Below are 60,948 nucleotides of genomic sequence, written 5' to 3' on the forward strand. Positions count from 1 at the left end.
ACGGCTCCATCGGCCTGGCCCCTCGCTGCCTTTCGGACCTCGTCCCCGTCCGCTCTGTGAGATGAAAGCATTATTATTGTGAGTTGTGAAGCCTGGGTGGGGCGTCTGTCGCCCGGTCCTCACCGAGGGCGCGCGCTGACGTCACCGTCCTCCCACCGTCCCTCGCCGGCCGGGAAAACTCCTGGAAAACGCCGAGGGCGTCAGATCCATCTGCCGCACGTAGGACACATTGGGCATCGGTGGTCCAGAGACATTCTATTCAACGCGGGAAGTGTCTGATTAAAAAGTCCTCTCAATAGAATATTCCTTCTGTGCAGACACTTTCCGCCTCATTAATCTTGTGCATCACAGACCGCTTTCCAAATAAATACATCTTAATTCAGCGGCTCATGTTTTACTCCCAAAATGCCTTACAAAGCAAAACAATGCGAAATTACCATAACTTATTAATTACTGCCAGAGCTGTTTTGCCGGCTCTGAATAAACATGCAGACGCATCATGGTTCACCATCGGGGGGGCGATGTTGATCAGTGTTGACTTGGGACGGCGGTCGCCCCCCCCCCGCCTCAACCAATAAGATAATTGGGGGGCGGGCCTAAGACTGCCACAGCAGGGGACACAAACCCAAAGAGGAGACGGTGTTGATCTATTTCCGATTGTAAATCTCTTCAGGACGGTGGAGCTGATTGAACCAAAGTCATTTGTAACCACAAGACGTGAGAACAAAGGCCAACGCCATTCTCTGCTGTTAACAAAAACTGTTAACATGCTTCAGTTGACCTGTGAAAATAATTCATAGGAATGCAAACTAATGGCCAAGTAGGTTATGCAAAATGTAGGCATCCTCGGAAGATGCCTGCTTTGCTACAACAAACTAGATAAAACGTTAATGCTCTGGTTTAAATTTGATTAAATACATTTTAAAGTTGAGTTTTACAAGAAATATTTGAACTATGAATACTGCTGCTGCAAAGCACCTCATTTAAAGGGTTTGCATAAACGTGTGCAATACACCATTTTTCAATCATCTATTTAATTACGCAATTAATAGATTTCTGGTGCTGTGTTCAGGACGCTCAATGAGACAAATGTACCATCCACATGCTGTGTCTGCACACTGTTGTGACAGAGCACATTGCTATTTCCAGAAGATCTGTGCAAAAACCCAGCACATTGTGTAGTGTTTTCTGAAGGACGGCGTGCGTCCTCCCCTCCTCCCGCAGCCCACTTTAAACTCCTTCAAAACCTGCGTTCAGCTGCTGATGAAGAAAAAAAAAGGGTTCCAAGCAGAAGGCTCAGAGAATTCTGCATTGTTTATAGAGCGCTCCGGAATGTTGTGGCTCCTTTTATTGATGCTGTAAATATTTTATCATGTCCCAGACACAGAAATACAAATTCTCAATTATTTCCCCCTAATCGGCCTGAGAATCAGGACGTCCCGGGCGCCGCCTCGTCCCCTCGCCCCAGATACCGGGATGTGCGTGTGTCCGACGTCCACCTCAAAAGGAATTTCCACGTCAGAGGTTGGAACTTCGAGGCGGAACTCGACACGTATTGATCCTAAATCGCGGAGAACAGATCAGCAGCACGCCCCCCCGACGGCGTTGACACGGAGCCGAGGGGCCGCGCCCGGTGATGATGCTTGTTAGAATATTCATCAGCATCATTGGTGCAGAAAAGCAGCCCCGTGCACGTTGCCGCCGTGACTTGTTTCCACTATGAGGGAATTGTTCGACTTCAACGAGTGTTTGTTTCCTCCACTTTGTGAACGCGTTAAACATGGACGTGTTAGGCCGGCGGTTTGGCTGCCTTTCCCAGTACCAATGTCGAGACCTTGTGGGTCTGTGTGTGTGTGTGCGTGTGTGTTGCCTGTGTTTCTGCCTTTGTGCATCCCGACAGCTCTGAACAAAGACTCTCTGGGTTGAACCAGGCGTGAATCTTGTTACTCTGACATTGTATAATATGTGCGCGTCTCGTGTGTGTGTGTGTGTTCTTTCATTGTGTTGGTTCGGCAGACGAACAGGCTTGTTGTGTGCGCTTGTCCGTGCCCGTGGTGGCGTCACGCCCTCTCTCGCCCGGCCGGCCACCTTCTTCTCCACATCCATATTCAGCACTTTGCTCTCTCTCTCTTTCGCTCCCCTCCACCCTTCTTTCCATTTTAGGGTGTTATTAGAGAGGACAACTCTCGCCTCGGGCAACTCTCCTCTCAGCGCTCTACATCCAAAGGCGTGTGGATTTTGGAAACCCGTGTGTGTGTGTCTGCAGTTTGTGTTAGGATGTGCAGTCGTTGTGTGTCAGCGCGCACGTCACCGCGGCGCCGTAGTTAACGGCGTGTGCAGAAAGTGTTTTCTAAGATCCGCACATTTAAGGTCGCTATTTCATTTATTTTCCTTCTCTCCCAACCGCCGTATTCCCCATCATGCATCATGCCTCTGATCACAACGACAGGAGGGCCACTTTCACTTTGACCCCGTCCCTGTGCCCTCTCTCGCTCTCACACACACACACACTGAATACACACACACACACACACACACTTGGTGTGAGAGAGGAGCCCGGGAGCTCCGTCTATTAAAGGTCCATCCATCATCACATCTAATTTTAATACGGGCAGGAATAAAAAAGATGCTTACGCGGCCTATTGAGAGATTTCTGAAACCTGCGCGCCAGATTCTTAAGCTCGCCCGGGAAAGCACACACAGACACACACACAGACACACACAGACACACACACACACACTGAGAACAAGGTCAACGCTCAGCCAATTACGGCTCGTGCTGCTTTCTGTCGCGGGTGTGTGCGTGAATAGATGTCGTCTTGCAGTGTGAGACATGATTACATGGCCGTGCCGGGTTTTATGAAGCCCCCTCGGGCCACGTTCCACAATGCAAAGCATTCAGCGTGTTTTCATCTTACGTTTATCTCTTCCGCTTCTTTTCTCTCTCTGCCGCTCTCGGTCCTTTTTTTCCCTTTTGTGCTGCGAGCTGCTTGGTTGCGCGTATCAAGGTGAAGTGCGTCTCGCTCCTCAGGTCGAGGCAGGAGGGCAAAGGGTCACCGCACAATTGTTCGGTTCAACCGTTAAATCAATCGGGGTCGAGATCAATAAAACGGTCAATGCTCCGAACATACTTGACGTGCTCTTTTATAATTCCGTTAACTCTTTTGTTAACAAAAGTCGTAAGTAGAACTAATTGGCTTTTAACTCAAATTAAGGCACGCGGTGTGCTGCGAAGTCAAAGAGCTTCACACACACTAACACACATACACACTGACGCACATCTTCATGCTGCGATATTTTCACATAATCCATTAATGAGTGTGGCAATATGAAAAAAAAACAACTTTCTTTTTAGCTCTAACTCCATCAAGCCTCTCTTTACTTGTCAAAACCTTTCTTTTGTGGTTTTGTGTAACCATGGAAACACAAATCCTATCCCGGAGTTTGCCTGGGGATTGGTTAGCAATAACCTTTCGGGTGTATTCTCGTTTATTTTCATTCAATTTTCACTGGCACGACGCAATTAGCGATGCAGCAGCAGAGGCTGTACTTTACCTGGCCGTAACTTCCCCTCTGTGAGGAGCCCGGTTTCCCCTCAGGCCACGGAGGCAGCGCTGGCCCCAAAGCGGCGCCGCAGCTGGAAGCCCGGCAGTGGGGAGGACGCTCGCAACCCCCCCGGCCGCATTATTATCATGAAATGGCAAAATCATTCAACTCCCGGAAAACAGCCTTGTAGAAATTTACAAGCTTTGTTTTCTCCGGATAAACAGCACTCGAGCCGCGTGTGGAGCTATTTGAGCCGAGGGGATGCGGACTCGAGACGAGCGCAGACTGCCGGGTGTAACCCACCCAAACGGATCCATTACGGGCCGTATTGATCCGCTCAGGTCGGAGACGGGCACCTCGGAGCAGGCCGCAGTCTGAAAATGGACTCTCCCTCGAGAAGTTCGATGCAGCAAAAAAAAAAAGGGTTTTCACAAGCTGCGATGGAACCAATGGCCAGGCCTCCCTTTCCTAACCGAGACTTCACGTAGACGCGCTCGCTTCGTTGAGTCTCCTTTTCCACTCATTCCATTTGATGAAACAAATCAACCACGGTCATGTCGTTTATCGCGGTGTGGGAGCCGTCGAGGGGAAGGAGGTAGTAGTTCGGCCTGTAAGCAGGCGAAAAGCAAACACATTGTTGCACTCGAGCAGGTACGATTCGGAGTTCTCGAGGTTCCACCCGTCAGCGCGTGCGGAGAGGGGGAAGAGCAGCAGGCATTTGCTTCATCCCAAGACGCATTTGAAAGCAGATATTGGATGTTCAAACAGCTCAACGGCCTTGGTATCTCAACAAGGTCGACGGAAAGCTTCTAATCAAACCACCAATCAAAAGTAAGAAAGAGTCAAAATGTTCTGCGTCCTTCACATGATAAACTTACATTGAGAGATTGACTTCCGTGGATCCATTTCATTAGTTTCTAATAGTTAGAAATGGCTGGATTCAAAGACAGTTTCCCTCCTCAGTTAAAGTCAATCATTCAAAACAAAGAAGGAAGGACCCTATTTCTTCATTGGCCCCTAAATCCTCAAAGGGGGGCCTGACAGAAAAGGTTTGGGGAACCACTGCTTTAAGGGCCTGGACTGCTGCGATAACCTCACCGTCAGACGTACGCTACTGTACGAGATTCGCTCCAAACCCGGGTGTTACACGTTCAGCGTTTCATTGCTGGTCCCTGGTCCAACTCGAGTAGTCGGGCTCCTCTTGCCCGGGGGGGGGTCCCCCCCTCGGGTCCCCCCCCTCCCCCCTCCTCATAGCGAACACAGAGCGGCTCAAGCTGCTCCGTCTTTTCTCCAAGTCTCCCCCCCCCTCCCCCCTAAGGCTGCCAGCTGTTGTTCCCTAATCCGGGCTGCCTGTTTCACAGCGTTCAGGCACATGTAAAGCGTGTTGGACGCCGCCTCTGGACGGCCCATTACACGCGCTACCTGGCGCCGCGTGTGCGCGTGAGGCATTTAGCCGCACGAGTCCTTTCGATACGGTGGTTGTTCGCTCTGCCGGGACCATCTGTACACCACGACTCCCGCGAAGCCCGCGGTGCGCGTATACGTGGCCTCGTCCCGGCTTTGTCTTCGTCCCCTTCAGGTCTCCCACTGCTTCGTTGCGTCCTCTTGGTCTCCGTTGCACGAAGATATCAGGCAAAGCGCTAAAAAGGTTGTTCAAGCTTTGCATTGGGACTTCACAGGGGGGTGCAGATGGTCTTGGGAACGGCTTGTTCAGCGCCTGTAAACCGTCCCCTTCCTGTTTGATGGCGGCTGACATGTCCTCCGCTGTCTCACGCATCTGTGTGGAATCCATTGTCGTCTGCTTCTTTCTGCTGTAAGGGAATTATTTACGCTCACGCGTTTTATTCTTCGCTTTCATGAGCCTCCAGATTCCTCCGCCGCGCTTCAGCTCGTGGCAGGCGGGGCACGCTCCGCGTACTGAGGCCGCTCCTCATTGATTTCTCATTTGTTTGCCAAAGTGCATGTTAAATAGAAGGAGGGAGAAAAAAGGATTTATTTATCTCATTGCAGCGCCCGAAACCACCAGTGCAGAGGGAGAGTTTTCTTGGAATAAAAAAGGTGAAAGGCGGAGTGGAAAGAAGTCACATGATGGCGTTCCTCTCTCTCTCTCTCTCTCTCTCCCGCTCTGCCTCTCTCCATGCCGCCATGTCGTAGAGTTGCTGAGTGGGGATTCTTTAATGAGGGAATGGTGACGTCGGGAGGGAGAAAAAGACAAAAGTAAGCAGAGTGGGTTGATGGAGGAAGGGGGGGAGGAGGGGGAGGAGGGGGAGGAGGAGGGGGAGGAGCGGCGTCAGGAGATCACAATGTAGAGATTCTCGGTCAAGGTCTTTCCTAATGAACAAATTATCATGCGAAGGTCTCACCCCCCTCCCCTCTCCCTCCCTCCCTCCCTCACTCTCTTCTCCCTGTCACTCGTTCCCTCTGTCCCTCCTTCCTGTCACCTCTCTCTCTCTCTCTTTTCCGCTTCACTGGCTTGACCTTGGTTCCCCACCTCACTCAAATGCCTCCCCCCCACCCCCCCCCCCCCCCCCGCTATTTCTATAACCTTGTTTATTTTCTGCTGCAATTCCGATTTTCTTTATCTACGTTGCTTCTCCTGCTTTGCGCTGTCTCCCCCTCTCCCGCCCCCGCAGATTTTTCTCCGAGTTCCTCCAGGCCTCCGGCCTCCTGCTCTTAAAACGCCTCTATCAGCACATCCCTGCAGTAGTGGAGTCTGACAGGAAAACTCTCTCTGCAGAACGGCCCGATTCACCACACGCGCACACACACACACACACGCGTGTTAGCGCCGACATGCAACCAGAAGAGTCAGCGAGTGTGCACTCGATTATCTTCTGCATCGCTAATAAGAATACCAGATTGTCATGCATGAGCGCGTGGTTTTAAATGAGAACGTATGCGCCAACACAACTCTGTGTGTGTGTGTGTGTGTGTGTGTGCGCTTACCCCCCCCCCCCCCAAATCTCTTTTCCTTCATCTCTGCATCGGCCCACCAGCAGGGTAAAGGTCACCGTTTGACTCGGCAGTCTGTTAAATAACAGCATTTACTCTAACTGTTCTCGACCCCGGCCCTGACGCCCGCGTCCTGGCCCCTGAGGGGGGAGGGAGGGGGGGGGGGGGGCATTGTCTCCATAGCGATGTGTCAACGCGCACTGGGCAGGAACAATGTCTGCCACGTGTTTCCGACTCGTGGGGAGGAAACGAGGGGGGGGGAAGCATCTGAGGAGAGGAACAGAGAAGGAAACAAGAAAACGAGAGTAGTTGCCGACGTGAACATCTTCACCTTCAACCTTCGACACGTCTTTCACTCCCCTCTCCGCCCCCTTTTCCACCGGCGGTTTGGTTTTAGATTCATATCCACCATCTGAAAAGAAGACAAAGCCCTGAGAAGATCGCCCACGAAGAAACAAGCATCGGGTTTGAGTCGGTGTTCCCGCCTCGTACCCGCCACGGCGCTGCGATATATTCAATTTGAGAACGTAAGTTGGCCACTTTCGAGCCTATTAGCCCACCGACGTGGCCCCCCTGAACCTCACAGCTGGCAGATTAGCGCATAATCGCCACCCAAGCTAACGTGACCCACCTGCGTAGCGTTGTTTGCGGTGGCGATTGAGCCGCGTCCGGCCGGTTTCCAGCCCCTGTTGGATCGTTACGATGAGGTGATGGATGTGCGACGTCTGGCTCATTGGACCTTGACGTGCACAGGAAGGAGGTTTTCGTATCTCTTATAAAGGAGCCCCTCAGAACGCAGCGCACAGGAACACGCCACGTCTCATCCGTCAGCCGCGTGATCTGTAGCCAGAGAACGAAAGCCCAGAAAGGTGCGATACCGTCACGCATGTGGCTTTCTCTGCAAACCTTTGACGCTTCGCAGGTTCGGATGAAGTTCGTGGAACGCCGAGTTCTGATGCGTCCTCGTCATTGTGACGCCGACGGGCGCCGATTGTCGCGGCGGCTGCACACGTTCCGAGTCCCCGAGGTGTCGGCGGCGGCGGCGGCGGCCCTCTTTCGGGGGCGTCGACGTCCCCATTAGACGCCTCCTACCGGAACTGAAAAGTGTTTGATGAGATTGCGTGCGTGATGAAACAGGTAATAAATGGATCTGAGCTCTGCTGCCCAGCGCCGATACCCCCCCTCCCCCCCCTCACCGCCCCCCCCCAGTCCAGACATGGATCTCATGCCTTAGAAAGGGCTGCAGATATCAGACATTGAATCTACTGGGCCGTCCCGACGTCTCGCCTGCTGCTTCAGACACCGAGCGTGCTTGAAAGGACGCGGTGAAGCCCCCCCCCCCCTCCCAGACTCGTTACGTAAACAAAGCGCTTGAAACCGCCACACTCCACCCCCCCCCCCCCCCCCCGACGCCGGCCCCGGCATGTGCCAGTCAACCAGAGGTGTTTTATCTTTGTTTGAGCAGAGCTTCCTCCCCTCCCTCGCGTCTCGCCGGCAGCTTCAGTTCAACGTGTGTCTGGGTTATCTTAAGTGCCCCCCCTCCCTCCCCCCCCCCCCCCCCCTCCCCCGGGGGGCGGCGGAAGGAAGACAGGCTGAGACACAACCTTTTCCGCTCTTTCGCCACAGTGTGTGTGTGTGTGTGTGATCATACGTGTCATCACGCAGTCTGCGTGTGTGTTTGCACGTGTCAGCTTATCTGCAGAGTGTGTGTGTGTGTGTGTGTGTGTGTGTGTCTGTAGGTGTGTGTTTACCTGGTATGAGTGTATCAATCTGCCCCGCGCCCAGATGACTCTGGGTAACTGCTCCTTATATCCGCTGGCCTGTCAGCTCACATCTCTGTGAGCGGGGGGGGGGGGGGGGGGTAATTGAGGCCTCTTACTCCTTTTAATGGTAATTATGAATGATTTATGCTAGAATGAGAGAATAACACGCTCTCCTCGTCCTTTGTTGGGTCTGCCTCGTGTGTGTGTGTGTGTGTGTGTGTGTGTGTGTGTGTGTGTGTGTTGGGGAGGGGGTGGGGGGGCTTTGTTTAGATTTTGTGGAGTTATTATTGTGTTTAAATGAATGGAGAAGTTTGCATCGACACAGAGAGATGATCAAAAAAGAAGAAAACATCTTTTTTTAAGCTTTCATGTTCTTGGGATCAGTATGTGACGCGTGCCCCTCGCATTGTTTCCCTTTGGTTTGGGAGCCCCCTCCCCCCGCCACTACTCCCCAAACCCCCCCGACCGCGGCTCGCCGGCCGTTGTAATTGGTGAGATGGGAGCGAGCCCCGCTGGGCCACGACTGAGCGAAACGGGCTTCGGATGGCCGGCTTTAAAAAAAAAAAAAAAAGAAATTCAACAGAGCCTCACGACAATAACCCCCCCCACACCCCCCACACCCCCCATAACCCCTCCAAACCCTCCACACCCCCCAAAACCCCCCACCCCCCTCCCCCCGTCTAGCCCTCGGGCTCAGCCCCACACCACCACTTAGCTGAACGCCGCCGCCTGTGACAGAGAGCAAAGGAGACGAAAGAGACGGCCGCGTCCCACACACACACACACACACACACACACACACACACACACACACACACAGACGCACACACACGCACACACACAGAAGAAACACCTCTGCGGGTGTTGAGGTCGGTGTGAAAGCGCTGCTGACATCCGTCTGAGGAAGCATCTCGTTGTCGTTCTAACCGACCTGCTCGTAAAAATGTGTACGAAAATATGGAACATAGAAATTGGTAACGATACATAGGAACTGGCGGTGGTTAGCCACGCCCCTTGGGTGACGTTTCCTGAGTGAACGTCTCTCCGCCATGTTGGGGTTTCTTTGAGGGGGTTTGGGTTAGTATCGTATTCTTACAAGTTAACGTTGATTTCCCGTTAAAAACGCATTCATAACACGTTTAAGTGTGTTAACGGGGCGCAGGTCCCCGTTCACTTTGAACAGGGTGACGTCATCAGTTGCGGTCCGTATTTATTTCGAATGTGTATTTTCGTTTTCCTTTTGACGAGGTTTTGGAGATCGGGCTGCTCTGCCTGCCTCCTCCTCGACCCTCACGTTCTGCACTCTGGGATATTTTGCTCCTCGTCCTGCAACAGATCCGCGGCGGAGTGAGAAAAAACAACAGAAGAAAAAAGAGCGATGCCTCCTCCACGCAGAGGAGGCAGAAACAGAGAAGGTTACCTCTCACGTCCGATCGCGGAGGGAACCTTTCAGCAATTTTTCTGTCCCCGAGATGATTAAACTGGAGCGCTGCCGTCGAGGCCACGCAGGCAACGTAAACGGGTGTCCGCTGTCACGTGTTTCTCTCGGGCTCGGAAGGTTAAAAAGAGGCGTGGAAGGGGGGAGGGCCTTTGGTCGGGCTGCGGCTGAGTCGGGTGACTCCTCATTGCTCTGCCACCTTTCCTTCACGTCGTAACAACACCCTCCGATATGCTGTACAAACCCCGCGCACGCCCCTTCATGTTGCGTCTCGCATAAGTCCGCAGCATTTACTTTTTCACATTCATGTGTGTGTGTGTGTGTGTGTGTGTGTGTGTGCGTGCGGCCTTATTAATGCTTTCGCTTTTAGCTTTAAGCGGCGCCGCGTCCCCCGGAGACCAATTATCCGACAGGGTTAAGGAAGCTCTCTGGTGTCGCAGAAGGGAGATTGTGGCGGTGCGTCTCCTCAGGCATGCTGGGTGTTTGCGTCTGTGTTTGTGTGTGTGTGTGTGTGTGTGCGTGTGAGTGCACCCCGTACGCCACGTGCACCTGCGTGATTATCCGCCGGCGGAGTCAAACGTCAGTGGCAAACACGGCTTTCCAGGGCGTCGCTCTGATCATATTTGCGCCGCCAAAAATGTGGGAACTGGGAGTCCTGCAGAGTGTGTGTGTGTGTGTGTGTGTGTGCGTGTGTGTGCGTGCGTGTGTGTGTCGGCGGTCGCGGTGTGGAGGTATTCCGGATGTGCCCCACCACTTGGTAACTGTAGCAGGGACTGACAGAGGTGCCGGGGGGACAAAGTGGCGTTGGCGTTTTTGAATGAGTTATCCTGAATTCAGGCTGCGTCCGTCTCCAGAGGCGCGGATGAATGGCCCGATTCTCTCACCCGCCTCCCTTTTTTCTCTCTGACTTTATAGCCCCCCTCTCCCCTTCCCGTCCTCTCCTTTCCCCTCCTTCTCTTTCAAACTTTCACACTTCCCTCTCTGCAAATCCGTACATTGCGTATTTATCTCCCCTTCCCCTGAGCCTCTCGATTTGGCCGTCCCTCTCCCCCGTCTTCTCTCCCCTTCCTTTATGCTCCTTCCTCTCTCTCTCTGCCCCTCATGCTCAATTCTTTCTTTTCCCCCTCTCATGTTTTTCGCCCAACAATGAGCTGCACTGATTGAGCTCCAACCTTGTTTCCATAGTGAGAGGAGGTCCACTTGTGCTCTGCGATGTCCCAACTTTCACCCGTGGCAGAGTTTTCTCCTCCGGCTCTCTCCATCTGCCTCCTTCCTCTCCTCCCTGCAGGGAAGCAAGTATTTGCTTCTTTGTTATTTGCACACATTTGACTGCCGGAGTGTTTGCGCTCTGTACAGCCAGCCGTACAGATGCTAGCCGCGGCCCGATCTCCATGAGCCGATCCTGCGCGAGAGATCCTGTCGGCGGCTGGACAACGTTTCATGTAATATGTGCATTACCAGTCCAAGGTTTGGGGACATTGTCTCCTTCAAGTCAATGAAAAGGTGTGTCCAAACTTTTGACTGTGACCATAAGAGGCGGTTGCAGTTGTCCGGGCGTCGCTTATTGGTTTGTGGACTGCCATTTTTAAGCCTTGTGCCGTTTTGGTAGGTGCCACATTTGGTGAGGACTATTCGTCTTGTCATGAGTTGACCTCATTTGTGCTGTGGATGTCTGCCGCTGACTCTCAATCGCAGGGAAGTCCCGCCTGAAAAGCGGACCCTGCTGTGTGGTCTATTTCCCCCTAAAAGGACATTCATTTTCCAAAATAGCAACAGACTTGAAGACATAAAGTCGTATTTATAATGTTCACTGAGGGGATAAACCGATGCAGAATGAGAGCCCGTCTGCTATTGGCTGACGGTGATTCAGCGTTTTGTGGCTTTAAGTTTGTGAACCGGCGTCTTGTGAAACCATCCCATCGTCTCTCAAAGAGAAGCTGTTGAAGACCTTCAGGTTTGCCTTAAATCAAAAGCACTTTCGGGATGATTGTAATAGGCTTGCTGTACCAGATCATTACACAATATGTTCACATTCTCCCTGGAGGACGATTTTGATAAAGTGAAGGACCCGCATTTTACATTTTTAAAGGTTGCTTTAATACAGACAGTTTAGACGAGATCAGAATCTGGAGTTTTGTGGATCATTTTGTGCCAAACTGTGTCATCTGCATTATTTATTTCACTTGCATATCACTAAAAGTGTTGAATACATTTCATACATTGGGGCTTGTCTTTTTTTTTTTTAATTAACCCAGATTTTACCAGTGAAAAGAAAGTGAAAGTAAATTCCTGAACTGAAAGAACTGGAGTCCGGATGTCAGAAAAACGACCTCCTGACGTCAATTTCTAACCAGCATTCCTTCACCTCCGTGGAAAAAGTCATGGGGTCCAGGAAAAAGGGTTAGGAGAAATCGCTCACCAACGTAACGTAGTCATGATGCGCCGGTAGGCGCGCGTTGGTGCCGTCAGTCTGTCCCCGGATGCTTGTCCGTGGTCGGACTGGCTGAGAGTGACTGCGGCTCGCTGTCCTCATACTGCGCCTATGAAACCGGATATTTTTTTCTCTGAGCATTTTTAAGTAAGTAATAAGCCCCAGAATAAACACCGCCGAGGAAGAATTGTGCCTGAAATAGAATCACTTAAGCCGTTGCTAACATGCTAACATGCTAACAAACCCCTGTAGGAGATCTGGACGAGCACACAACCGCCTGAACACCTCCGCTGCTGCTCAGCCCCTGCAGCTCCTTCTTCCCACCCCCTCCTCCCCCTCGGCCTTCACCCTAATAGCCCCATCTTCCTCGTCTCCTTCCCCCCCCATCCTCCCATCTCTTATCCCCTTCCCCCTCGTCCTCTTTTCTTTCTCCCAACAGTCCCGTGGATAAAGTCTGTATTTTTGGCCAGAGAGGGGGATTAGCAATAAATAAAGAGTCTGGCCCAAAGTGGCTCTCCGCCGCAGGGAGACACACACACACACACACACACACACACACAGTTAGAAGTCAACGCATCACACGTGCGAGCCGCATTCTCACAGGAGGCCGACACGTCTCCTCCCTGTCTGTTTAAACTCCTCCCCGGGGAACTTAAAGAGGTGCAGCGGGAAAGTCGGGTGGTCTATAATTAGAACGATGGTCAACGTAAAGCTCTGCCGAGTCAGCAGCTCACACGCAGACGCACACTGCAGGGGCACCGGCCCTGAATGAGGGAGCGTTGTGAAGTTGCCCCGATGCGACGGTGGCGGTAGGGATGAAGAGGTCATGTTATGGGAGCTGTCACGTGACCTCTCTGGCGTCTCCGCCCCCTTAACTTAGGAGAAGCGGAGCTGCTGCATCCACCGCCGCGGTGTCTTCGTGTACTGTGGTGGACGAGAGTACCCGATGAAACGAGTGTGTCCGTTGTGTGTCGTCGATGGATGCAGAGCACTCGCACCTTTTCTCCGCGGCGAAGTGAATCTACCGGAGGAGGTTGAAGGGTCCTCACCGCCTGCTGGAAGAATCACTCCATGACTAAGACTTTTCCCCGAGTGGAACGAGAGCGAGGATTCCCTTAAAGAACAAACACAATACCCTCAAGGGGGGGTCCATTTGAATAAGGATGGTGGGTTTTAATTAAAAAACACCCGACTAAGCGGTATAATGATTCGCGGTGGACAAAGGGTTTTATAGAAAAATTGATTCAGCAGCAGCTGAATTTATTCGTTTCCCTCTATTAGAAAGGATCATTTTAGCCAATAATTAAGCAAACATTTTTTTCTCTAATTGAGCCAAAGTGAAATAGCATAGCTTTAGTGAGTCGCCCTCCTGCACCCTGCAGGGATGCAAGTATCAAAGCTGAGTCACCCTCATGCAGGGATTTGTTCCTCATGCTGATCTGGTGAGGATGAGCGAATCCTGCGCTTGCTCTTGGTGGAGACCACACAGCTTTCTCCCAAAGAGCATTAAAGTAAAGTGGCACAGTGTTGGGAAACATAAAGTTAAAGTGTGTGCAGGCCCAAGACAATCCTCCAACATCAAATAGCACCAAAACCCTCAACGCTGCTCCAAAGGCAAGAACTATGAAATGTATATATATATATATATATATATATATATATATATATAATATCTACCAGTCAAACTCAGCAATGTTCTGACAATATTCCCAACTTCGTTTGAGAAGCAACTTTTACGTCCGCTACGTCACTGTTTCCGGGCAATTTGTCAATCTATACGTCATCTGCGACAGTTCTTCTGCTCTCATGTGACCTTGGCGGGACGCCGAAAGGCCGCCACGGCATATTTGGCCCCGAAACTCCTCGCCTGCCTCTGGCACGAGGCTCCGAGTGGGAGCACGATCTATAATTTATCTCTGCTTATGAGCAGATGTTATGGCAGGGTGTGTATATAAATATTTATTTTCTTTTTACATAAGTGTGTCTTCAAGATTGGATTCACTTTTAATCCTGTTTCTGCCTCGATTTAGACCTAAAGTAAATCCTCGTCACATGTCCTTGGAGTGAAAACTTTAGCATCATATATATATATAAATAAATATATATATATATATATATATTATATTACTTTGCCAATGTGTACTCTGTTGCCAGAGGTTTTGGGTGGTCATGGCAACGTTGTTACCATGGCTTTTGTAGATATCGTGGAGACGGAGGGGAGAGAGACCTAAAGTGCTATTGCATTTCTCAGAACAGGATAATAAGCAGTGCTTCAAACACACGATTTACAGTAACAATGTCAGGTTCGACATTTCAGCTCATGACCCTTTAATTTCCTCAAGAAAAGAAATGTAGACGAGGGAAGTTATTTTTCAAGAAGCATGCATATTAATATCCAACAATATGCAGATTTGTGTATCCATTTGGGTTTGCACCGAGTCGACGTACATTACCAGAGAGACCACAACTGCTTTGATGTAGAACTAGTGGGACAAAGACTGTATCGATTACCAATACTGTGCTAACATGACCAGCGGGCCTCCGACAGCACAGAGATTCCCCCATGCGCCGAGATAAACAACATTACGCACTTCTGAGGTCCTTAGTGCGACTATAAAATAATATATACAAGCACATTTGAATTATTAATTTCATCATTTATTCATAACATCAATGCACGGATGATTAAAAGTAATGAGATGAATGCAGAGAACAGGCTTTATTCTTTTGGCTCAAATTCACTTCTTTCACTTTGTTCTTACACTTGTTCTTGTTTACCACACTGTTCCGTCACCGCCCCGGCAACAGCCTTTGTCTCTCACACACACACACACACACACACTGGAACAGGGGCTCAGACCCATGATGCGTTCAGACTCCTCCCCCATGCACACAGACATACACAAATCCTCAGCACGCTCACCAACAACTATCAAACCCGAACTCTCCCAAACGCACACACACACGCGTGCACGCAGCCCTACTGCACATACACACAGCGCTACGGGGCCATTCATCTGTCTGAAGCAGTGGCTTATGAAAGGTCAGCCTTTGAGTTATGACAGAATCTTCTGGCCACAACAGCCCAAGCGTGGGTGGCAGAGCAGTGACTCTGTGTGTGTGCGTGTTTGTGTGCGTGTGTGCGAGGGGGAAAGAGAGTCAGGGCGGGCCTGTAATGAGTGCGCGGCGCTGTCACGGGGCAGGAAAGGTGGTGACGGAGGAGAATGAGCACGGCGCCGGAGAAGTGGGTCGCCGGATGCGGTTCACCTCGGAGCGGTGATGGGAAGGGACAGCTTAGAGGAAAGACAAATAGAGCGGAGGGCCGGAGGATTGAATACGAGGCGGCTTAAGGGGATGTGTGTGTGTGTGTTTGTGTGTGTTTGTGCATGTGTGTGTGTGTGTGTGTGTGTGGGGCAGAGCTTTGGCAGAGATGGAAGAGCACGGACGGACGCAGAGGGGTCAGAAAAGTGAGAGAATGCCGGACGAGTGCCATGAGAGAGGATGGATTGGCGCGAGGGACAGCGGGGCTGGGGCTAAACGGGAGAATTACCATCAAGTGTGTGTCAATACACGTATGTCAATCTGTGTGTTTATTCGAATCCATTCATCTTACTCTGTGTGTGTGTGTGTGTGTGTCTGCCTTGGCAGCAGCCGAGGGGCAGATGCTGCCCGCGCTCCAGGCCTACTGCTTTACGGCCTTCTGCGGAAATGTCGCCGTGCCAACCTCAACTCTCATCCGCAGCCAATCACATGCCGGCGGTGAAGCAGAGTTAATGCACACACACACACACACACGAGTGTATACATGCGCTGGCAGGAACAGACACGGACGCACACGCCGGCTGCAGCGCATGCGCACAAAGCCCGTAATGAGGGGCGAGGGCAACACACGGAAAGTGTGTGTGTGTGTGTGTGTGTGTCAGTGGCGATGCTGTTCATTAAGGTGCCTGGAACAGTGTGTGTCGGCAATCAGCAGGAGGCCTTTGGAGCACACAGACTGTCTCACACACACACACACACACAAACACACACTGGCAATTGCAGACAGCAGCAAGGAGGGCTGCCTAAGGAGACATTTAAAGATGCTTTACGACTGGCAACATAAAGCCGCTCCAACCGCTGAACTTTGGTAGTTGTGGCGGCGTATTACGAGGAGAACTATGCATATGAAATAGAGCAACTCCATATATCTCTGAGCCCCGATCCCACATAGCACTCGAAGCTGTCGCATCAGCGCTGTCTCCCTGTCCGTCGAGAATTAGACAGGGAGTATACTGTCCCGCAACGGGAGACAACCTCATATCGGATGTGTCCCGTGTCCCTGCCGTTCATCCGCCTCATGCAGCTTATCCAACTTTACGCTCAGAAGGGAAGGATGGCCAGTGAAGCAGCGACTGTGGCTCAGCAGGGTCGTCCTTCAACCAGAGGATCGGCCGTTCCACTCACGGCTCAGGTTGTCCATGTCAACCGTCCCCCCAAATGACTCCTGCACCCTGTAACTGTGGTGCGTGAGTGGGTGTTAAGCCCTCCCTTCGCCAGCTGCAACATTGCAGGTGTATACATATTATTGCATCAATAAAGTCAAATACGACACTGGACCATTTGTTAGAATATGCTCTTTTACTTTTAGTGCTTCAAGTGTATTTTAATTGGTTTGCACTTTCATTTTGGGCTCATTTTGAACAGAGGACTTTTGCTTGAGGCAGAGTAACTATGTGAGCACTGCATTCAATTGGTTTTGAAGAAATGACACTGCAGGGGCCGTCTTTTTATAGAACTACACAGCGTCGCAGTTTGAGTTTTGAATGACATAATCCTCGTTTAGGAACAGACACAGGTGTGGGACATGTGGAGGCTCAGAATAAATTGTTCTTTAAGCACTCGTAGGAAAAAGAGATTAAGTTGTTTTCCCTTCTGATTTTTCATGTTTAACTGAGGCTTAGTGTGACTTTTATGCTTTGATGCATGCATCAAATTATAGTTTCTATATTTAAAAAAAGAAAACCTAATGCACTGCAGATTTGCTTGCACTGCTCTCATTCACTCATTCACTCATTGCAACCCAAACCAAACGTGGGCCTTGCATTAACTAGCGATTAACTAGTGATGCATGTGAAATTAATCAAGCTCGTCCCCATTAACCTCCATCAAGCTTAAGCACATCTCTGAAAGTCGTCACATGATCCTCTGCGTGACGTTTCGGCCAGTTTTGTTTTCACATATCATCATGTTTCTCAATTCAAGCCAAGACAGAATGGCAAAGAGGTGAAAGCGTCCAGAGAACGCCCCAGAGGGAGGCGTGAAGAGGGGCCGGGGCAGCAGGATGCTGTGGTGGAAGGAAAAGAGCCAGGAGGCAGGGGAGAGGAAACGATGAGGGGGGGGGGGGGCGGGCTCAGTGTGGACGTGAGGACGGAGAGACTTGCGGAGGAAGAAATGAAAGAAGGAGGGTGAAACGGGAGAGGTTGAAGGGTGAGAGGCAGACAGACGGATCACAACCAGGCCGAGAGCCGGCCGACAGCTGTGAGAGCAGAATCTGATACTGCAGCATGGGCGCACACACACACACACACACACACACACGCACACACGCACACACATGCTCAAGCTCTCCAAAAGAGCCACATTACACATGAAATATTAATGGTGAAAAGCAATCAGCAAAAATGGAGACGGGGGTGACGGAACGGGGTTGGGTGGGGGTTGAGCAGTAGATCTTTATTAGAAGTCCTGGACTGACATGTGGCGCATCCGCAAAAACGATACGCGACCTGAGTCATCGCTTTTAACCGGTAGCATGACCCCCCCGTCCCCCCCCTCCCCCCTTCCTCCCCCCAGTCCCGATGAAACAACTCATTTTTCTTCCCCCGGTGTGTTTGTTCCAACGAGCAAAACAAAGCAAGGTCACACCGAGTGCTAAGACGCCGTTATGCAGATCCACGGAGATGGAAAGAAAGACGATGTATATGTGCGTACGCGAGCGTGTTTATCGCTGCTTAATGCCGGGTCGGAAATGCAAAGCTTAATATGGCTTCCTAAGCATGGCCGCCTCTCAATAAATCATTAATGAATAATTTTCACAGGTGACAGCGTGTGCCCGGGAAAAGCAAAAAATTGTGTGAGAACGCACGTCTTCCATTGGCTAAATGCTAATGTTTTCAGAGAATATTGCACATACGTGTGTACGTGTGTTGTGTGTGTGTGTGCGCGCGTCCCGGCTGGCGCGTGTGTTAATTCCTGATGATAAAGCACAAACAGACAGGTGTGTTTGTTCTCTTGAGCACCTTTCTGCCCCTTAGAAGCTTCAGGTAATAACACCATCCATCACCGGCCTGTGTGGACACGTGTGTGCGCCTCCGACACAAAGGTCAAAAGTGGGAGGAGTTTGCAGGCACGCAAGTTTAATCCGAAGTCCCAGTGCGTGCATTTATATATATATATATATATAAATGCATGCACTGAGACTCTGAGCCACACACACACACACATACACACAAGATGCCCGGGACATGAACATCAGCCGAGTACATGCATTAGCGCGCAGCGGCAGCTCCCTCTGCTAATGAAGAGGGGAAACATTGTGGAGCGTCAAGTCTGGGCAGGTGTGAGGAGGAATAAACAAATAATGAGAGCAACACTGCTGCAAGATTACGGCACTCATTACAGGACTTAATCGGCTGCTTTCAGGGAACTGGCTCCTTATTTTCCACTTTGTCTCTGCATCTCCCATCTTCGTCTTCCGTATTTAACACTCGCCCTTCAAACCTGAAAGCACGACTGGCTGCAGAAAAAGGGAGAAGTTCAAGCTGGCTAATAAAGTCTCGACCCTCAACTGGCTGCACTTCATCTTTGGGTGACTTTGGGTCTGCGAGCATCACAAACGACATGAAAAGAATCTTGAAAAATGAGGACAGCATCGATTCCCGCCGTGATCTGCATCCTCAGTCAGTTTGACACACGCTGAGCTTCTGCTCCACGCATGGTTCAATCTGTGACACGTGGTCAGGACGGCACGATGTCGGGATGTCCAGAGTTGGAACTGCAACGCCGTTTTAACGTGGGGGGGGTGTACTAATTTGTTCTAGGCCTCTGATTTGCCAGCGGGCCGCGTAACTTTTTGACAGCAAGCGCTGCAGCGGTGAATTTCCGGTGGGATAAGCCCGCGCTGTCGGTGCCAGCACGCTTGTTATTCTGATGATGCAAGGAGAGGAGGGAGGAAAAGCTTCCTGATCTTCATTAAGAATGACTCAGCTGCATTTTCTTTTTGGAGCCGTCAGCATTTCCGAAGCCGATGACGTTCCAGGGGTTTTGCCAGGAGAGCCATTCAACACCGCTATCGAGAGTAAGACTGAGGCCGCCCCAGCTTGGATTAAAATATATCATTGGCAAGGGCAAGAGTGTGTGTGGGGGGAGGGGGTGGGGGGCAACAGTGATAGCAAACTCGTCAAGAGCGCTTTATATTAAAATTCTTAAAGCGATTAAAAAAAGTTAAGAAACCTAGTTCAGCCCTTGCTCCTTATATATTTTAAGTTTGGACAATCACATCTTGTAAGATTAACAAAGCGAATCGTGTACTTTCATTATTTAACGGAGATTTTCTTTGTATAAACATCACGTGTGTTTCTTACCTGTTTTTATCTTTATTACTGACGCGCAGGCGGCACGGCGGTGTGGCGGTTAGCGATCTCCTCTCACAGGAGCGAGGTCCTGGGATCTAAAGAACCAGCAGCCTCTCTGCGTGGTCTGCATGTCCCCCCCCCCCCGGTCTCCTCCTGTCCCTGTGTCCACCCCCGATGCTGGCTGCAGGACAAGCAGGGTAGAAGATGACTGACTTACCAGAAGTGTTTTCCAAGCGGCACGAGCAGCTTGTCTTTCATCACCGACGATCTGGAACAGGTCGGACGTCGAGGTCACAATATCTGCGTTACAAATGAGTTGTAAATGTGTGCATCTCTTGAATGAGCCCCATATGTTCCTGTATAATCTGTATAATTGTAATTCTTTTGATAATTATTTGGAGTGCTTCCTGAAAGAGGAATGCTAATTCCTCTCCTGTTTCTTTGACTGAGCAGTGTACATAAAATGCTGGCGCGAACTGGATTTTCTACAATAATGCTCAGCGTTTTGCTCAGTGTTACGGCCTTTTCCTGTTTCTTCTCTTTTCCGCTGCAGCAAAGCCGGCTGAATTTTAATGCAGCAACAAAGCCAATGGCCACCATGGCGGCTCAAGGGGGATTTCTTTTGTTTATTTATTTTTTTCACAAAGGAGACATAAGAGCTATAATGCGCTGTGTGGTCGAGCTGGAGTGTAAAGAGAGACGGCGGCTCGACGGACGGCGGCAGAGGGAGAAGCCTCGGAAAAAGGGCTTCAGAGAGATGAAGGCTCACTAGGAATAAAGCAAGCGGCTGGCTGTGGTGTGTGTGTGCGTGCGTGTGCACGTTTGCACGTGCGTTGTGCAGACTCGATGCTCTGTCAAGACCTATCAGCTCACATACCTTTCTTTAAAAAACTGACAGTCGGGAAGTAAAAAGGAGCAATAGAAGAGAGAATGTGTGTCTGCGAGCTACATGTCTGACTTGCATAAGTAAAATAGTAAAGTAATAGTAAACACGTGTGTGGAGGTGATAAAGGGAGGGAGAGAAAGAGAGTTAATAGGTTCCTTTCTCAAATTTACAAAACCTGCGTGCCACAATAATTTAGCTCGATGGGATTTCTGGCTTCTAAAAACACATGAGTGAAATATGCTGCAGATAAAAGAGTCAATTTGAAAACTTGTGAAGGAGGATTTTTTTTTGCACTTCTGGGTGCACCGTTAATCCGCCCCAATAATGACGTGGCCTTGTATACAGAGCCAAAAGATTGTTTTACTTTTAAGAATTAAGAAATTAAAAAATCCTACACTGGGTACACGGAGTCACGAGGAAGCCATCGGCCCCTTTGGAAACCAACACGGTGGCCGTGTGGAAGGGAGGCGGTGGGGGTTTGAACTTCAGAGTAATGCGTATCCATGCATGCGTGTATTATTTGTGAATGGGTGATGTTTGGCTGCACAGCAAACAAAGTTTGGTCAGAGACAGTAACCTGCCAATGAAAATATTTCAAACACTGTGATGGAACTAATTGAGAAGCTGACGACGTTGTTGTCAGAATTTACTTAATTTTTTTGTTTTATTTGAGCAACTAAAATATCTAGTTTCCAGAAAAAATTGTGGTTTAGGTTGAATAAAGTGTTTGCAATGTGAAAAATAACTAGGTTTGTTACGTAACCTGTGTGAGTCTGAAGTATTAGAGGGGTAAGTAGGGACATCGAATGATGCATTGCAAGTTTAAGTTCAAATGAAATGAATGGGAACAGCACATAGGATAAGAAAGGAACAAATACACTTAGAAGCAAAATACTACGACCGCTTGCAGGTTGCAGTACGATTAGCAGCATTTGTAAGCCTGTGTTAATGTGTCATACCCCTGCAGGTTTGTTTCAGCTTGTTCCTCTTTGTCACGACAGTTTGTCTGAGTGGGCACATGGTGTTGGAGACTCCTCCCTTGGATATATTGAATATTTTAACAACTTTTTGACTGATACTTCTGCAGTGAGAGCGCAAATGATTTGGCCTCCTTAGAGCTCTGTTACGTACCTAGTTGTATCGTGTTGCTTCATGAAAAAACAACCAGCTGCTGATTACAGGGCTTTATCTCGCTGACAAATGCTACTAATTGGCCTTCCACCTAATGTGGTTCACCTCTAGAGGTGTTTACAGTTGGGATTTAGCTATTCCATTATGTTAGAGGTGTTGACATTGAAAAGGCATCCATGAAACTATTATAGACCAATTATATGTTAATTATAAAAGAGGCTGTTTTTTTATTTCTATCATGACTAAATGGAATTGATTGACTCTTACTGAAGAAACTAGCTCCAAACAATATGGGCTGAAACAACCTTCAGCTATGAAAAGCAAAGCCAATAAGAACTGTGTACAACTTGCATTGTCTCTATGTCCATTAGAGGGGGACTCCTCTGGTTGCAAACAAGAAGTCTCATTGAGAGGAGCACGTGGGTCCATGGTCTTAGTCACTAGTCTTGAGTCTTTTCAATACAACACGATGTTCATCTAGAGTCAAGTAGACCATAAAGTAGGGTGTGCTTGAGCGCGGGGCTACCTTGAGATTGAGAGCTCGATACCGTATGTCTCTACCTCCCTTATCCCCGTCCCAAATATGCTCACTTCCAATTGGTAATCGAAAAAATGCAAGATGTCGATGACCGTAAGTCAAGATAATGACGACCATGACGCAGAACTCAAAGCATCCAACGGCCTTAATAACAAAAGTGATGACTATTTCTTCCGTTAGCTCCAGAGGTTAGCTTTCCATCCACCACTTTGCTCATTAGAATTCTTTCTACTTTGGCAAACAGCGTAGTTATCAGGAGTCCATGTTCTCACGAAGAAAACCGCGTGCATAAACGGAGAGGTGCCTCTCCAGTCGGCCCTCTACTCTGTTGGAAAAGCCAAAGCACTGGCTGCTTTGACCACGTTCCACACCCCTACCTACCCGAGAGCTGCTTATCCCATGACAGGTGGAGGCGGGCGTGGAGCTTGGCGTGAGGCGGTTCACGGATCAAAGAGGTGAGCGCTGAGCTAAAGTCCTCCACCAGGCGGGATCTAGTCTGCTTACGGGCAAACTGCAGGGGATCCGGGGCGGGTGGTTTGCGGAGGGATCACGGTGAGTCTACGCGAGGAGTTCCGAGTGACCGCGGAGGTCACTGCAGTCATTAACAACCAAATGTGCCGCAAGAACAATAGAATTGGCGTTGCGTCAGACATTCGTGTGCCTTTGGCAAAACAAGAAAAGCTTCAGTTTCAGCGAAGCCCGAGGCCATTTTAGAGGATCATTGATTCAAATCTAAATGGAATGAATCATGAAAAAGTAGTGTTTCACTCTGACGGAACCCAGGACGTTGACAGTGCTGAATTTAGTTTTAAAGAACTCCAACATTAAAAAAATATTCGTAAAGGGAATGGAAAGAACTGCAGGGCGCTGTGACCTGCGAGGTTTACCGCTGCTGGAGTATCAGAGCACTCCTAATTCAAATCACACAATGTAATTGCGTCCATCTCTTGATGCTGAGTGTCCAGCGTTTCACTGCTTTAACGTCCTTCAGCGCCTCTCCTCCTTCTACATAAAAGTCGATGCATCAGTTCCCACTTGTGGTCCCACACATATACTCATTCCAACACATCCCGGCACTTTGCGAGACCCCTGGTTTTTACTTTTCTAACATTAAGGCAACACCAGTTGGGGTAGAAATAAGAACTAAAACAAAGAAAGACTTAAACAACACGGCATCAATTGTGAATTAAGTAACTTCGCAACACAAAGGTAACAAACTTTGGTTGAATATGTGTGTTTGAGCGCGTTAACGCCTCAAAAGAAAAGGGCCGTCAACACCAACATGCCTTAACATTATTATTGAGTTTATTTTGGTTGCCCTGCCGGCTTGAAACCTGTTTTGAATTTTATCGTATTGTCAACAAATTCCACCAAAAGACTAAAATCAACCATGAATGCATCCTGCTATCAAGTATCCGCCCTGCATCACACCCCAACATATCCATGCCTCTTTCAGTTCACCTCTAAGACTACCAGCCACGCTGTCACACTGGGTGACTGCTTCCTTTATCATGAGGAACATGCCATTTATTTCGATTAAATCCCTCATATTATCTGCAGAGGAACATAATTATGAACAAATGCAAGATTAAGTTATCTATATCTGTAATACCTTATTGCTAAGTATTTGTGACCTGATTTACACCTTCAGGAACACTTTGTTCTGGGAAAGTGGTGTATATTTGGTGATCAAATCAGTGACAATGAGATAAACATAGAACACAATATTTGCAATATTGCTAACTGGGTTTCGGTGGGGACACTTCCAGGAGAAGTATTGACGTTTTCCTCCAGTGTTTACTTCAAAAAATATGACTTTGTAACCAAATCTTTAAAAAAACAACATGTTGTTTTGAAATTTTGGATGCATACAGACTGATAAATAGGAGAATAACTCTACAACAACTATAAGCCTCAAGAATCGGCCCTTTAAGTTAGAACCGTGCTTGTGATTGAACCAACCGTTTGGAAACCGGCAGTGGCAAAACACGTCTAATTGCTAAACGTCCGGTCTGGTTTTCTGTTGAACATTGACGTGTGAAAAGTGATTTATTTTTGCCAGCAGTTTGAAATCAGAGGAACTGGAACTTAAGGGTCTTATCTGAGCTGCTGTGGTTTGTGTGTTGTGCTATCTAACAGAAACAAGAGAACATAGAAGCGCACATTGCCGACACACCTTGAAAGATGCTTTCTAAAACATCCGGCCAACTTGATCCCTTGAATGAAACAGTTGCAGAGTGTAATGTGTGTCAAGCTGTGGTCCTCTTTTGTGATGGAGCAAACAGGATGAAAATGGATGCATGTGTTTCTCCAAAGAAGAATGTGCATGCCTTTTAAAACACACAAACACACAGCAGTTCACTTTTCATTCAATATGCAAATTTCAAACCGCAGTTAATTTGCTGGTTCATGTTCAATTATGTCTCATATAACGGCGCTTATGGTCAGCAGATTTTTTCTTGAGTCAACTGCACTAAACGTAAACTAAGGTGAACCTATGCAACAGCCACACGTCTGCACGCGCGCCACGGGCCAAAATCCTGCCATTGATTTCGAGGGGAATAAAAAAAAAGGAAAAAAAAGTGTAAAAGTGCGTTTAGGTGGAACGACAGAGGGCGCGGGCGCGCGCTGATGCCTTTGGAATGTTAAGCACATCGACCCGCAAACACACGGACACGCACACGGACACACACTCAAGTGTTTCCTGCTGCAGCTGAAAGAGCAGAGATGGAAAAGGAGGAGAGTGAGGAAGAAACAGAACGAAGAGGGAGAGAGGGGGGGGATGGAGGGAGGGGGGGGGGGGGGCTCTCTGCAATGTAATCGTACACTCTCAGTCTTTGTTTACTCTCTGTCACCCACAAACAGTTCACTATAATAGCAACACACGCCTCACTTGGTCAACACAGCATTAGGATGGGGGGATTGGTGTGTGTGTGGGGGGGGGGGGGTCCACTTTTCCCCATTTGTCTGGCCAGGCACAGCCGGCCCACAGACGGGCTGACTGGGGGAAATCAGACATGCAGAGGCGGTTCTAACGGAGAGCCGGTGCGGAAGCCTCGGTGCGGTGTTCAATACAGCAGCAGATCCGATGCTGCAATGCGCTCCTCGGCGTGCAGGTCGGTCCGCGCAGCTCTGCGGGCGTGCGTGCGTGCGCGCGCATGAGTGTGTGTGCGTGCGTGCGTGTGCGAGGTGGAGGATACCGTCACCAAAGAATCACAAAGACACGACCCGGTATATAGACACACACACACACACACGCATGTGTATATTTTGTATATTTGATGTGTTTTTTATGTATTTCCCCCATTGGTGCCATTAGGCAGTGCAGTGTGTGTGTGTGTGTGTGTGTGTGTGTGTGTGTGTGTGTGTGTGTGTGTGTATACTATTGTATAAATCACTGCAGGCCGTGAACATCGCAGCAATTTCCCCATTAAGTAGACTATAAGTGACCATCTCCGTCTCCTTCACAAAAGAATGAATGAAGCCCTCCACATTTGCCCCGGCAAAAGAGCTGCACCAGCAGAAATATGACTGAGCTGACTTGTACTAAAGACCCCCCCCCCCCCCCCCCCCCCCCCCCCCCCCCAAGTCTCCCTTTGTCCTTTATATGACTGCATGAATAAAGACATTTTCCCACCAGGAGCTGTCAGCAGTCGGGACATCGAGCCATTTATTATTTCTATATGACACACACACACACACACACACACACACACACACACACACACGCACGCACGCACGCACGCACACACGCACACATGCGCGCGCACAAACGGCAACCCAACACCGCCTCTGCCGCCTCTCCCGTTACAGCTCAGCGATCGAGTAACGCGGCCGAGGTAAAAATGTTGCAGTAGCAGAGAGAGAGAGAGAGAGAGAGAGGGAGAGAGAGAGAGGGGGAGAGAGAGACTGCAGCGGCGGCGGAGATCAGCAGCAGTCCCAAGCAGTGCAGGTGAGAGGAGGGGGGAGAGCGGGAGGAGGAGAGACAGAGAGAGAGAGAGGGAGGGAGAGAGAGAATGCGGGACTCTTGGAAAAAGACGCATCTACTACATTCGGTCCGTCGCCGAGGCATCCATCCCGAACACAGAGCGCCGGCTGCTCGGGTTTACGCTGGATTGACGACGTTGATGCTGATGATGTTGTTGGAATCTCCTGTCTAGCTCCAAACCTAGAGAGGCTCTCATTTGGGTGTTTTTTTTGGAGGGGGGGTTTGATGGGGAAAACATGTGAAATATCAGGAGAAACTCGCCCTGGGAAGCTCTCTTGACTCCCTCCCAACTTACGTGAAGGAATCCTCCGGCTTGGCACGTTGCTCCACTGCGGAGAAGAAGAAAGAAAGGAGGAGGAGGAGGAGGAGGAGGAGAACGCAGCTCGCTGAAGGTGAGAGGAGATCCGACAGCAGCATCCCAAACACTTTTTCTCCCCCCCAACAGATTCCCGTCCCTGTTGTCGGGTCCGTGCGCTCGGCGGCGCGCTGCTCTTCTTTTGTGCGCTGCTGCATTGCAGTTTCTAACTGTCCCACGTGTGACTGGAATACACTTTTTGTTCAAGGAACTTGGCGTTATGACCCGGTAACCGTCCTCGCGAGGGACCGGGACGTCTCTCCGGTTTACCGGGGAAGGAGAAGGCAAGTGGATTTAATCGAACGCTGGTAAATTAGTTGGCTCTTCCCCCCCCCTCGCAGCGGGATGGGCTTTTTGTGCCACGAACCGCCCCGCAAAACCTTATTATTATAAAAGTTGCGGGGGTGCACTGCAGTGTAAAGGGGCAGAATAAAGAAGGAGAAGCAGCCCGCACCGCCGGGGAGAAGCGCTGCGCCCGGACCCTTAAGCGGCCGCAGAGAGGAAGGTTCGAGTCGGGATAGACCCAACACCCGCGCTGCGAGCCGCGCCGGACCGCACGGCGCCAATAAGGAGGAGAGGAGCCGCGGCTCGGAGGAAGGAGAGGGAGGGAGAGCGCACGGGGGAGCCATGCAGGGGCTTGGCGCAGTGCACTCTTCCGCCGCCGCGCGGGCTCTCAGCCTCGTGGTCCTAGCGCTGCAGATGCTGACTCAGCTGCCGGGCGCGGACTCAGCCCTCCGCTACCGGGTGGCGGAGGAGGGCCCGCCCGACGTCAAGATCGGCAACGTGGCCGTCGACCTTGGCCTCACCGCTGGCACGGGCAGCGGGGATGTCACCTTCGCCCTGGAGAGTGGCTCCGAGTTCTTTAAGATTGACAACGTGACGGGAGAGCTGACGACAGGCCCGCGGCGCATCGACCGGGAGAAACTCCAGCAGTGCCAGATGATATTTGACGAGAACGAGTGCTTCTTGGACTTCGAGGTGTCAGTGATTGGCCCGCTGCAGAGCTGGGTGGACCTGTTCGAGGGCCGCGTGGTCATCACTGACATCAACGACAACACACCTTCCTTCCCCTCACCTGTGCTCCAGCTCTCGGTGGAGGAGAATCGCCCCATCGGAACCCTTTACCTGCTGCCCACAGCAACGGACAGGGATTTTGGACGGAACGGCATCGACCGCTACGAGCTGATTCAAGACGGTGCGACCGGGTCAGGTTCCACGAGACGAGTGGCCCCAGGGAACCCCGTCGCTAGAGTGGAGGGCCTCGTGGACCGCAGGGGTAGAAGCGGCGACAGCGGAGGAGGACCCAGAAGCACCGTGTTCGAACTGCAAGTTGCAGATATACCAGATGGCGAGAAACAACCGCAGCTCATTGTGAAAGGCACATTGGATCGCGAGCAAAAGGACTCCTACGAGCTGGTTCTCAGGGTGCGAGATGGAGGGAACCCGCCGCGTTCCTCGCAGGCCCTGCTTCGCGTTTCCATCACAGATGTGAACGACAATAGCCCGCAGTTTGAGAGGTCCACATACGAGGCAGAAATGGCAGAAAATGCCCCTCCAGGTACGCCCGTCCTCCAGGTCAGAGCTTCAGACCGCGACATTGGAGTCAACGGGCAGGTGGAGTACGTCTTCGGAGCTGCCACTGAATCCGTACGCCGACTCCTGCGCCTGGACGAGGCCACCGGGTGGCTGAGCGTCCTCCACAGGATTGACAGGGAAGACGTGGCGCAACTGAGGTTCACAGTGTCGGCCCGAGACCGCGGTCAGCCGCCCCGCACCGACCGCGCCACCGTGATTTTGGCCGTCCGGGACGAGAACGACAACGTTCCCGTCGTGGAGATCCGAAAGATCGGACGGATCCCAGTTCGAGATGGAGCCGCGTTGGTGCCGGAGAACGTCCTGGTGGACACCCCCGTGGCTTTGGTTCAGGTGTCAGACCGAGACCAGGGAGAGAATGGGGCCGTGACGTGCACAGTTGTAGGGGACGTCCCATTCACCCTGAAGCCAGCTGGGGAAACGGCGCTCCCGCCCCTACCTGCAGACGAAGCCTTTGACAGGTAAGCTAAACCAAAGGTATCCCCTCATGGCACGTTACTGAAATCCATGAAAGAGGAAAGAACTAACCACTTATTGATGAGTAGCCCCTGAATGTACTCTGAATTCAAGAATTATATGAGAGATAAAACGATACTAAGACAACACATTCTGATACTGAAGTAATGAACCAGTATTTAAATTAATGATGAGGTGATCATTAAGAAACTATAACTCAGTAAAATGAACCACGAGGTGGCACAGAAACAAACTTTGTACATATTGAGCTAATGATATTTGGATATGTGCCATGAACCACCCTGAATTGCAGATACCAAGAAAAATGGTTCTCATTCATTGATAGAATGGCCAAATTGATCCGATACACAACATACATCATTCATGGGGAAACATTTTGTTTTTTGTTCTTACCAGAGGTTAGTACTATTTTTATCTATTATGTCTTCTAGCCATGATGACCACACATTCAGCAGATGAGATTAGAGTGTTGTTGCTTTGAGATTTCTTTTCAGCTCATTTACTAATGCTTCAGAGTACTTTTAACGTCATACAATCTGTATGCGTACATTTTAATTGAAGTCAAGGGTTATAGACTTTTTAGTTAAGTTACTACTGCAGTGCTGTAAATGTCAGCACCCTTCATTCCATTGTTGAGATATTTTCTAGAGGTATTGAATGGAGAGCGTGAGGGAAATAGAGAAGACCGTCTTAGGATATCAGGGCTACTGCTATGACATCGGTGCAATATGGCTGGTTGCTTTATTAGTCTCAGGGCTGTCCATGACAAAAGAAAGTCTGAGTCAGAGTACTAATCATGATAGGCCTTCAACAAATTAAATAGTACATTTAATAAAGTAAGAAAACTGTCTTAGTGTCCCCAGTATTGTTGTGTCTCTGCGGCTTACTAGAGTCATTCAGGAAAACCTTGTTTTAAAGACCAAAGCATTGTAGAGCTCAAAGGATTAGTAGATTGATCGATTGATTGATTAGTCAATTTAGAGAAAATGGATCGCCGACCACTTTCAGGATCAATTAAGGGTTTCAGCATTTTAATAAGGCAATACATGCAGTAATTCTCTGAGTAAGTCCCTGTCCAATTCTGAAAAGATGAGACCATTTTATGTTGTATTTACACATCTCTGGATTTGGTCCAACAACAAAAGGTGTTTTTAGGCCTTCACATGCATGGGACAATCGTTTAGGTGCAACCAATTTCACCACCATTTATTTTGTCATGAGAACTTTCATCACAATTGCAATGCAACTGAAAGGGGTTGACGTTTATTTTTGGGAGTCGGGTTGATTTTTGTAAACTATAACGAAGAATAGAATGAAGCCATCAAACAATCACGTTGGGTGAAACAGTCAAAATGTGGCTATAGTTTACAGCATGAAACAAGATCCGTGGTCCAAAATGGGAAGACAAGCTGTGTTGGTCCCTTCAACGCGGCCAAGATCCCTTTCTTCCCATCTTACCTTTCACAATATAAGCCCAAGATATTAAAAGACCAGTTTAAAATGGTGACTTTGTTGAAGTTAGCCAATTGACCGTAATGGAGCAGCACTACTATTTTAAATGAACAACATCTGTATCATTTCTTTTCACGGTATCAACCACATTCATGAAATCTGTTTTTGAATTACTTTCACAGGAATAAGAAAAAGTACTTCTTACACACTTCCGCCTTGCTAGACTACGAGGCCACCAAAGAGTACAGTGTCACCATTGTGGCGGTAGATTCTGGCAGCCCCAGCCTATCCAGCAACAGCTCACTGATGGTGCGAGTTGTGGATATCAATGACCATGCCCCGGCCTTTCCCCAGAGCGTCGTGGAGGTCCACTTTGCTGAGAACAACTCACCTGGTGAAAGGGTAGTCACTGTTGTGGCCTCCGACGCAGACAGTGGAAAGAATGCAGAGATTGCGTACTCCCTCGACCCTGCAGGAAACGGGCCATTCTACATAGATGCAGATAATGGAGATATCCGTGCCACGGGCGTTCTGGACCGTGAGCTAAGAGAGAGGTATGAACTCCGGGTGATTGCCAAGGATAAGGGCACACCTCCCCTGCAGGGCTCCACCACGGTCGTCGTTCAAGTGACCGACCGCAATGACAATGCGCCAAAGTTTGTTCAGGAAATCTTCACGTTCTACGTCAAAGAGAACCTGCTCGCCAACCGACCGGTCGGCATGGTCACCGTGACCGATGCCGACGAAGGCGAGAACGCCGAACTCAGTTTGTTCGTTGAGATGGATGAGAAGAAGGCCGGTGAGAAAGCGGATGGCGAAGACGGCGAGAAGAAGAAAGAAGAGGTGTTTTCCATCGAGAACAACACAGGAACCATCTTCTCCTCGGCGTCGTTTGACCGGGAAAAGCTTTCCACCTACACCTTCCGCGTCCGCGCTGTGGACGGAGGGGAGCCTCGTAAGACTTCCACCGCCACGGTCTCGCTCTTTGTGACGGACGAGAACGACAACGCGCCCTCCGTCACTTCCCCGGCCAATGAGTCCTACACCCTGCTTCCGCCTGCCAGCAGTGCCCGCACCATCGTCAGGACCGTGACAGCCGTCGACTCAGACACCGGCCCCAATGCGGACCTTCGCTACGCCCTGGTGGGGGGGAATCCCTTCCAGCTGTTTGAGATCGGCCACGCCAACGGGGTGATCACTCTGGCCGAAACTCTGGAGCGGCGCCACAGGGGCCTGCATCGCCTGGTGATCCGGGTCAATGACAGCGGGGCACCTTCCCTCTGTGCCACCGCCCTGGTACACGTCTTCATCAACGAGAGCTTGGCCAACGCCACACTAGTGGATGCTCAGGTAATTTTTCTATTCAACGTGTGGAACGTTATCTTAGCAACAGTAAGTGAAGTAAAACACATGCAACTTGAATGAGTGAAAGCCACTGTGCTGTTTTGGCGTGTGACCGCTATTCTTCTATAATTTCCCTTTAAATCAATTCACCTAATGGCTACTCTGATAAAGCATTACAATGAAGGAGGGAGGTAATGACAAACAATTGTGTCTCCCAATTGTGCTTAAACTAAACCGGTAAGAAGATTTTTATTTTTTATTTTTGACAGGATGAGACTCCACAGTTTGCATGGTGTTGCAATTTTCTTCCCATTTCTGAGGAAATAATTGCATCTATATTTATCCCAGAAAAAGAAGCCTGTTCCTCTTTTGAGGGCTATTGGCAATTCTTGCTTCTTTGTAGCTTGAGTGTTCTTTGTCCAGCATGCATTCTTATAATGACCATGTGGTTAAAATAACTGTTATTTCGGAGTGGTTCTTTTTTTTTATGCCAAATTGAACTCAGAGCTGAGAGCATTAGGTGTGTGTGTGTGTGTGTGTGTGTGTGTGTGTGAGAGAGAGAGAGGGGGAGAGCATTAGGGGTGAGTGTGCTCGAGAGGTAGTGAGAGAGATGGCCCCCTCCCAGTTTTGGTCTTTTAATACAAAAGTGTGTTCATCTAAATGGCATTTTGGCTTTGGTAGTTTCCCTTCACAACAGGCCTGATTATTGATGGGCTTTTATTGTGCTGCGCAGAACCCGCTGAGCAGAACAGCACAAGGAAACAAACTTAGAGAAAAGCATTATGAAGTCCCAAATGCATTATGTTTGCAGGGGGAATAAAGTGAGATGCTCGAGTAGCAGGTTCTCGCCGGCATGAAAGATCCACGCTGAGGCGAGGAGGTAATTGACTAGACTGCAGATACCAAAAATACCATTCAGTTCAAATTTAGCGTATGTTACGCTGCCGGTAATCTTTCTCTCTTCTCCGCCCTCATTGTATTAATCAAATGCGCTTCCCATTATGCTTTGAAAAATGTTCAACTAAGCTATCATTTCTGGCAGGTAATAATTACTAAAACATGCGTCTGTGGCGTGGCCAGTGCCATTTTATTGACTGGTAATTAAATCGCCTCCGTGGCTTTGTGGTTACTTTGTTTGCTCTGAGCTTGCAGTCTGTGGTTTTTCTCACACACACACACACACACACACACACACACACACACTCCAAACTTTGTTCAGAACACGTCTCCTCCGAGGGAAAAGGTCTTCAGCTGTCAGGTCTGTGCGTGTAACATGACGTAAACAGTCAGCGACGAGACGTTTGAGAGTAATAGAGGTAACAAGCTGAAATTTCCCAAAAGTGCGTCAAGCGAAGATCGCTTGCAGACCCCAAAATACCACGCCATCCTTCACTACCTTGATAGGCTCTTTTTGTATCAACGCGTTCAAACGGGAAAAAAGTGTTTCATCGCACTCTGCCTAAACCCAGACAGTGATCTCAGAGGAAGACACGCCTTGGAGCGCAGATGTTGGAAGAAAGGGCGCCGCCACGGCAAGCTGTGCATGTTAGGATATCTGTGGTGCCTCCCTGGGCCTTTCAACTCGGGGAAAAACAGGAGCCCCTCTGGGACTGGATATTTCCAGCTGAGCAACATAAACTTATTTCTCATTTTCTAGCATGTTAGCAAGGGCAGGTTCGTATTGCTAAAATGTTCAATCCCAATTTAAGTCATTTCACATCTCGACACACACGACAACACGGCCTGTCTTTTGATCATTCAAAAAATGAATAGTGAATGTGAAATATACGCATTGTGAAGAGCATACAGATACCCTGGATGCACCTAAATGAAATGATGAAGCCGCGTATTGAGATTTCTCACTATGTGATTTCCACACGATGCTCTTTGGTGAATCACCAAGCTGAATGATCGGCCCTCCGCAGATGTTACCGTCTAGCTCTTTTCCGCAGTATTATCACAACTACAACAACGCCGTGCTCTGTCTGCCCCCTTTGGGTTCTCGGGATCCTCGACACTCACAGATAAATCTCGTGTTTTGGCAGGAAAAAAACATCTCGTGTGATCACAGCGTGAGAGTGTTGACTCGCCTCACATACAGAGACAAGTTGGCGTCCAAAAATAAGTTGTGTTTTACTGCACTATATATAGATATATACATGTTGTGTTTTTTTAACGGCATCGGCCAGCCAATCAAAAGTCTGGACACACTTTCTCATTGAATCGAATGAGAAAATGTGTGCAAACGTTTCACTTTCTACAGTGGGAGTAGAGTGAGGTACAAACTAAACAATCAAGTTGGTGAGAATTAGACCAAACGCTTGGTAAGCGGCAGGAACAACAGTGTTGACAGGCGGAATCAACCGCAGCGGGCCTAAACGGCGCCGGCTATCGAGTGGAACAATAGGGTATAAAATGTCCGGGCCGGTACAAAAGCTGCCTTTGATTACAATATGCATAGTTTAGTTTGATTGTACGGAGGAACTTGGCAGAGTAATTCAGCAGAAGTCATTGAGGAGAGAACACCTCCGTCTCATAATGAAGTCAAACCGAGTGGTGGATGGGTGCCAGATGTAATTAGGGGAGGAGAACGTCTGCTACTGCTGCAGCGCCGCGGCAGAAAATGACTCAAGTCTTTTTCCATCCAAACGGTACTGGGTGAGCCACATGTTGGGTAATTAGCCACAATGTGATACTGCAGAGTCGGAGCTGGAGGAAGTGGTTGTGATATACGAGGCGCGGCTGTCATTCGGGTATATTTAAGGTGCTTTGTTCATCGGAAGTAAGCCGTCTTGTAGATCTGATTAACGCTCTCGGTGGTGATATGTTCCCATTCTTACAATCGCTGTTTAATCTCAGCGTTCTTTTAGTCTTTTTTTTTTCAAATCTGGAAATGGGGAATTGTCTCTTTGAATAGCGATAATAGTTAAGAACTACCGAGACTACGGCTCCCGGTCACCGCATCGATCGGCAGCCAACATCGGGCTGCTCCGGGTCAATAGCGTGGTCGCCGGTGACAACGCACACAAGCGAGTCCCTGAAGAGTGCGAGGCGTCGGCGTGTAGATGGATGGCGGCGTGAAGCCGCAGCCCGTGCTGCAGAACAACTCCGGGCTGCGTCAGAGAGAGAGCCAATGAGGCGGCGGCCAAACACTTTTAACAGTCTCTGCACACACGCACTTGCACGTGGACACAGCTATACATGGCGGGGACGCGCTCTCGCATAGGTTAAGTGCACATGGCGCTGCGTCGCTGTTTTCCATGTGTTTTGCTCACGCTGAGCCGGAGAGATGCCCAGCAGAATGAGAATGGGGTGGGGGGAATAAAAGAAAAATACCGCAGGCGGAGGGAGAACAATGGGGCTGAGGGGGGAGCGGAGCGCAGCCTGGCGGGGACAGGCCCGCTGCAGTGGAGGCGGGATAATGGAACGGGAGCAACACGAGTTGCTCGGGAAAAAAAAAAAAACAATGAAACACGACGCGTCTCTACTCTTATCTGTGCGCTTTATTGGAAGTGAGAGTGACTAATGCGCCTCGGTACGAGTGAGCCCAATAATAGGTCTTAGAAAATGTGATAGTCAAGTTCCCGCGCCGCAGATGCGCGAGCGGTGCTCTCGGGTGCAACACTCAAGGTTACTCGCCCACCACAGGGGGGGCTGAAATGCAACTTCCCACTCACCTTTCGCTCCCCGTCTCTCTCCCGCGCTCTTTCCTGCGAGCTTTATTACCCGGGCGCTCGGAAGGCACCAGGGATTACACCGGTATATAATTTCCTGCCTTGACAGGCCAAAGGGAATGACGCGCGGCGCTCGGAGACGAGGTGTCAGGGCTGCAGAATAGGTCGTCTCTCTAATGGACAGCTCACACACACACACACACACACACACACAGACACACACACGCCGCGTGGGCCGGCGTAGCGGCATGCATACGTTTCCGCCTGCTTGTGTTTTCCCCGTAGCTCGCCTCGTCTCCGGATAATCACCGTCCCCAACACAGTTGCCATGTATTGATTAGGCATGTTCGGATTCATGACCCCGCCCCTTATTCCCTGCAAGGCTCGGCAGACCAGAACTGCACATGGTCTCCTGGAGCACGAGTCTGCAGAACCAGCTTCAACATAACCCCCTTTCAGCGTCAATGTGTTTGATCCATTATTTAGTCTCCTCCATCTCAAACCCAGAGACAAAATAGTACAAATTGATCAGAGTGGGCGATCGTGGATTTGCCTCGCTTAAAATAAATCTGTTAAACCCCAAGAGCAGGGAACAGGACCCTCGGGTGAAGTGATGCCACGGGGCACACGCGGCCTTCTATCCGTCCGTCCCCGGCGCGAAGTAAATTGCGATAGCAAATGCTCAGTAAATCCACGCCCACGCTATCATTTACAACAGGGCCATTGTTGGTTGAGGAGACAGTAGATGTGTTTGTGCTCCGGGGACATAATCACAGCACGTCTGCTGTCTTCATTTGCACATTTATCGACTGTTTTCTATTCCCTCTCCCAACCGTCCCGGACCCTAAAGTTTCCCTTTATTCTTTTAATCAGCTTTAAACAGCGTAATCCCAGGCATTCCGTGTACCCGAGCAGATGATGTGAGATCACAAGCGGAGAAATTACAGGCACGACTTGAAATGCTGCAACTGGGAAGCAAGAGCAATTATACATTTAGTGACATTCTTTGTGCTTGGGAATAATGGAGAGGCTCCCGCGCTAAAACACGCGGTGATGAGTTTAATTAAGTGGAAGATGCTGTTTGATGTTTCTCTGAGGCTCGCACCCACTGTGTCATCTTTTACAGTCACAGTTGGACTTTTTCTTTCTTATTTATGTTGCCTCTCTTTGTTGCTTTACTCTCCTTGACTCTGCTTCTTCTTCTTCTTCTCTTGTGCCTCTCCTCTGCACCCCCCCCCCTCCCACCTCCCTCCCAGGTGGCCCGAAGCCTCATGGCTCCACTGTCCCTGGACATTGCAGGAGACCCGGACAGCGAGCGCGCGTTAGGGAAGCAGCGCCTCAGCGTCGCCATCGGCGTCCTGGCGGGGGCCGCGGCGGTCATCTTGGTCATCCTGCTCGTAGTCACCGCCCGGCAATGCGGCGCTCAGGGCAAGAACGGCTACGAGGCCGGCAAGAAGGAGCCGGAGGAGGACTTCTTCAGTCCCCCGGGGGCTCAGCCGCAGGCCGCCCGCGGCAGGGGGTCGGACCGCGGGCGCAAACCCCGCCGGGACAAGCGCAACGGAAGCGGCGCCGGCGCGGCGGCCGGCGGAGGCAAGGCGGACCGGTCCCTCTACAGCGGCATCGTGACGGTCAACGGACTGCGTCGGCATGGCAACGACGACGACGAGGAGGACCTGAGCAGCGCCAGCGAGCGCCTGGCCGCCCGCTACTGCGCCATGGACGGCGACCCCGGCAGCCCGAGGATGGGCGGCGGCAGGAGGCACCAGTCCAGCCCGGATCTGGCCAGGCACTACAAATCCAGCTCCCCGCTCCCCGCGGTCAACCTGCAGCCCCACTCCCCCCCGGCCGAGGGCAAGAAGCACCAGGCGGTCCAGGACCTGCCGCCTTCCAACACCTTTGTGGGCAGCGGCGGGTGCGCGGGGAGCGCCGGCTCCAGCAGCAGCAGCAGCGGGGGAAGCGGCAACGCCGACGCCATGTCCCTGGGATCCGACCAGTGCTCGGAGTACGGCTGCCAGACCGGGAACAAGTACAGCAAGCAGGTAGGAGCTCTGCGGTACCGGGGGAGACCCGCCAGGGTTTCTTTCAGATTTTTAAGATGGATCAGCGACTCTTTATGTCGATCCAACTCCAAGATCTGTTTCTTTGTTCACACGATCGACCGCGAAGCCACGCCGCTAACATCTGAACACCATTTCATCGCCAAAGAGTCCCGAGCCTGCGAGCGGCGTGCCGCCCCCCCCGTTTTCAGAGCATGTGTGCGCAACCGGCATCCCTCAGATGAGCGAGATCGAATGCAGGGGACATGAGTCACCCCCCCGTGTCAGGCACGTGCTCGCCCTCAGTATGCACCCCCGAGGATCCCAGTCAAGAGTGGGGACGCAGAGGGAGTGGGCGGACAGTTGCCTCCAGCGGGGTAATTGGTCATTTCGCGTCCCTGCATCCCCTGTCATGCTGTTATCCATTTAGCACATATGTTTATTCTGCAAACGATAGTCGTTGTAGCGAAAATGAATGAACGGGCTTTGGTGTGTTTGCTCCACAGACGCTCCGGCTAACAGCCGGTGCCCTGCTGACGAAGAAGTACTGCATGCAGACCACACACACACACACACACACACACACACACACACACACCATCTATCATGTTGGACACACTGACACAGCAGGGCCCCCCCCCCCCGGTCCACGGCGGGCACTCCCGGGAGCCGCGCATGACTGACGGCTCACCCTTCTTAGAGGGGGCGTCGGCTGGTTTCCTTGACGGACAGCTCAACGTCCGTCATCCCCGTGGTGCAAGAATGTGCTGATGCGGTCATTAAAAAGAGGAAGGAGAGGAGCTTCTTCTACGGCTAATCAATTCATACGCGGGGGGGGCTCTCTGATCCTGCTCAACACACACACACACACACACACACACACACACACACACACACACAGAGGTTAATCCATTACGCAGTCAATCCGCTTAATCTGCCGTTCCCGGGGAATGAAAATGCTTACTGGGAGAGTTCGGCGTTCACGCTTACGTGCGCTCCAAACATGGCAGCACACATACGAGACGCGCAGACACACACACACTGACAGCTCAATGAATTATTGATCGCATGGGGTAATTAACTCCTCTGCTGCGGTGGAGTGTGCCCCCCCTCCTCCCGTCCCGGGACACAGACCTGCGTGCGTACGTGCCTCAGACTTTGGCCGCACGCGCTCACTTACGTGTCAAAATGTGTCAACTCAAGCAATTTGGCGGGCAGGTGTTTGTGTCGGCGGGCGCCCGTCACCGTCGCTTCAGGCGCCGCTTATTTCGACGTGGCATTTTTTTTATACGTGAGTGCGAGTGAGAGATGGACTCGGTGGCGTGTAGGTGCCAAACGCAGGAACTGGGACTTCAGACCGGGAGTAAGAGAGAATCATGGGAGGTTTGGGGGGAAGGAAGACAGAGCAAATGAGAAGGGAGATAACATTTCAAAGCTACTTCACAGGATTAACGAAAACTCCCCAAAACGGCTCATCTTTAGTCAGGACATCAGCAAACCAACTGGTCCTAATGGGAAACACACAAACGAGAATGAAGTGCATGGGAGAGGCACGATGGACGTCTCTCTTTGGAACCCAGAGGAGAGGGAAGAATCAATGGGAACGAATGAGAACGTGTTGAAGTGTTAAAGGGGGGGTTGAGATTCTTCTTTCCTTTCTGTTTTTACTTTGGGGGGTTAAATTCATTGATAGCATGAGCGCATTTGTTCAGTACAATCCAGAAGCGTCACACTTATTTTCGGTTTGGCAGCTGGTGTGTGTGTGTGTGTGTGTGTGTGTGTGTGTGTGTGTGTGTGTGTGTGATCATGGGGGTATTTTCTGATGCCAACACGATTCCTTCAGTGGTTCCAGTCCAGATAACAAACTGTGCCTTCCTAGAATAAATAAGATTAACTTCTTACGCACATATAAACCCACAAGAGGTCTTAACATATTTTAGGTTTGGAGGTTCCATAGACGTCCGTGCTGACGGAGAAGGTGTAGCGCGGTGTGTGTTTGGAGAGAGGCGGCGAGGGAGAGCGAGGGTGGACTGCTGAGATGTGGGTCATCAGGATGCCCGTTGGCACGTTAATGATCACAGCACTCACGTGGCAATGCAGTCAATATGGCAAAAGCGCCCTCGTTCTGCCCTCTAACCGCCCGCGCACACACAACGCACGCCGCGCCACGGAGCCGCTCCCACTGCCCGCCGTCCCCCAGCAAACGCGACACAGGTCACCGCTGCGGCGTTTCGGCGTTTTGATCCCGTCCTGGTCCTGTCATTGGGTTGTCCCTCCATTGGACGCTTTGTTCCCACCCTGTCGCTCTCTGGCCCTCCTCCTTCTCCCCTAAAGACCTCCCCTCTTCTACCACGCCAACCTCTGGGAACGAGCCGAGTCGGCGCTTTTACGAGTGCGACTTCTTCTTTTACTGTAGTAGGCACTTTCTCCCTGGACCGGTGTGTGTGTGTGTGTGTGTGTGTGTGTGTGTGTGTGTGTGTGTGTTAGGATAGAGCCACGAAGACAGATTCGAACCAGACGTTCACACACACACACACACACACACACACACACGTCCGATCTCTAATCAATGAGTGGAAACCGGTGGGTTGACAGTGCAGTTTTTTGGTGTGTTTTTGTCGATTGCACAAATTTGTAGCGCTTGGCGAAGGTCAGCCCGCCGCTGCGTTTTGGACACGGCAAGGACGAGCCACAGCAAATAACTTTGTGGCGAGTGGGACTCATCTGTCCCGGGCCTGTCCATCTAATTGGACAGTGTGGACGGGCGCCGGCGGAGGGATTACGTCTACTGGATTATAAAATTGAAAAGCAGCTTTTCATTTCAACGAAATCCCTCCGGGATTAAATATGATGAACGTCTGTCGCGGAGTAGCAAACCCCCCCCACAACCCCTCCACCTCACCTCCCTCCCTCCACCTCACCCCCCCCCCGCACTCGGCACGGCATCCTGCGGTAACATGCGTGTAGAAGGTGTCGTCTACCAGAAAGCACCAGGCCTGATGTATTTGTAAAAAGCCACCGCGAGTTCAAGTCGACCATATGGTGTGTGTGTGTGTGGGGGGGGGGGGGGGGGTCAGGAGGTGAGGTGAAGCGAGAGGTGAGAGGGACGAGGTAACCCGAAGCGGGGGGGACGACTCAGACCGAGACCTGATACACTGACCCGGAGACGTAACGGGGGGGGGGGGGGGGAGAGGGAACCCGAGCCAGAGAGGGAGAGGCGAGGTGAGGGGAGACGGGGGACATCGCGGGACGCGGGAGACAGACGTGCGTTCGTGTCGGAGGTGGAAACAGACGCTCGCCCCGCGGATATTGATTTTCTGCTTCGGCGGGGCCGCGTGCACGAAACCGATGCGCCGCCTTTACGGCAGAGAGACAAAGCTTGTGAGATTGCGCCAGTCAGACCGAGGAGCAGAAAGAAATGGTTTCCCCTCACGTCAAGGTCACCCAAGCCCGGAAACACTCGCCTTTGTGTTTTTACACGCCAGAGATAACGCAGACAGGCGGCTCGGCCGACAGAGGTGCCGCGTTAACAACTCCTCCCTTCAGCTTTCTGGTCTTTCCGCCTCTCCGCTAGAAACGGCAAGAAAGCGAGGGAGGCGTCACTGCGCCCCCGGACACGCCGCGTGTCTGTGTGTACATAATAGCACGTGATTACACACCCTCCCAGATGGTTACGCATGCACGCTCTTCACCGCCGGCAGACGGGATCTGATAAGAATGTGATGACACGCGAGGGGGGGGGAGTAAAGTTTTCCGGCTCTTACATCAGTTTCTTCTTCTTCTTCTTCTTCCGTTCCCTGTGGATGGCGTCACGTGCACGGGCCCGGGCACGCCGTCTTCTAGAATCAAACACACACTCTCTCTCTTAACTCCCTGACACACACACAAAGACCTACACAGCAGGCCCCTCGCCGCAATGCTTCCTTTTATTTGCCTCCTGAAGACTCGGTGTAGAGCAGCTCTGCGTTCGGCTCGTCTGCCTTGCAGCGTCACCTTAATGGATGTCTGCTGGTTGAGCAATTTTACCCAATATTGCAAAACAAAAGGCTGCTGTTCTCACGCCAGACAGGGATTCAAGACAGCTTAGTATCACCGCCATTGGTCTTATACGGCCACATAAAAGAGCCTCCGCCGCTTTAAGTGGTGTTGAGGCGAGGGTTGAATGAAAAAGGGACGAGAATGGATTTAGAGCTGAACGAAATTGCACTCGGGTTAATTCAATAATTCAGATTTTTTTTTAATTTTTTTTTTTATCTGGTACTTGTCACAAAAATGTAATCTAACTGAAGCGTTGTGAGGCGATTGTGAGCTCCGCTATGCTGAGGTCTCTTGGGAGAGACGCTTCACCGCAAATTGCCGCCTTAGCCGTGCTAACAGTGTGTGAATACCCCCCCCCCCCCCCCCCATCGATGCTTGAATGTGTGTTAAACGGTTGAATAAATGGGCTATGCAGCCATTGACTGTTAAACTCTCCTCTGAAAGTTGATACTTTCAGGTCTGTGCTTGGAGGAACTTGCGTTTGCTGTCTGTAAAACTCGTGCACATTCACCTCCACGCGCTTCAGCTCAATGTTGTCAGGTAGAAAACAACACAAGTTCTCTTTCCAGCTCCAAAATGTTGTGTGGCTGAAGCACAAAGCCGGCCGTTTACACCTGGCTGAATCACACTGTCTCCCAGACCCTCACGTCTTTTTATCATGAGTAGTTTAATATCTTCCTGAGCCGTCGCTCACTGCTATTCAAGGTATCAACCGATATAATTGTGCCAAAAGGACAATTCAAAATGCGGAGGAGTGATGAAGAGACGGCGCACGGGTCTCTGATACCGGCAGGCCCGCCCCCTCAAGCGCACTCCTCTTTATGGCCTATTTTGCTCTAAAGGGGAACATCAATCGCTAAATGAAAATCGTTTATGAATACAGACTCTCTCACACTCCTTCCAGTCTTACCTTTCACGATAAAAGCCCAGGACATAGAGATATACATGCACAGACCTTTTCTCTGACAGTAGAATAGCTCAGCTGTACATCAGTTGACCTCAGACGGACTCTGGGTCAACAAACCAATTCAACCTCTGCCTGCAAAAACGTTTCAAACCCTTTATTGGAAAAGTCATGCAAACAAATGTAGCATCGCCGCATTTATGAATAAAGTTTTGATGTGAGACGAGATGTGTTTGCTTCCACGGCCCGATCGCTGTGTGAAAAGTGTGAACACTCTGTCAGGAATCTGCCAACACCCAGACAGACACCTGCTCATTATTATTATTTTTCAACTTCACACGTTGCGGCCGTGAAACTGAATGCACAAATTTGCAATCAACTACGCAGGCGGGGAAAGTGATGTTCCGACTCCAAAGCGTTCAGCCCGAGAGCACGCGCAGACCGGACAAACTGCGGAGCCGATCGGCCAGAACTTCCAAAAGTGAGATGACAGGAAAAGTGCAGCATTCTGAATGATTTCATCTTCCACAGACGAGCGGGCCGCGCTGTCTGCGCCTCGCGCCACTGCTGTGTAAGTCACCCAATAAAAAGAGTGTCTCCTTCCAAACCTCCATCGCCGATGTCTGTCTGCTCCCGCCTCCCCCCCCCTGTCTGTCTCTGATTGATCTCTCTGTTCTCCCTAAGTGGTTTCATCTCTTGTCATCGCTCCCCATCTGGATCCATCTCTTCACAGGGCGCTCGTTTAATGGTTGCAAACTTCTTCTTTTCAGTAGCACCTATAAATGTCTTCAAATTTTACAAATGGCTCTTAAGTATCAACCTCATTTCGTCCTCCGGATTCTGTTTTGGCTTGTGGTTAAAGTCACTTTAATCTTTGCTTTTTCCTTTTCCCCAATTGGATCAAATTATGCACGCTACCAAGGAATAAGCCCTAGGTGTGAATATCTGTACTGTGCAATATGGTTTATGCATTTGTGCCACCGGCGAATGGGAGCACATTCCTCGCCGGATATCAGCTTATTAGATCTTGCATGAGTGTGAAAGACTGGCCCCAGTAGCGCTGTAGTCCAAAGCCAATGTTTTTGCCCCGGGCGTGGTGTAGCCATCTGTTTCAGAATTGTTGGTGGAATATAGATAAATCAGAAGATCAAGATGGCGATAGAGAAAGAGACAACGGGCGGAGAGGAAGAGGCATGAAAGTGAGTGGAAGAGGAGAAGAGAAAATTCCTGGGGGGGGGGGGGGGGTCGTAGGGGGGTTATGAAAGCCAGGCAGGAAGATGTGGGAGGGGGGGGTGGAGGGGGGGGTTGGGGATACAAGAAAAGAATGTGTTCTTCGGTATCGCCGAGGGGAAGCGATGGGAGAGAATAGAGAAGATGGACAGAAAATGATTGAAAAGAAGTACCTGTGTGTGAGGTTAGGGGAGTGAAGCGAGCTCATCCTCTTCGGGCTATTTCAGTGTGAGTGTGAGTGTGTGTGTGTGCGCGTGTGTGTGTGTCGTGTGAGAGAGAATGGGAGCGTTTCTACCCGCCCTATCGCAGGCCTTATATAAACCTGAGTGGGCCGTCCTGCGCCTGCAGCGGGGCCCCGCGTTACGCGTGTGCACATTGATGCGTGTACGTGCGCGTCGCTCAGTGCTGTTCACACCAGATAGACCACGATACGAGACGCAACGTGAGAGGGAGGCGTTAAAATAGTTTGACCCGCGCAGACTTGTATTACCACGCGCTCCCACACCCGCGGCCCGCGGCCATAGTTATTACGCGATGCTTCTTCTTCTTCTTCTTCTCTTCTTCTTCTTCTTCTCTTCTTCTTCTTCTTCTTCTTCTTCTTCTTCTTCTTCTTCTTCTTCTTCTTCTTCTTCTTCTTCTTCTTCTTCTTCTTCTTCTTCTTCTTCTTCTTCTTCTTCTTCTTCTTCTTCTTCTTCTTCTTCTTCTTCTTCTCTTCTTCTTCTTCTTCTTCTTCTTCTTCTTCTTCTTCTTCTTCTTCTTCTTCTTCTTCTTCTTCTTCTTCTTCTTCTTCTTCTTCTTCTTCTTCTTCTTCTTCTTCTTCTTCTTCTTCTTCTTCTTCTTCTTCTTCTTCTTCTTCTTCTTCTTCTTCTTCTTCTTCTTCTTCTTCTTCTTCTTCTTCTTCTTCTTCTTCTTCTTCTTCTTCTTCTTCTTCTTCTTCTTCTTCTTCTTCTTCTTCTTCTTCTTCTTCTTCTTCTTCTTCTTCTTCTTCTTCTTCTTCTTCTTCTTCTTCTTCTTCTTCTTCTTCTTCTTCTTCTTCTTCTTCTTCTTCTTCTTCTTCTTCTTCTTCTTCTTCTCCTCCCTTCTTTACCTCTGCAACCCGTCCGGGAATGGACGCAGACGCCAATTGAACTGCAGCGCGGTGTCTGCGCAGCGAGTACCGCGAAACTGCTCGTTGCCGGTTCAGTGTGGCCGCGCGCACGTGAGAGCCGCGCGTGCGTTATTCACGAGGCTTCAGTCCCCTGTTTCACAAACACGCGGGTATAATGAAGAGGGCGGCACTTGAGGAAAAGTGGACGTTCGCCGACGCGTGAACACAAGCGCGCACACGCACAAGGAAAATGCAATCAAAGCCATATGCAAATCTATTTGCCAATTAGAGGCCCCCAAAAAGGTTTTCCATGGGGGATGAGATGGCAACCTCTAATTGGCCGGATAGAAAGAGCGCTCACATGTGAGCCGCCAAACTTGAGACGGCTCGGGAGGATAAACATATCCATGCACGCGCACACACGCACACGCGCGGCGGCGGGGGGGGGTCTCTTGCCGATGAACGGAGGCGCCGGGGGGAGTCACACACAGTGTCCCCGGTGAGGCGAGAGGAGCGGATCGCGTGTGCGCGCACCGGCGCGCGGTCAGGTGCGCCGCATTGAGCGGCCAGGGGCCTTTTATGCCTTCCGTCAGAATCATCATGTTGAAATCGACGATTTCGCCTCAGAAAGTGCCCTCCGTGGGTATTTCTTTATTTCTACCTCCCACCCTCCACACACACACACACACACAGAAGTTAAGTGTGCTGCTCGGTTTCGAGGTGTTTTCAAAATGATCGACTAAACTAAGCGTTCATGAAAGAAGCCGGCGTTATTTTCTTTTTCCGAAGCGTTTCTCCTCGCGCGGTGTGATTATTATGAATGGTTTGATAATTCATGCGCGCCTCTCGCGGGGTGCTTCATGCATAATATGAGTCAGACATCTGCATTGTTAGGAAACCCATTTTCACTGAGCACTTGTAGACATTAGCTGCTGCAGAGGCGATGAGCTTCACCGCCGACACATCTGATTGGCTTCGGAGGTCCTGGAGCCCCGTGGAAGCCTCGTGCTTGATGATCTTGATTGATTTTTCAGGAATAATGAGTTTTCTTAATCTTTTCTTCATCCAAGCGTTAAAAAAACATTGTATTATGTTATTATCTAATGGTCTCCGAGCTTAAAACAAGAATATCATTAATGAAAGAAAGCAAAGTTTATTTTATCTTTAGCAATGATTGATACATTTTGATGATCTTTTAGTTGTACAATTAAGGCTGGGCAATAAATCTAAATGTATTGATTATTTGTGACTATATCATTTTTGATATTGATATCGTATCAACCCGTAACCAATTTCCTAATCTTAATGAACTGGAGGGGCTGTTATTTGCCTTTACTCCACATCACTCATGGCAATCAACAATCTCATTGTGTAAATACTGTGGAAAGTACCAAAAGTTACGCCGACATTATTCATATCGCCCAAATATGAGTGTTATTTTTTAACCAAAATTCCCGAAATGGATATTTTTACATTTCCTTTTCCATTTTCAACGGCGTGTTGGATAAAGCGAGGAATTAAACGTCATCAACTTGGCATTTCTTATCTTCTTCTCTTGACATGCGAGAGGCCAAATCCTTAGCCGTCAATCCCAGCAGCTCCAAACATGCAGACCTGGAAAACAAAGCGTCACCGCTGTCGCCAAATCCCCCACTGAGCCGCTGCACACACACACACACACACACACACACACACACACACACTGGCAGCGTGCACGTTGACTCATGAGAACCAATCGAAGCCGCGTACAAACCCTCACTTCTAGTTTGCAGCAAACGTGTGTTCGACTGCTTTGCTAAACTCCTTCACAGCAGAGGCTTCGGGAATAATTAGCACCCCTAAACCCCCCCCCCTTTTTTTTTATTTTTATGTCAGGAGTCGCATATTCATCAGGCCGACTCCTCGGCTCTCTGAAGCCCTTCTGCATCGAGTCGCCCCTTGACCCCCAACGCCCAACCATCGCCTGCGAGAAACGGAGTGCGGCGTGAGGTTATCAACGGCGATCGGGTCGGACTCTCCCTCGCTCTCTCATTAACACCCCTCCTTCCTTCTCCCACTCAATGCCCCCCCCCCCGACGCTCCACTTACTCCCTGGTGCATCCGACAGAACACACAACACACAACGCGCGCACACTCATGCAAGGGAGTCTGTTTGCATACCAAAAGCACACTTCATAGCTCAGTGAAAATGAAAGGCGTATTAATTATGCAGTCTCACGCACGCACACACGCACACACACAAAGAGAGAGGGAGGGAGGGAGGGAGCAGTTGTTTTATGTTACTCCTCTGCGTCGGAGGGGACACGGGGTGAGAATGATGGAGCCTCTGCGTCAGGGAGACAGGGAGCGAGGAATCAGCACTGGGCGGGGGGGTGAAAGAGTGCACTGTCTTCCCCCTTTTAACGTGTGTGTGTGTGTGTGCGTGTGTGTGTGTGTGTGTGCGTGTGTGAGAGAGTGCGTGCCCGGCGTCTACTACATAACGCCCCCTCTGTGTCCCCGAGTCACTCCTCTGTCACTCACACACACTGAGACTATTGTCGGAGACGCCGGGCGCCCCAAGACACGTCCGTGTCACTGTGTCTGTCACGGGAAGGGCGATAGGGCCGACACACACACACGTCCAGTCCCCCGCCCCCCTCTCACCCAGGGATGTTGCCCCGTCACCGCACGGGGTGGCGTAGGTTTGTTTTTGCGTCTGGCGGCACGTTAGCCAAACGCTATCTTTAAGATGAGTGACGCTGAGTCGCGGCTGACGGGACGGATTTCAGTGGTTTTCCGGCGTCTCGGCGCGTCAGCCGCTGTCGGCTCAGCCCGTCTATCCCCATCTTACCGAAAAAAGACAGGGCCGCCACAGAGGAGACAGAGTATAAATTAAACGACAGAGACAGAGAGAGGGGGGGAGAGAGGGAGGGGAGGGGAGGGCGGGGGGGGGGGGGGGGCAGAGAGAGAATGTGAGAGGTCCGAGATGATAAATACAGTAGCTTGGAGAGAGAGAGGAGCGAGACGGTTGAGACACAAAGAGAGGCGGGAGTGTACAGGATGCAGAGAACGAGAAAATATGGGGGAGGAGACGGAGCCGGAGGTGGTGGGGGGGAGAGTGTGTGTGGGGGGGAGTGTGGGGGGGGAGGTAGAGACCTGCTCTTGTGTCCGGATGTCTCCGTGGTCCTTTATTGACTCTGTCTATTGTTCACAGCAGCACTTCTAATCACTCTCAACAGGGAGGTTGTGCTTCTGTGTGTGTGTGTGTGTGTGTGTGTGTGTGTGTGTGTGTGTGTGTGTGTGTGTGTTGCAAGACAACGCATCTTTAGCCTCATCCTCACTTTGACGCTCTCATACACTGGACCCCCACAGTGAAGCCGTTGTTCACTCTCCTCTGGTCAACCTTAATGGACAACAGCGGTGGGTGGGGAAAGCCTGTTCCTAACACGCATACTATTAGTGTAATGGTCCACGCACACACGCACACACGCACACACACACGCACACAGAGTGGTCAGTGAAATGCCATCTAAATAGCCTTCATGCATATGTATGGTCGCTCACACTCACGAACGCACACAGGGGGACGGTTTGTACGCCGCCATCCTGTTTGCGTCTTTCTCAACAATGGCGGCTGTCATGGCTGTTGAGAGAGGCGACTGTTTTCATGGGGGGGCCGAGCCGCGGAAAGCGATGAACACCACGACTGTACGCACCGACACACGCAACAGAGGAGCGAATCACGAATCCGGGGCATTTGTCCGGTAAGCCTCGCTGTACGTCCTCGCTCTATGGGCTTTTTTGTTTCTGTTTTGCCCCCCCCAACCCGCCCCCCCACCGTCCCCTCCTCCTCCCATTGGACGGCCGCGGCTTCGCCAAAGGATGAACGTTTGAAAGGCCCGACGCGGTGAATAGAGTCGGTGATTTTCAATGTGGGTCTGCAGGGTGGAGGGAGCGTCCATACGGAGACGGAGACGGGGGGAGCGCTTGATGTCTGAGTGGACAGCTTGACGCTAACAAAAGCGGCGGCCGCTCCACTTAAAAAAAACACGCACACACGCGGCCTTAAACACACACACACACACACACACACACACACTCTCTCTGACCGGGGCCTCGTACGGAGAGCGCCGATTACCGTTACCAGGTGCGAGGAAGTTATGTGTGGACGACGGGCAGAAAGTGTTTCCTAGGACGGGCAGCGTGGACCGCAGTTCCACCAGCGGCCATGGGGGAGGGGGGGCAGACTGCAGCAGTGTGGAGAGAGAGAGAGAGAGAGAGAGGGGGGGGAGAGAGGGGGGAGAGAGAGGGACCGCATAGCGTCGATCAGATGACCTCGCTGCTGCAGTTAATGTTCTCTGGCACTCAGACACAAGGCTGAGGCTCTCCCTCACACCGAGGAGCTGCTGTACTACAAGCCATTGTGGTGCTGTCCCGGGGGTGGGGGGAGGGGGGGGGAGGAGGGTAAAGAAGGGGAGAGTGGGGGTGGAGAAGGTGGGCAAAGACACGACGGGGAGAAGGTATTTGCTGCTACAGCAGTGCTCAATTTTGCTAATTATTTCTTTGTCTCCCTCAACCCCCCCCCCCCCCCCCCCCCTCCCTCCCCTTTGCTTCATTTCGCCTACTGACGCACTTGCCCCCCCCCCTCTCCCTCATCCTCGTGCCTCCCTTCTCCCCCCTCCCTGTCTCTCCCCCTGCTCCCTCTCTCTGCAGTGCAGCATAGTGATTATCATTCCTCTCACAGAGTCGGGCCCGATAGTCAGATACTGCTGAGCACCCTTCTACATCACCTGCTTCTAGGGGGGAGTAAAGGCGGGAGGGAGAAAGAGGGAAGAGAGAAGAGGGGGGGGGGGACTGCAGAGTAGTGGAGAGGAAGGAGAGGAAAGCAGAGGGGGGAGAAGAAGCAGAGAAATCCGAGAGGGAGCGAAGGGTGGTGGTGGTGGGAGTGTGGTGGTGTTGGGGGGAGAGGGGGGAGGAGGGGGGGGGGGGGGTGTAGGGGTAAAGCAGAAGCGTGGAGGAGGGAGGGATTGCTCTTACTGCAGAGATGGTCCCACTGCAACACCCACACTCTCGCCTGCATAGCTGAGAACGCGCCAGCTAGTGTGTAGGTGCACACCTGTGAGTGCCTGATGTTTGCATGTGTGTGTCTGTGTGTGTGTGTGTGTGTGTGTGTCTGTGTGTGTGTTGTGGTAACAAGGCTCATCGACATCTCAAGTCTCAATCCAACCACTTCCTGCATTCTGCAAATACCACATCCCCCCCCCCTCCTCCCCCCCAAACGCCCTTCTTTGTCTCTTCATTTCTGCTTAAGGTTTATTGTGGTCAGAGATGTACGGGTGGGTTTCCTCGGGGGGGGGGGGGGGGGGGCACACGCACTGGTTAAGGCCTGTGTTTGTGTTAGCGTTGTGTGTTTTCTTCATCGCGTGACTCACTCTCCCCCCCCTACTCCCCCCCCCCCCTTCTCTCTCCCATTCCGGTGTCCTGACCGGAAAACGGAACGTCTCGCTCCGTCCCGCATGGCCTGGGGGGCCACGCGCGTGGGCCCCCCAGGCCACACCGCTTTAGACCAGTTCTATATTTAAATAACCCGGCGTGAATTTATCATCCCAAAATAAAATGTTAACACATGTGTCCTGTCGGCCCCCGCGAGATGCTCCCTGTCAGGATATTTCACCGTCTCCCCCTCCCTCCCCCCCCTCCCCTCCGTTGCCTTTGATGCATAACTTAACAGTCGGCAGCAGAAGGTCTTCAAAGGGGTTTTTCCCGGCGAACGCTTCAGAGATTCTCAAGCTCGCGTGGCACGAGAACGGGGACCCTCGACCCGTCGAGTCCCTCGCTCGGTCAAAGTCTCGCTTTCTTAGTTTGGAGGGAAAGAAAGTGCCGAGGTGAGACATTTGCGATGAGTTATTCATGGGATTTTTACGCCACCAAAGTTCACGTTGTGAAGTTCCCCCATTGGGTGCCTGTGAGAAAAACAATGATAATTCATCTACTAACATAAATTTTAAAAATATTTAAAAAAATGTAAAAATGCTTTCAAATCAAACACCCTGGAACCAAAAAAAAACCCAGCCGATACAAACTCATCGTAATTCAAGAATGTTTGACTTCTAATGAACTCCCAGTCGACTCACTCACTCCAACACCTGCTCAAAGTTGGAGCTAAGAAACGGCAAAGGTCATCTCCACCGATCAGCAGTCGGGATGACCAGGTGGCGTCAACAGATACCACCTGGGTCGACTGTTAGTTTCCATTAGGAGGCGTATGAAGCCACCATGAAGGCACCTCGCATGTCCTCTCATAGCTGCCATGTGCACAACGCTCACATTTCACCCGCCCAACGACGTTTGGGTAGTAAATGAGCATCGTGGGAGGACGGATGAGGTGACGTAATTGGATGACTTGAACAGTGATTATTGACCTTGCATTGAATATCAGATACATGCTCGTCCAGTACAAACAGTATTCATTCATTAAAGCATAATCATTTTAATTGGACCTTCTCTGATGATTCAACGGGTCATCCCGCCCACCGGAGCCGCTAAGCCACTTCCAAATTTCCATGAATCCGCCCTTTAATTGAGACTTTTCGGTGTTCCCACAAGGGTCACAGACAATCCGTTTTTTTTCTGGCAGGAAAATAATCACATTGCGGAGTACGGAGGCTCGGCATTAAATACCACACGTCCGCAGGCTGAAAAGCCGCGGTGACGGGCGCCCGGCGAGGATATTAACACGCCGAGCTGCACCCCTCGGTCAGCGTTAGGAAAAGTCGGCCGTCTGGAGGGAGCGATTACACATCGGATGCCAGGTGTCCGCCTGATTGACGTTCGGCTCATGAAACTATCCGACTTCTGCCTCGCCTCAAACGCAGGGGGGGGGGGGAGGGAAATAAGAGAGTAAAGCTTCTCCACCTCCAGTTTGTGGCACAGCGGAAAAGCCTTAATCCATCCCGACGCTCGGCTTTATGAGCGATGAACGTTTGTGAAACACGAGAAGATATCATCACTCATTAAGTTCCCTCTGTCACAGTCTGATTCGTTTTTAATAAAGAAGAAAAAAAAAACACTTTTTATACTTAATTAGAATCAAACTGAGGGCTGTTTAGTCTAAATGTAATTATTGAGCCTTCTTCAACTAATGTGGCTACGTCCCCTCCATCAAATACCAATAAAGTAATCGGGAATAAAAAATGTGAGTATTTGGTGCAGAAAAATGAATTCTGAGTTTGAGTTTGGTGTATTTACTACTGCTGCTTGCTGATAGCTAAAGTGGGGATTACACATGACTCCTCTGACGTGACTTTCCTGATGTTATGACCAAAATGAGGAACCAACACGGTTTGTCCTAAACTCATGAGTAACACGATCGGCCGCAACGTGGCGGCTCGTCTCTGTAAATCGAGACTGAGCCAAAAAGGAAACACAGCTTCAAACACCTTATTTGTCCTTTTGGTTCATGCATATAAGTCGCATCCCGTCAATTCATTATGCAGACCAGAGAGTCGCAAAAACACAAGCAGACACACAAACACGCCCCAACGCGCTCGCAGATGCGCGGCGACGAGTCAGACGCGCGGATGTCGCACATCCACACGCGAGGAAAAAGTGTCCACGTGCAGCGAGGAGAGAGGGAGACTGTTAATTAACCAGAGCTCGTTAATTCTCTTTGAACCGACAGCGACGAGGTTTACACACTAATTACATTGATGACTGAGCCAACCTGAGGACGCGCGCACATATGCGCCACCTCCAACTGCAAAACACACACACACACACACCTGTACTCTCACAGGCTGACATAACACATCTCGGAGGCTTTGAGAGTCTTGCACGCAGCAGTAAAACACAAAGGTGTGAAGTCTCACTCACAAGCATATGCACACACACACACACACACACACACACACACACACACACACAGTGGCGGTGAAATGAAAGCTATATAGGGACCTTTTTTCTTTTCATTTTGTCAAGGTTCTTTTCAGAACTGCAACATTCAGACGGTTCAGTTCACAGCATCACGCGTGGGTTTGATTCACAGCTTTTTGACAGGAATAACTTCACGGGACGTCCCGCGCTGTATCGGGGACGCGGTCGCGCCCCAAACGCGCTGCCCACTCGGACACGCTCTGCAGGCCCTTGCAAGCGAGCAGAGCTCCCATGTCACCGGTGAACTGCAATGGGCCGTGTCAGATTAAAGAGAAGGGTTTCTTTTAATTTTTTTTTATGCCTTCCGTCAAACTCAATTAATATTCCATCAGGCATGAATTCATGGGCCGCGCTGGACGTGGGCCAACGCGGCCCCGTGCGTCCGTGTCCATGTTCAGTAATCAGCCTTTATTACGGCTCCCGACGAGTGAAAGAAAGCACAAACAGGCTCTGTGAGTCAGGCTGGAAGAAACATCAAGGGACACTTCTCCAGAGGAAGAGGGGAGCTGGTAAAGCAGACAGGAAACAGAGGTCAAAGAGGTCATCGTGAGGAGGCTTGAAGAAGAGGCAACGGTACGATGGCTGGAGAGTCGAAAATATATGAGTAAACGCGTGTGAAGACAAATTTGGGAGAGAAAAAAAAAAACCCATCAATGCTGAGATGCCAGAGGGACCACAGAGAGGTTCTGGTCTATGAGATGGAGACTTTGCGATGGAGAGGAGGGAGGCTGAGAGAAAAGGAGGATGTGTGTGGGGGGGGGTTATGGCTCAATGAAGCCTGCTGTTGGGAAGAGAAAAGAGACTCATAACGAGGTCAAGGACACGTCATCGATCGCCTCGTCATAACGGGCTTGACGGGCAGAAGAAGTGAGGGGTGTGGGGGGGGAGGGGGGGTTGGTGAGAGTAGAGAGGCAGCGTTACAACGAAAGCGGAGTCCGAATGAAGGCAGGAGGGAAAAAAGAAAATGGAATTATCGCGACGAAGGAATGAAGGGGGGGGGCAGCTCTGGACAGAAAATGGGTTTGAGGGAGATCGAATTAGATGAAATCATGGCTGAACGGATGAATTCTGTAACAACACAACAACACAAACACACACACAGATAACAAACGCCAGCAACTCTCTCCTCATCCGTCAATCAAGTCCAATGGACTTGGTTACCATTGAGCCCCGATTTAGCATCTCCCTTGTTAGCTCTGACACCCGCGAGCATGTTAGCATGGTGACGTTAGCGTTAAAGTGAGGCTCACATGGCTCCTGTAGCGTGACTCTGCGCTCTTTTTGTTCCCCCAGTGCGCCGTGGGACAGCGATGCACCTGTGGGTGATAAAATGAGACAAACGTGAGACAGAAGTGCTCATAAACACCATATTTCTACAGCTTTTCTTCATGCACAGAGGAGCGTCCATCTTTCAGTGCCGGCGAGGTTCGTCACACTTTCCGAGCCACATATTCAGTCGCCGTTCAAGCTTAAGTTTTGCACGGGGACTCCATATTATATTACAGCATATTGCAGGTTGAGATGCTACGCAGCGCCGTTGCTGCTCTGAAGCTATTTCCAGAAGCGTTTTCTAACTTTCACAAGATATTTGGGACAATCTGATGCACTGCTCGGTGACTCCAAAAAAAATGGTTCTAATCCAAACATCTTTCACATTGTACCTCCGAACGGAAGGTCGGAGATCCGTCATTTAATTACAACTTTAATTTAATCAGTCCTTTGTCCTAAAATTAGGATTTTGCCTTGCGATGCCCCTGCTCTAACTTAGCGCCATGAGCCCTCACGATTAACTCCTTCGCCACTGATCCGCTCCCTCTCTCCCTCTTGTCTCTCACTGTGCCACTCGCCCCGTGGTGTGAACGAGAGGCGTGGGACTGCTTCCTCTGAACCACTGCTCTAAAAATACATCTCTCTCTCTCTCCGCAGAGAGTTGAGATGAAACCGCTGAGAGTCCAAGAACCGCTGCTTCTCCATCAGAATCCTATAGCTCCTACTCGGTCCCGCTTAGGCTCTCAATCCCAGAGTCAGAGTCACTTTTCTCTCGTCCCTCTTTCCAGCAGTGTGTCAAGGAACAGGGGCTGCGTTACCCCCCGAGCCCCCCCGTCCTCGCCCGTTGCTTGATTAGTTTTGCTGAGCATTAGGTGAAATGTTCCATGTTTCTTTGGGTGTTTGGAAGGAACAGAATTATGGGCCGTCCATCCGTTTCCCTCCAGATGGTCCCGAGGCACAGTTCCCCCCCCCCCTCTCTCTTCCTCACTACACGCCGCATGTTTCAAAGCACACCTAAACTGAAAGGGTTGTAATTTTTTGGCGAGCGGATAACTGAGCCTGAGCCGAGAGAGGAGGGGGGTCGCATGGGATCGGGCTTCCCTCCAGGCCAGACACACTCATTTAGCTCCTTCTCATAATGTCTCAGCGCCGACTTATCACGCCACTTTTTCATTGTCTTTTTCCCCGTCCGCAGTTAGACGCCGTCTCTTAACCAGACCGAGGTGATTTGAGTCTCGATGGGATTGGGCTCTGAATCATCCCCACTTGGATGGGAAGATGTGTGTTCGTGGGGGTTCGTGTTCATAAGGTCTCAAAAGCCTCAGAGTGAGACGTACAACTTTATTAGCCCCGTCCCAATTACCTTCGTGGTTATTATATATCTTAAATAGTTAAGGGGTTAACCAAAGGGAATTAGGAACTGACAGTCTTCACAGAGCTAAAGGAAAAGGCTGACGGTGTTAACAAATAATAAAAACAATGCCTTAATCTGTCTCTCAGTAGAAGATGTAAATCTTCTAAAAACAGTTCAATACTTTTTGACTTTATGTTTTTCTTTTCTGCATTGGGTTAAAATCACAAATTAAAAAAACACATCCTCAGACTCCTGGAACCGTGTCTTCAGCGTGGGAGGAATTCACAAATACCACAGCGCGCTACACTTTAAATCGCAGCCGAGGTTTTCCTCTGCGGGTGAAACACATCTGGTCACCTGGTGAAAATATTCATGCACACAACGCTTCTGTGAGCACAGCTGGTCGGGGCAGCACAGGACCCGCAGAGCACAACGCCGCCCCCCCCCCCCGCGAAGGACGTTTGACCAGAGGCCACGTCGGGCTTCAACGTGATCAATCGCGTTGCAGTTTATTTCTTATTTATTTTCAAACGGGATTCGTTGGCAAATCTACATTCCAACATCCTTCCCTCCGTGGGGTGTTTATCAGAGGGGGCTCCATATCGCCCGGCTGCTGCTACTGAACCCCCACCCAGAGGGGGGGAAATAAGTGTCCGCGGGGCGGCCAGAGGTTTGTAAACATCCGCCCTGTCCAGCAGCGTCAATCTAAACCGGGATTAAAAGCCAACACAAAACTTTGAAAGGCCGCAGCGATTGGTCGCCGGCTATTGTCGCCGCTAAGCTCATAATCAAGGCGAACGCGATTTAGATAATCTCAATATGTCTTTGCGGACCCCCTCGCCCACCCTGCCGCCTAATCCCCGGATTTAGAACCCCCCCCCCGGATTAGGAATCCCGGATGATTAATCCCATATCCTGTGCGTCTTGTGTGTCCGCGCAGGGGACCCTCCGCCGGGTGACCTTCTCCGTGGTCAGCCAGCCCCAGGACGCCGGCTGCTACGACAGCGGCCTGGAGGACTCGGAGACGCCGAGCAGCAAGAGCTCGTCGGGGCCGCCGCGGCTCGGCGCGCTGCCGCTGCCGGAGGAGGGCTACGAGCGGACCACCCCGGAGGGCAGCGTGGGGGAGGAGGAGCACGTGGAGAACGGTAAAAAAAACGGCCAATCGCACTCAATCACCCAATCGCACACACCGCGGCGCCTTGACACAGCGCCGAGGCCTCGGGAGCCTCTTCTTGAATGACGAGAATGTGCTTTATAGAACGAGTGTGTGTGTGTGTGTGTGTGTGTGTGTCACGTGAAAAGCTTTTTTCTGAAAAGCTAACGGTTTTCTCGGCGGTGGCCTTGCCTTCAGGCGGCAGCCCCGCGCTTCCCTTTCACCGACAAAATTTGTGTTTTTACCTTTTTTCTGTCGATGGTCTTTGTCAAAGATGGAGGCCACAGCACAGAAAAAAAAAGCGCTCTTTAAGTATTTTTTGAATTCCTTCCTTTCCTCCTCTTCTCTTCCTGTGCGGCAGCTCGCCAAGGTCGCAGCGACCTTGCCGATTGTTCTCTCAGGGTTAAATGCTGCTTTCTCAGCAACGTGTGGGGGCTCGAGAATATTGTGGAGTTTTAATAAGTTTGCTTCACGGTCAGGGGGAGGGAAGCACTGAACAGAGAATAATTATACTGTGTAATGATGTGCTTGTTTGTGCTTCACGCGGTTTCACCGCCGAACAAAGACGCAGACCCGGAATTAGCTTTTGCAATAAGACAGAAACATCCGATTTCTCGTGTTGCATTCTAACAGAGCAGGATTTAGAAAAACTAAACAGTGAATAAATTGGGGGTTTTGTTCCGTTACTCGTCACGGTGCTTTCCCTTTAAGTGTAACGGGGCGCCTGCGGAGCCTCACGCAGCTCATCTCGCATCGTCGCAACGTCAGATGAGGCGACCACTAGAAGACCTTTGACACCTCTTTAACCAACTCTCATGGGAAGTGACAGGCTCGATATCTAACCTGATCTCTAACTCTCATAGGAGGGAAGCCCAGATTTGTCACTGAGATAATCTTCTATTTGGCTGCAAGGGTTAATTGTTTGACTCAACCTTTGACCTCTTATGTGAGAGCGCTAAGCTGGAATTGAAACATGTGATTTAAGTCAGCAATTTCTATCGTGCTTGGACGGCATTCTCGCCTTGCAGCCTTTCTCCTCTTCTATGCCCGCCTGCTTTTCTTCTCATTTAAGGGAATCAATGAGGTTAAAAGGTTATTAATTGATAGATTATAAAACTATAAAACCTCCCCAGTCAATTACTTAATTACTTGTTTTCCGAAGTGATATATTTAGATATGTATATTAGCCGATGTCTTCAACCGCAACGTGAACAGTGAATAAAACCAGGTTCAAAATGATCGTTTCATCGTGTTGACGTATTAGAGTCAATAGCCATAAAATAAATATCCTTTTAGTAATAAGATAATAAATAATAATAATAATAATAAATAATAGAGAGGAATAGATATGTATTGTAACAATACAGTCTGTGCAGTTTGAAGACACTGCAGGCGAATACGGCAAATTGTTATTCATTAAAATGAACCAATAGATATTCGTCTTCTGACGTAAAGCAACACAAAGACAACCGGCCCTTTGGTCCCTGTGTCTCCTCCTCAAGTCCTCAAATGAAGCTCCGTTTTCACCGTCATGCCTCTTCCTTTGTCTTCCCCGCGTGCAGACGCCAGGCAGCTGCCCGACGTGGCTCTGACCGGGAAGTGCACCCGGGAGTGCGACGAATTCGGCCACTCCGACACCTGCTGGATGCCCGTGCGGCCCTCCCCTCGCCAGCGCCACGGCAGCGACCCCCCGCGGCTCTCCACCTTCGCCCCCGGCGACGACAACAACAACCTCCGCGGCAACGACCACGAGAGCGACAGCGAAAGCGCCGGCAGCGCGGGGAGCTCGGAGCCCGGGGTGGTCGGCGGCGAGGAGGGTCAAAGGTTGCCCCTGGCCAACGGGGGTCCTCTCGGCAGCCTGGGGGACGGAGACCGCAACAGGAACATGGGCGACCACAACCGCAACCTCCTGAACCGCAAGATGACCTCGGCGTCCTACGACACGTTCAGCAGCGCGGGCTTCGGGAGGCGCCAGCCGGAAGAGGAGGGGGGGGAGGGCCGGAACCCGGCCGAGGTCATCCCGCTGACGCGCACCGGCGGAGACTACAAGACCACGTCCTGCCTGACGCTGTCCCGCCGAGAGGTCTACCTGTGACGGCGCCCCGGTTGAGGCGATCGCTCCCTTTTCTGAAAGAAAAAGCGAAACGGGGAGGGTCCGGACTTTACCATCGGTCTGGAAAAGGCCTTTTACACCCGACAACACGTCGGGAAAATAATATAGCTTCCAAAAGCTGTAGATGAAATAGGACTTCTGGATTCTGACTACTATTTATAGGCAACATAAACTTTAGCGGGAGAGGATTGACTCCGATCGGGAGTACTTTCTAAAAAAAATGAAAATAAAAAAGTATTTTTCAACTTCGGCTGAAGGTGCGATGATCCCATTACGTCCTGGTGGGGAAGGACGACTTCATCTCTTCTTGTTCTTACCTGAGCCCAGTGCACGCCGGACCCTCTTACCACGGGGTCCGCGCGAACACCACAGAGGATCCTGATGCTATAAACGCCTCGGTGCACGTGGAAGTCTTTCACCCAGGACCCCCGGGGGGGGCGGCGAGAGATTAGAACCCCGCTGGCCGACCATCTCGCTGAGAAAAAAAAAAAAATGCAGAGGTCCGAAAAAGATGAAGGAGAGGCGACATTCTTTGATGGTTTGTGGATCTAATCCAAAACAAGCAGACGTTCTAACGCCTAAACTCTCTAAACCCAAGACGGGGTTTGACTGCTGATGTGTCACATCAAGTACTGAGAGGACGGTGACTGTACAGTTTCATTGTAGAGAAGAAAAGAAAAAAAAAAAGCGCTGATCTCTAAAAAAATCAGGTATCTTTAAAAATATTCAAAACAACGACGTTAAGAGACTTTTATAAGGTAAAGAAATGTAACCAGTGAAAACAGGAGGTAGAGCCACAGAGCTCCGGCGTGTGTGAAAATACGTGTCAGCATTCCCGCCTCCACACCCAGTCTGTATGTACATATATAGCCTACGCGTGTATTTGATAAGACGGCAGCTTTTTACTCTTGTGTCGCCGTAAAACCCGTTTCCATGGGGGGGGAGGCCGAGGACGCCCCCCTCCCCCCCCTCCCTCCCTCCCTCCCCAGTGTTCCTATGTCACAAATGTTCTTTTACATGCACACACCTGTACGCACGCATTCACACACTCAACACGCGCGCACACACACACAGCTGAGCATGTTAACACAAAGTTCACAGGAGGTGAACTTGCACACGGTCACACAGATTGACGGGTGACGGCGCATCATGAACTATATAATAACTTTCATTCGCTTTCAGGACTCATTCAGCACACAGACGCACTGTTTAAACACACAGAGGCTCATTATGATGCGTGTATGTGCTGTTAATCAGGCTCTTTTAACATATTGCCTCTCATAGCTGTAGCATTTTTGCCTGCCCCCCCCTCCTCCAGACAGTATTTAAACATGATATGTATTTAAATAATGCTCATCTCTCTAGCTGACGTTGGTCGACATTAAAAGGGATCTCAGACATGTCGTCTACTTAATGTAACAATAGCCGATGCGGGAACATTCTGTAAGTAGGACTCATAGAAAAACCAAATGTCTGCAAGGAAAAATAGGACTCTGCATGAACGAAAGAAAATGCTGACTCTGTCCCTGTCTTTTTTAAACCATGCGCCTTTTTTGGATACTACGCCTATTTGGATACGTCCGTATTATGTGTGTGTGTGAGAGTGTGTGTGAGTGTGTGTGTGAGAGCCCACGTGCTGGAAGTGGAGGTGATGATCGCGACGGGTAAGTCTGATTTACTTAGTCAGACGTCATGGCTTAAACTGGTGGGAGCGAGTTTGGGTAGTGGGGGGCTGCATCCTTTCTCTCTGTTTCCACAAACGAAGGCCAATGTCGCCGCCGCACCCCACCCCCCCCCCCCCCCGCTTTTATTCACCACACAGTGCCGACCCGAACTCCCCTGCACCAAACTGCCCCGGACAACACAACCCGTCCTCCCCGACGTGATCTCCAGAACCTGTTAGAAAAAATGTGTACGAAAATCTTGAACGTAGAAATTTGTAACGATACATAGGACCTGGCGGCGGTTAGCCACGCCCCTCGAGTGAACAACATGGCGGACCATGGCGGATTCCTGAGTGAACGTCTCTCCGCCATGTTGGATTTTTTGAGGGGGTTAGGGTTAGTATTCTATTCTTACGATTTAACATTGATTTGTCATTATAAAATCAATCATAACACGTTTATTTTACATGGTCAGACTTCACGACGTGTGTTTACGGGGCGCAGGTCCCCGTTCACTTTGAACAGGGTGACGTCATCACTTGCGGTCCGTATTTATTTCATACGTATCACTACGAAATTTGCATGTTCAAGATTTTCGTATACATTTTGACGAAGAGGTTTTGGAGATCGCGCTGCCCCAGCAGCGCCGGGCGCGCCTGCGGTCCGAGGCCGGCGCATCTTAATCCCCATCATCAGCGCGCGGCCGGCGGGCGCGATGATGGGGGTCAGGTGGCCCCTGTGGTCTTAATGAGCTCCCTTCCTCCTCTCCTTTCCTTGATCTGCGCGGATCTCATTAAGGTCTGGATCGGTGAATGTAATGGCGCATCTTCTTCTCCTCTGCTGGGGGTCGCGGGGGGGGGGGGGGCGGTGAGGCGGAGGAGGCGCGGGTGGAGCAGGTGGGTCCTGGTGGAGCGTGTAGTTAGTGGGACAGGAGAGCAACACTCAGGTAGCATGTGTGTCCTGTGCTTTACTTTCACAGCGCCCTGAGGAATGAGTCCCCCCCCC

The 60,948-nt window shown here is 50.6% G+C and overlaps 1 protein-coding gene across 1 annotated transcript; it reads left to right on the top strand.

Moving 5' to 3' along the window:
• The first annotated feature begins 26,236 nt into the window (after nt 1–26,236).
• On the top strand, nt 26,237–59,918 carry pcdh7a (protocadherin 7a). The gene is made up of 5 exons (XM_040187131.2): nt 26,237–28,698; nt 30,349–31,516; nt 36,441–37,223; nt 55,954–56,158; nt 57,729–59,918. The coding sequence occupies exons 1-5, from the start codon at nt 27,272–27,274 to the stop codon at nt 58,259–58,261; spliced, it is 4,116 nt and encodes a 1,371-aa protein (XP_040043065.1). The 5' UTR covers nt 26,237–27,271; the 3' UTR covers nt 58,262–59,918.
• The last annotated feature ends 1,030 nt before the right edge of the window (nt 59,919–60,948 follow it).

Source organism: Gasterosteus aculeatus, chromosome 9 (genome assembly GCF_964276395.1).
Source record: "Gasterosteus aculeatus chromosome 9, fGasAcu3.hap1.1, whole genome shotgun sequence".
NCBI lineage: Eukaryota > Metazoa > Chordata > Actinopteri > Perciformes > Gasterosteidae > Gasterosteus > Gasterosteus aculeatus.

Bases quoted from the DNA above. Each gene is read 5' to 3' on its own strand.
- pcdh7a (XM_040187131.2), top strand. From the start codon at position 27,272: ATGCAGGGGCTTGGCGCAGTGCACTCTTCCGCCGCCGCGCGGGCTCTC. The intron at 31,517-36,440 runs GTAATTTTTCTA...CCTCCCTCCCAG, and splicing joins CCACACTAGTGGATGCTCAG to GTGGCCCGAAGCCTCATGGC. The intron at 56,159-57,728 runs GTAAAAAAAACG...CCCCGCGTGCAG, and splicing joins GGAGGAGCACGTGGAGAACG to ACGCCAGGCAGCTGCCCGAC.